At 36.8% G+C, this 72,089-nt stretch overlaps 1 protein-coding gene and 1 long non-coding RNA gene across 2 annotated transcripts; both read left to right on the forward strand.

The window, feature by feature from the left end:
• Window positions 1–12,519: 12,519 nt before the first annotated feature.
• On the forward strand, window positions 12,520–13,698 carry LOC129247980 (uncharacterized). The gene is made up of 3 exons (XR_008582588.1): window positions 12,520–13,156; window positions 13,236–13,308; window positions 13,387–13,698. It is a non-coding gene; the product is annotated as an uncharacterized LOC129247980 (long non-coding RNA).
• Window positions 13,699–15,889: 2,191 nt separating this feature from the next.
• Window positions 15,890–57,645, forward strand: LOC129247002 (helix-loop-helix protein 11). Its single transcript, XM_054885821.1, has 3 exons — window positions 15,890–16,872; window positions 31,524–31,842; window positions 52,903–57,645. The coding sequence occupies exons 1-3, from the start codon at window positions 16,784–16,786 to the stop codon at window positions 54,250–54,252; spliced, it is 1,758 nt and encodes a 585-aa protein (XP_054741796.1). The 5' UTR covers window positions 15,890–16,783; the 3' UTR covers window positions 54,253–57,645.
• The last annotated feature ends 14,444 nt before the right edge of the window (window positions 57,646–72,089 follow it).

Genomic DNA, 72,089 nt, shown 5'->3' on the forward strand with positions numbered 1-72,089 from the left:
TGCCACACGAAATCTTAACTCAGATAAGCCGAACTCAGACACACACTGCATACCATTTTTTGAACTTAAACTTATTCGCCGAAATCCAAGCACATATTCGCGTTCAAATAAAGTAGTTCGTATGTAAATGTAAATATATGTAAATATGTACGTATGTATGTATGCATGCGCACATGCACTCGCCTAAACCGAGCCATCAATCATAGTTGAAATCAACGAATTACACACCTTTTGACCATTTTACGTCACGAGCAAAGTGTTTGTCACTGTAATTTCCATAAAGTGAAGATGAAGTAAGTAATGCTGATGGCACTTGCCAAATGTGGGCCATTTCTCCAACTGTGGAACTATATGGGTAATTCGAATTCTATTTTTGAATAGAAAATGCGAAAAAAATGTCCCATGCTTGCATAGAGCCACAATCAAATTGTGTAGATATCATTATATGCATGTGTGTGTGTGTGTGTATGTATGTTAACATTCTGGCCGTCATGCAGATTCATTGTACTGCTGCCATTTTTGGTGTCCAGTCGGCAAGGTCTTCTGTGCCTTTATGAAACGGATGAAAAATGACGTTTATTTTGAGGAAAAATGGGCGGATAGGTAGCCAGGCAACTGACTATGCGGCACTCGACAGTTGCTCCATCATCCATCATAACACCCTGCGAGAGAAGTTCGCAACATAGGCGAGAAGTGGTGTGGGATAAGTGGTTTAGCTTTGAATTTATTATGCAAGCTCATGCCTGCTGAGCACATGCTAACTACAAGCAACATCCCAGTGGGAAATTATAGCAAGAATAAACAGGACGATTATCTCGGAACAATGCCCCCATTCGTCACCTACTTTGATGGCTTGCCTATAACCACTTTACATATGTATGTGTGTATGCATGTATATGTGTGTATGTATTCGTATATATGGATATGTATGTAAATGCACTTAAATATGTACATACACATGCACCTCAGTGGTGGATGCTAAACAAATTATTTTCATATGTTGAGGTAAAGATATAGCATTTATGTCTGTATGTATGAAAAATAAAGTTGAATCGTCGACAATGCTTTTTCTTTTCTTTATTTCTTTAATAAGATAAGTAAGTTGGTCTTGAATGAAATTCACTAAATGACAATCGACACTTGCTTAGGTCTCATTCGCTTGAAACTGGCACATACTGGCTCTGGCATGGAGATACATATCTTGGACTAACCTCAGTGAAATAACTTCCCAGTTTCACCAATCGAAGCAGGGTTACTACTGCGAAAAGAAAAAAGGGGTTTCTTTGACTAAAATTAGCAACCCCCAAGTGAGGTCAGTTCTTTCGAATCGAAAGAGTCACTCGTTCAATGCCTCATCAACGCTCACTCAACCTAATTTGTGGCACATATGCATGTGTATGTATGTATGTATAAGTCTGTTATACTCAGTTATTTACATTTGCGCAGCTTAAATATCCGCGGATGTTATATTTTAAGTTTAACAGCCATAAAGGAGAGTGGATTTGACGTTTGGGTTGAATATTTTTAGTTTTGCGCATCGCGTTACGATTGAAGAATTCAAAACGGCTTCAAAGGGGAAAAAAGCTTGCTTGATTTTTTATTCGGTTACCAATGTTTTCGCCACTCTTTTTTGCACTAACGTTAATTTCTTGGACATATCGACAAATATTATCGGCATAATCGAGCTCGTCTAAGTTTCCATACTTTCCCCATGTGAATTCGTTTGTTTCAGAAAAGTGGTGGCGATAGCACGCAGTTTTGTTGAACGCCCTTTGTGACTTTTATACGTTCACTCAGCTCTTTTTATGTTTGCGGGCTATATAATGCTGCTATTAGCTCGATGAGTTTTGCCTGATGGTGAAGTGTATTAAATAGTTTTTGAAAATTGGTAGGGATTAGATATCACCCACACCCTACCATTCTACCGATTGCTACACTATAACTCGAAGACTAATAACGTGTCAGATAAGCCTCTTCGGTTTACCAAGCGTTAGCAGATAGCGTATAGATGAAGCAACTGACATAAATAAACATAGGCTGGCAATACTGGAAAAGAGTGCCACAAATTAAATTTGTTTGGAAGAACTTAGTGAGTACTAGTAAGACCGCGTTCATACAGGGAAACATTTTTTGCTCCAACTAGTTGCTTATGGTACTCGTGCTCTGTCAATACCCTTTGTGTGGTCATTCCTCTCAATGTTGTTGTTGACTTTAGACTAAAAAGTAACAATTGCAAGGTTTGTGAACATGACGGACAACCTCAAAAGAGAATTCCCAAAGTTGATGCAAATAAAGTCTCCCTGAATGAAAACGGTCTAATGAAACTCTCTTGAAAATGAGTTGGAGGCATTGAAAATAATGAGTGCAAATTTTATGAGGCATAACCAAGACGAATCTATTCAAGGTGGTGGCGTTCGAGCAAAAATTGTTATTTTCAGATTAGAAATGTCGAAGAAGAATAAAGGACAAACAAACAAAATTAGTTTGTCGCACATTCACAACACAACAACAACTTTCCGTCATTCCGTTTTACTGGCATTTCTAAATTAAAGGCGAAGTGAAGAAAAAGAAATCAACTGCTCTGATCACATCATCTTCTATAGATATGGCTTGGGTATGACCATACTCGCTAGCAAGGAATCTTGCTCGACGCACATGCAAATTTTTTGTCAAGTGAGCAGAGCCCAAAGATAGCAAGCAGAGAAGTGGCGAAGAGGCTGATATGAGTCAGTATCAAGTACTTCCCTCCCTACGGGCACATGGCAAAATCGGATCAGCACCACTCCTTATTTAGGATGCAAAATATTGTGCTAAATTTACTTAATTTCGTATGCAATGTCCTTAACTTCATGCACCTACGCGTGCTTTTAAAATATATACCAATACATATATGTATGTACTTTATTTAATATAAGAAGAAGAATCTAGTTAAGGAAGCCCATCCAATGAAATGAAAATACTCAAATCAAGTTGTATTTTATTTTATTGCGATTACACCATTACAAATATTCATTTCAATTTTTATCTGTTTCTCTATGCACAAATACATATGCATATACACACATATAATATTCATGCCAACAAACATGCGTACGCACTTTCCCGTTTGCTTCTAAGCTTCCCAGCACTAAGCGATTCCCATGGCGCGGCTTTGCCTACGCAAATATGACGAGTCTCAACATGCATTTGGCTTCATATATACATGTGTGTGTGTGTGTGTGCATGCATATGCATACTCTCTCGAATGTACGTACGGAGAATACTTGAATATGGGGTGGCAGCGCACTTATTGAGGGTGGTTGTATGGCAGGCGGTACGCTAACTCGAAGATACGCAAAAAACGCAGTGCAGACACTCAAATCATCTTTATTGCTGGTATCGTTATTTTTATTATTATTGCCACTTGCTGGTAAAAAACGACCCTCCGCTCTTCAACAACCACTGCCAACTTTTTGTTCCGGGTGTATTGCTGGGTGGAATATTTCTAACACTCAGCGTAGAAATGGCTACAAAGCAAAGACATGGCCAAGACTCCAACAGCACTGCGGAACGCAATCCTTACTCAACTGTCCTATAAATTACCGTTAGCAAAATTTAAAATTATAGCTAAAGAATAATCGAATTTTAGATAATTAGTAGCCTGTTAACTTGATTTCTTGTGCTGCTAAGAAAGAAAAGAAAATTAATAAATCTAATTGAGTTAATATTTATTTAGTTGTAATAATAATTCATATTTTTGGGGATCCAATAGCACTTCCCTGTACCTCACTCACTGCACAAAAGTATTCGGAGAGTAAAAATTGTTTGCGACCCCCTCTTTTGGTTATTCGAAAGAGAAGTCATCTGGTCTCTGGCCTGAAGCACGAAAGTTTTTCTTAATGCGTAGCAAATAATAATAGATCCAAATATTGTTTTTTACCCAACCACTTAATTTCAAGTAATTGTATATGTATATGCAACTGTACCTATGTATGTATCCGCACAAACCTTCTATTTAAAGAAACAAAGAATTATTTATATGGTTTATCAAATCAACTTTTATCGTACATCTAACTGCAAGGCACTAATTTGATAACAAAGAAAGTTGAATTGAAATGCTAATATTATGGAAATCGCAAAATGTTTTTCTAATCGCAGCTTGTAACTTTCGCTCCGTCGACATTTAAGGCGCTGTTGTATTATTGTTAGACTGTTTTTTAGCATAGCTCTTTCTTTTATTACTTCCATTAGCTACAAATACCAGTGAGCGTCTCCAGTGTCTCCTTCGTGCATTTCGGCGATTTATTGTATTTATGAGTTCCGTCCAGTTCAGCAAAATCAGCAGAATTGCAAATAGGCTGCCATTTTGCCAAAAATCCATTTCGACTAAAAGGATGCTAACGATAATTTCGATGTTTTTTTTCAATCAAACGTGCAATAGGCTCACACTCACACTCATATTTAGTACACATATTTAGTACATAGAGGCGAATCGGCAACAACCCTGCAAGGAAATGCGGCAGTAAGGAATATCCAGTACTTGTGAGGGAGAGAATGCAGGAAGTGTGGCCAACATCAGACCGTTAACCGGCTCTCTGCTATTTTAAAGGAAGCAGCGGATTTGCTGACGTAATAAGGGATGTGGCAGCGGTCAAAAGAGTTCGGCCAAACTGAAATTGTGTTTGTGAGCTACAAAAGAAATCAAAGCAGCCACTGCCCATATTACTTCGTTGCCATCTGCACCACAGATAACTAGACGCAAAACTCTTTTTCTCATAAGAGCCCTGGCAAAATGTGCATTCGACAGTAATGCCACACCGGAAGAAACATTTTTAAACAAAAAATGGGCATTTTCAGTTTTTACGCCACCATTGAGTGCGCGGTTCCCAGTAGGCTATAACTCGTTTTCACCTAATATAATCAAACTAAGTACAGTCAGTATAGAAGACATAAATAAGCAAAAAATTCAAAAATTATTCAAATTTAAATACAACAGTAATGAACACGAAAAAAATGAATGTAAAGAAATACCTAAAATATTGCAATTTTTGAATATAACATAAAGTGGATAACAAAAACAAATTTGTAAAGCAACCAACAGAATAAAATAAAGCTAAACAATATAAATAATGATTAACGAAGATAACAAAAAATTATAATTTAATAATAATAATTTGGTGCCTTATTTCTGGCAGCCCGCCATTTCGTCCATCAGCTGGTCATCAGATCAGGAATTGGCAGTACTGCCAAGTATCCTAACGAGTTCCTGGGCGCGCACTTACATAAAAAAAGAGAGTTACGCATATCGTCATTTATGGCCTGGACAACGACTGTTGTATTCAACTAACCTCACTTTACACATTTTGTTTTCATTTCATTCGCCTCGCTCCCTGACAAATCACCCATGACGTAACAATCAACTACTCTCACAATTTCGCTTTGGACGACCAAACCTATGTAATCTATCATTCTTGAACAGAACTCTGACTAGTTCGCGTTGCTTCGCAGCGATTTCTCAGTAAATGTCGGTTGTCTCCAACTGCATGCCAACTAACTTGGATAATTTTTAACTTATGCATAAAATTATATAAACGAGAAACAAAACTGTATTTATTTTCATAATTTTTTCAATTTCGCATTTGTTGATTTATTCCGCAGGACCAGGTCGTGTAACGTTGGTGTAGCATGCAAAGGAACCTGGGCACGTTTCTAGGGATACAAAAAAACATGTTTTGTTTTATTAAACAAATATTATGTAGACTTAAATTTAATGTGATTTTAATAATAAATATTTTATATCACTTCAAATCTGATACAACCCGGTGAGGTATTTACTTAGTTTATTTACGATACCATCAACTTGGAGCGTCAAAAGTCGTAGTGAATAGCACCAGCTTTAACACAACCAAACTCCCATGACAGATGGCGCTGGGCGAGGGCCTCGTAATTAACGAAATCGTACCAGTTCTGAACCAGAAAATGATGAATTCTGTTCAGGTCTTCCCTGCAGGGTGTGCGCGCATGCACGTCTGCCTGTATGTGTATAGGTGTGTGTGAACGACTGTGCGCTCATAAAATGAATGTCAACAGTAGAGGCTATAAATTTTATTTTATTACCACACATAATGTTGTTTGTGAGAATTTTCATTTACATATAATATAAATCCTCTCAAAAAAACAAATTTATTTGCGTTGATTTCATGTGATTCCTATTCACCTCATTTCCAATGTCACATATCGCTGGCCACGTTGCTAAACTCATTTTTTTATTATTTTGTCACTGGTGGAAGTGATCCATTTCAAATTCTACCAGGTCCTTTGATCCTATAAATATTTACAGTCTTGTATATTCGCAAGAAGGAAATGCCTGACTGACATTCATACAAAAGTTTAGTCAAATCGGTTGATTAATCTTCGAGATATCGTCAGATATATGAGCCAATATCGAAGAGAGCACCAGCTATGATCACCTGGGTAGACTAAAGCCCTCAAAAGATAAGTGTCGGGAGTGTTCATTTCCATTTCAGAAGCAACAGCGTATCGAGTGCTCACACGAGCTTTAGAATTTGCTTGGCGACAGCAGGGAGGAATTTAAGAAACATTTAAAAGATACCACATGGGAGAAAATTCACATGAGAAGTGCTTCTTTTGCACGACTTTGCGCTCGTTTAGAGGAGTCAGGTTGCAATGCCTTCAGAATTATATAGTATATTTCTAATAGTATTTTCCCTTTTCACAATTATGTCGCATTTATTCCGCCCTACGCCAAAGCTGCCAAATTTTGGTTTCCTTTTCTCAAACTGTTGTACTCGTACCAGCCGAATACGTTGTATTTTCTATCCTCTACAAAAAGTAATTTCAAAATAGCATGAAATACCATCAGAGAATGTTAATGGAATGAGAAGGAGCAAATGTTAAATAACTTTTTTTCGAGTACTAATTTGTAGATCATACTAAGGGATTTTCAAATTCAACTTACCACACTAATGGGGGATTGAAGATATTTACCACGCTCGTGGAGGGCTTTTATATTTACTTACCACGCTAGTACAGGACTTCAGATTTTTTCTGCGTTTACCACACTAGTAAGGGATTTCATAAGATTTTTTACCACACTACTATTTCATGCCCACAGCGAAGCGAATGAATTTGCGATTTTGAAAGATGCGTAAGCAGTCAATTCATGGCGCAGTTGCTAAAGTCGGCGGTATTGTTTGTATGATGATGCGCGTATTTAGTCCAGGTTCAAGTCCTGAATAGTCATACGTTTTTCCTTGCACTATTTCTTTTTTACAATTCAGTTTGGTAAAATTGTTGAGTTAATTTTAATTATAATTGCTTTGAAATACTGTTTTAGGTTTTTTTGAATTTGATATTTAGAAAATTTCTTTTCTGTATAAAATAGTTCATACTGGATATGAACTGATTTTATATAAATCAAAAAGGAAATATGTAGATATAAACATGCATATATTTAATCTCTTTAATCAAATGTAAGCTATATTGATGACAAAATATCATTCTAATATCCGTCCAGAAAGCCAAACGCGCACACACATATATATGTACATATATAAATTCGCATACAAACTTTCAACGAACGCAAAATGTATGGATATAAAACAGCAAATCGAATAAATGACCGATTTAGAAAGGTAAATTAACAACTATAGATTAGCGCAAGCATGAAATACATGTCTAGGCGTATTACATCGTTCCGTATTTGACTCAGGTTCAATTCCTGTACACACTTTTATTTGTTCGATATTTTTATTTAATTTTTTGTATTTGGTTTAATTAGAATTGATTTAAAATAGTGTATTCAGGTTTTTCTAATACCTGTAATTTAAAAATGTATTTTCTATATAAAATTATTCATACTGCTTTTGAACTGATTTATATGTAAAACATCCATAAAGGCAATGCATATGAAATATGCATTCCTATATTTAATCTCTTCAGTCAAATCTGAACTACTTACATACACATATTGATGAAAAAATATTCTAATATCCATCCAGAAAGCCAAACGCTCATACACGCACATGTATATATGTATATATAAATGTATACAGACCTTCATCGAATTAACATTCTCTGGTTTTGCAGGACTAAGAAATGAAGCAGGGAAAAATAAGTAAAACTAAACTTTTGCGTAATTTATGTTACCAGCATTCATTTCAGATTTCATTAACATTCGCTGGTTTAATCTGAAAAATAAGAAATTTCTTCTTTCTTCATATATTTCATTTAATATCATGCGAAAATTAAAAAAGTACCAAACTTCATAAGTAACTTTTTTTATTCCAAGTTCATTGTTTTCGCTAAATACATTTTGTTATTTAAGACGCGCACCTTTAATTTTTTACCTTCACCACTAACGGCTCAAAATATGGCAGCACTAAATTAGTACACAGAAGCGGATGGCTCTCCTGAATTCCTCATAGCATAAAAATAAAAGGTTAATTTCTTGAAGAAATTTACCACACTAGCCAAATATTCACCATATCGATATTTCATGGAGGCCGCGAAAAAGGCATACAGTTAGTAACAGAAGTAAGTATACACCGGATACGTTTTCAATTTTCCCCCAATCGATTCCTTCCAACAACCTAAGTTACAACAAAATTGTGTTTTATTTACATGAATAAAATACAAAAATCATATTTAATCCAAATAATGACAAAATTATAGCTTTTTATATTAAACTTTATAAAAATTCATGTCTTAAAAGTAATTATACAGTTCATCATATTATTAATTTGTGAAATCAAAAACATAATTAAAATCATATCCTAGTATTTGGTAGGATAACGATTAGACTTTACAATCGTTTTAAGTCGTGATGGCATTGATTCACCAAGTTTTCAGTTACAGCTGGTGGTATTTTATTCCATTCTTCTTGAAAGAAGTTTTTCAGTTGTTCCTTATTTCTAATCGGATGTTTACGTATTTGCCGCTTTAAATATTCCTATAAATGTTTGATTGGATTGGTATCCGGGGACTGTGGCGGTGTTTTAAGCTGTTTTCGCCTGTTTTCGCACATTGTATAACAGCCACTCTCGTACAATGTTAGATGTGTACTTGAGGTCATTATCCTGCTGGAAGATAAACGTTCCTCCAAAGCCCAATTTCGTAGGGCTTTCTTTTAAAATATTTAAATAACCATATCGGTCCATAATATTTTCCATAAATACCAAGTTTCCAACCACGTTCGAAGAAATACATCCCCAAACCATCACAAAACCCCCTCCATGCTTCACAGTGCGGTCTTATTGTTTTGATTCAATTCCGCGTTAACTTTTCTCCAAACTTTTTCACGGCCATCAGATCCAAAGATACTGAACTTACACTCATCAGAAAATATGGCTTGGTTCCAAACGTTTGGTCATATTTTTCATGAAATTTTACGAATGAAATCCGTTTACTCCGATTGACACTACTCACGAAGCGCTATTTCCCAACATTGCGCCCATGATAACCAGCACTATGCAAAGCCCGGCGAGTAGTTTGGGTTCTAAATTGTTTTCCAGTCTCATTTTCAACTTCAGATTTCAATTTGGGGGCACTTATTTTGGGGTTTGTCCTGATTTTCCTTACGACTAAGCTTTTTTCTCTGGGACTTAAGAGCGGCGGACGCCCACAATGCTCTTTATTAGTGATGCTTCCCGCACTTTTATATTTATTCACAATCTTTTGAACTGTAGTAAAACTCCTATCTATCAAACGACCGATTTCTCGCAATGATTTATATTCCTTGTGATATATTATAATCAGTTTTTTTAAATCCTCAGAAAGCTCTTTTCCTCTTGGTGCCATTACTAAAAATGTCGCAAAAATTAATACAAAACGTGCTTCCCTAAATTTTTATACTAACTTTAATTATTTCCTTTTAATAGTTTTACCTTTTTTAATCAATACGTAAAAATAAATGTTATGCTAACTGAACGATCGTTTGCTGTATACTAACTTTTATGACATAAATTTCGATGGCATCAAAGACAAAGCAAAGCGTGGATAACGGTACCTAAAATTTACATCTAAAATAAGGTGCATATGAAAGCTTATCCCAGTACACAATTACCATGTGTAAAATATTTTGATTACATATTAAGGAAAGCGGTAGCGTCAAACAATTCCATAAATCAGGGTCCTGTATACTTATTTATGTTACTAACTGTACATAAAAAGAGAAATAATTGTCGTAAATTGTAAAATTTCATAACTTCTTGAATAATATTATACTTTACACCTTGTGGCGTTTTTGTTGCAAATTTCGCGTTCTCCCAAATCACATGTATTGAAAATTTAATCGACCGAATGGCTTCTACTACAGCTGTAAAAGTAGCGAATCGGTTGAAATTGACACAGGCTATGTGTCAGTGGATAATTTCCATTTTCGCCATCAATCCAAATCCGGAGCGTAAGCAAAAAATCTTTCCCAAAGAGCAAACAAATCAAAAAAGTTGGCAAACGCAAAATTTGCATTATAGGCCTGTCACAATGAGTCCGTTGCGTCTGTGTAAAACGAACCGTGATGCCACAATGAAAGTATTGCTGCGTATAAACAAAACAAAACAACAAATATCGTCAAATCAAATATTATATTTCCTTTCGTATCAAGAGGTCTTTTTGGTTCTGAATATATTGGCCCTTATTATGAGCAACATTCGATCTTCGACTATAGTCGAAAGTGCTGATCGAACGAATTTTCATTTGGTATTATGGTGCTCATTCGTTGAAAAATAGGACTATTGTGAATTTCGATCGCTCGACGCATTTACAATAGATATTTTTTTCTCAGCTGATACGGCAAATCAAAATAAAAGAAAAACCGATTGTGTTGAAATTCTTTGCTAACTACATTTTTAAAAGTTAAAAAAAGTATTTTTTGTGAAAATGAGTACAACGGAGTTGTGGTTACGATTCATCGGTCGATGAAAGATTAGTGGAACTAGCTAGGTGTAGAAAACAGCTGAGGGGCGCATCCAACCCCCTAGAAATGGCTTCCACTGAGTAAGTTTAGTATTTTCAAAATGTGTTGACATACGTAATATTACAGAAATTTCCTTACAGTTTTTTAAAGAACTTTAGATTATCTAAAGAGGCGTTTATGAACCTACACTCCAGCAGCAGTGCACCCGAGCCAAGAGCTCTTCACTATTCTCCAAAAAAAGCAACACAAATAATTAATGTGTGTGCAACTTTGCACAACATTTGCTTGTTTTATAATGTTCAACTTCCGGATGAAGAGTTATCCGATGAGACCCTCAACGATGATGCTGAAGATACTGAAGTGGAACCAAATAACGGAGAAGCAGAAAACATAAGAAATGAAATTCTTAGAATATTATAGAAAAATCTAAAAAGTATTAAATAGAAACCTTTACGCCACAGTTTCTGTTTTATTTTTGTTATAAATTTTCTTTATTCAATTATTCGTAATTCGAAACAAATATGTATTTCAGTTCCTCTACGTATTTCAGCCCATACCTGCCAAGGGAAAATAAAAATATGTTTCTATAAACATCACAAAAAAAAAAAACATTATTAACATTGGTGGAAATCCCTTTTGCGAATTGTGGATTCTCTTCCATTAATGCAACTAGCCTTTCTAATTGCTGTTTGGTAGTCACGCCTTTCGACCTGCATAATATTAACAAAATTAGTATATATTTATTATTTGATTACTATAAAACAATAAATAATCGCAAACAACTTACATTTTAGCAAGTTTTCCCACAATACGCTGCACAATCGAAAGCAAAATTACATTCGACTCTAAATTCGGTATACAACGAAAATTTCGACAGCGTTGCACCGCTCATAATACCAAATTGACATTCGATTTTCGATCTTCGACAACCAACGAATATCGAAGATCGAATGCAACTCATAATAGAGGCCATTAAAAAATTAATGTTTATTGAAGCAAAAGGGGTTTTAATAGAATTTATGGTAGTTTTTTCTCTACTCTTTCAAGCTTTTATCGAAAAGATAAGAGTGTTTTTATTTGACTCAATTAATTTAAAATCGATTTCTTTTCTGCATTTAATTTGATATAATAAAACCACAATCGATAAAAATTTTCGCTTTACAAAATTGTTCCACTTTAATCAGTTGTCATTTTCACCACACTTGCCAAAGTTGCCCGTTTTTGTGCATTCCGACATGGTGTCCGGCGCTTTCGACTCAAATACACTTAATTTATTTCGCTCTAAGTCAAATTCGTTGCCCCCCAAATTACAAATTTCAGGTCGGCCAAAAAACCAGATTCACCAATTTGTTTGTTTACAAAAAGTTCAATCACATGTTTTTGTGACGGATAATTTTTGCTGGCTAAAATTTCTCCAGCCCCAAATAAACGTGTCTATTGTATCGAACTGTCACTTTGCTTTCACAATTTCTATGTGATGGCTAATCTTTTGGCGTTATCGAACGATAACGAGCAAGACTTAGGAATAAATATTAGAATTTTTTATGTCATCGAACGCAACTATTATTTCCAAGGCGAATTGGTTGGAATAGGAAACCAAAACGTGAAGTATTTCAAATTGTATGAAAGAAATGTTTATAAAATCGTACACGAATTTATTATTTGCTCCTGGGCGATGAGTAACAATATCGTGGGCCCGGGCATAAAAGTAAATTTTGTGTTCTATTCATAAAATATCTTGCAAATACAAATGCATGTCAACTATCATCATAAGCAATTTAGGAAAAGTGCAGCGTGCTGGCGTTTGGTTTCTTCATTTGTGGTTTGGCTTGCAAGATGCCAGCATTAATAAAAAAGTCTTCTTGGCCAATGGTTTATTGTTACTTGCCTTGTGGTGATGTGCAATCATCGCTATGTTGTATGTAAATGCGTATAAGGATGTGAATGCTGTCCTCTACTTCCCTTCAGGTGAAATTTCCTCCTATTTGCAACGCCGGCAATGATGATTTCACACACTGTCGCTACAACAACAGCAGGATTTCACACACATTCCCATGGCAGTCGGTTCTACGTACCGGAATGATCGCTCCATTAAGCTAACCCTATTTAGTGTACCGCAGGATTTCACACAAGTACTTTAACAAAAGATGGAGTCCAAATTGGAAGACCAATTAAGACCACATTATTTCACTAAAAACTGCTGCTTACACGGCTGCCGAAGAGCTAGTGAGCAAACGGATGGTATGTTTGACTTTGCGTAAGCTTGAAACTAATTTGGGAAATAGATATGTATTTTTTATAGCTTCTTTCATTTTGGCAGCTGGTCATCAAAGTTCAAATAGACTGTGAACCTTTGACACTTATGGCAGCCGATTGGAAGGAACGCGTGGACGGTAAAGGCAACTATACTCAATGTTGAAATTTGTATTTATCGCATACGAATTTATGTATATATTTATTTTTCACCCAAGGCAATCGCATCGAGTGTGAAACGCAAGTCATACCCACCTTTATTTTATTTGTGAACTTGTTTCATTCATCATTCACCATTATTATCATGAGCAGAAGCACAAACTTGCATTGGAAGTTCCCGCCATCACTAAGCTAGTGCCGTTCTCAATATGCCAACGGAGAAATGCCTAAATAATTTCAAGCGTTGGAGCCTGCGCTCTTCCGAATGGTAGTGACGCACCATCTATTTATCATAACAAAGTTGTCATTAAATCTGCATATATACATTTATTGTGTATAAATAAAGACAAAATTTGTAACATAAAAATAAGTGTTGGGGATATATCCGGCATAAAGTAAAAATTTCAGTACTTTCAATGTTGTTTTACCTAAAGTCGTAAAATGTAATTAAGGTGTGGGTGGCATAGTTAATTTATATCAGTAATATTAGTGGAAACATTTCATAAGATTTTTCATATCTCGACAAGTTCATTAAATATAATTTTGCTTTTATACAACCCCCGCTGAGATTGTAATAAAAGCGCGTTAGCTAGTTTTTTGGGTTATCGGTTTCCTGAAGCCTGTTTTCACTTATAATAAAATAACCATAATCAGTAAAAATTTAAGATTTAATTGAAATTAATGAGCATTGAAAGCATAGATAATATTGAAAGGCTGACAAAAGCAAACAGAATAAATTAAAGAAAAATAAAATTGAAATGAATTATGTAGAAATGCTCATTTGACACCTGATTAGTAGTGTTGTGAAGTAAAACAAAAGATACTATTGTGAATAAGCCTCTGAAAAGTACTTAGAGCAATTTCAGATAACATCAAACTGCTGGATACACACATGAAGCCGAAGCGAACCCATACTAAGTGATAGCAGTTGAATAGATGATATGTTTTTGTTTTGCGATTTGGTGTTTTCGATGACAAAGTGATTTGCTTTTTTGTTGTTGTTTTACTTATTCGCTTACATTCTGATTGAAATTTTGACACCCAAATACCAAATTGCAAAGGCTAAAAACGCGCAAAAGAAAAAAATTGCAAATTTTGTTTTTGTACCACTGCTATCACTTTGTATCAATTCGCTTTGAATAAAACGAAAAGTCCAACGGCTGGACACAAATAAAACGATAGAAAATCGAGCAGCTATAAGTAAATGTGAATGTAAAATGTAAGAGTAACTTTAACTGCTACATCATAAAGGACTTGATCCGGTTACATTGTACAAAATTACAATTACAAAAGTCTTCTTCTTCCTATTTTTTGACAGGCACCTAGGTGTATGACATAATCTTCCAAATACCTCCTTCAGTTTGTTAATACTAGTAGTATCCCTTTGTTTCTAACGTTACCATAAAATGTGACATTACAGTTCTATAAAATGCATCATTGCATATGACGAATGTAATCGTCTTATTTACAAATAGCATAATACATAACATCTAGAAAAATGTTGAAAAGCAATTCTGTTAAATTTGTGAAAATGTCTATTAATATCTATTAAAGCACTAATATTAGATAGACCCACAATATCCCAATGATTGAGGAAGTGAGTGCCTCTCAAGGGCGTATGTTTTCATTCTGTTTTGCAGCATAGAAGAACTTTTGAATTTTCAAATACGCAGCTCAACTTTGACAAGTGATACTCTAGTACCTTAATGGCTTCCAAGCCGAGGGAATCGTACCATAAATACCCAACTAATAGACAAGTTGATTTTCTTAATCAAAACCAATTATAATAAAAAAAAAATACATCTGAGGATTACCAAACAGCAGACGTTTGAAAATCCCATAACGTGGCTTGATGAGTCAACTTGTAGCAGCAGTACTTCGTGCAGTACTCGAGTTAACATTTACAAACGTGAGCGAAGTTCGCTGACTGCCAGCCCAAGTAGTAGCAGTAGAAGCTCTAGGATATTCGCAAATAACACTCGAATAACACTCTAGTAAGAAAGAAGCGCCGAAGGAGCCTGTGGAGTGTTTAAGAATAGTAAGTTTTGTAATTAACTTGTGAAAGGTTATAATTTTACATTTACTGTTGCTTTGTAGTTTCGGAGCTCCCTGTCACCAGTTGGCTTTAGTGCCTTTAACGTTGCGTTATGGCAAAGAATTCGAAAGATTTCTGAAAGCTTTAGTGCAAATAATCACCAAACCGGAATTGCATTATAAAGGGTTTTCCATAAGAGGTGCTATTCAAATATTACGACCCATGCGATTTGTAAAAAGTTATGATAAATTATTTATCTGATGAAACCACTGCACAATATTTAAAAAATGCTCGTTCAAGTAACTATCCAAATGCCTGCGTCTTGCTCTCAATTGAAATATATGCAAGAAGCCTTTCCTTACCGTCTGGCAACAGAACAAAACAATAGATTACCCATTAAAATGTGTGTGTTTTTTTTTTGTTATATAAATATATCTTTCAGAGTTGAAAAGACTTAAAACTAGTATTTTTCATGGAACTGAATTTTTCATATCTAAAAACAATGTTTAAGAATTTAAAGCTAAAAATTGTATAATACGACAACCCACTTCGAAAATCCTAATTTGGCATAGGAACAACGTCAAACACTCACGTCATCACACAACTAGATCCTGTCAAACTCAAACCTAGTGCCTGTCAAAAAATTGTAAATAACTATATTGCCAAGCCATTCTCTGAATTTTCACAAACATATAATTTCCCCTGCTTTGGTTTGTTTTGTAGTCTTTGGAAAGAAGCCAGAAATCGTGAGAAATAAACACGCCACCTTCAGTATTTAATTCGCCTTATAGTTTTTTTATAACGGTTTATTCGCAGCACAGATGTCACGGCGAACTGGGAAGAAAACTGAGAATTTGTATTTTCTCATTCTTGAATCTTGAGCACCCTTTGATGAATTCGCCGTGAGTTGAGAGAAGCTCTGATTGGCGAAGAGAATATTCCACTGGCACTGGCACTGGCACTGGCAGTCCGGTAAAGTCAGCAAAAGTCGACAAACATTATTTACGGAGTATAGTTACGTGTAATTGCGCGCTTTAAATTTGACGTTTCTTATTGCATTTTCCAATTAATTTAAAATCATAAGGTTTGAATACAAATTTGAGTGCGAATATCAAACAACGGTGAAAACTAAGTTGAAAGTGCGTTGTGCAGGGTTGTAGAATATCATCAATTTTGTAGTGCAAAAGTGGTGTGGGAAAAGGCGCCGAAAAGTAACGTCTAGCCAGACAATTTCAATTGCAAATCTATATAAATATATACACATATAACATATACTGGTGAATACATAGAACACGTGTCTATTTGCGAAATTTTAGAATTTGCAAAGAGTGTGTTTGTGCGTACTAAAAGAATAAATACCACCAAAATAAATAAGTAAAAAGCTATTTGCATAAAAATTTCAAACATTTCGTTCCACAAAAATGTCTGTACCCGTTGCTATCAAGACAGAGGAAGTCATTCTGGAAAGCACCGAATACAACAGCGCAGAGGAATTGGACGAGGAGCTACAGTAAGTTCGCATGAAATTACTTCGTAAACACTTTTGTTTTTGAGAATTGTAATTAATTATTTGAGTATTGCACCTTTTCCACATTAGTTATTGATTTTTCTTATATGTGTCTGTTCGTCTACTCGTTCATTCAAGCGATAATACAAAACCATATGTACATACAGGTTCTATACTTATATGTGAACACGAAAACATATGTATCTAATGAGCCTTCTGTACCGTCAGTCGCCGTTTTATTAGCGAAAGCAAAGCGGTGAAAAACATCTGTCCAATTGGAGTGACAAAGAGCGGAGAGCATGCCTCTGCCTCTCACACATTCGCATATGACTTTCAGCGGCCACCACACACAGATGGCTATGACCATTGGAATAGGCGAAGTTGGTTCGTTTGTTGCTATCGTTTGATTCATTGGGGGTAAAAAAATAGGAACATCATCTGTATGTTTTGTTGTGTATGTGCATGCTCGTAAAATTGAAAATGAAAATTTGTGGATGCGGCGAAAAGGGCATCCGAAAGAGTAAAACGGACGCGTCACGAAAAGGCCACAAAGCACACACAATACAAAAATAACAGATGATGTGTGATGTACTGACAAACTTACTGAGAGCATATTTCTCTCATTCGGGCCGCAAGTCAACTTCCAATCGCCGCGCCAGCATTCTTGTCTTCCAATAAGAGAGTATTAAATAAGCACGCACACACCCTTGAACTGAAGTGACGCGTTACTTTCTGGCGTCCATATTGAAAACGGCTGATTTTTTGTTTACAGTGGCGGTCGAATGGTCGAGATACATGTGATTCGTTATGATATGTGTTGTTGGCGCAAAAGTACAGCAGCTGATACCGAACAGAGTTGTGACGAGTTTGCAGCTGCGATATGATAAAAAGCTGATTGGAAAATCAGGTTGTTTGCGAATAATTTAAACATCAAGTGATTCTTTACATAATTTAAAACCAAGGCGAATCTATTAAATGTGATTTTGGTAGACCAGCTGATTTGTTTTGTTTTTCTTTTCGCCGTGTACAGTCGGATGCCAGCATAAGAAATGACGAAAAGCCGATCCATTCGCATCACTGTCGTATGCAAGGCGCATTCATTAAATGTGGTGCCACTAGACCACGTTTGATTGTCCATGCAAAGTATTGGGGAACTAGAAAATAAATATTGAATTCGCCTCGTTTCATTCTGAGCTGACAGCCACATGGACGCGGCCAACGAAAAAAAAAAAACAAATCAGCTGATTTACCAACACCACCTTTAATAGATTGTCCTTGGTCGTATGCTTCTAGCTCCAACTTCATATCGACTATGTAACAATGTAGTTCGATATCTTCTTTTTCTTTTCTAGTTTCTTTTGTCGTGACATTTCTAATGTACAAAATGTTGATGAATGAATGCGCATTGTGTAAAATCGAGAAATAAAAATAAGTATTCGCTGTACACATTTCTGATATGAACTTAGAATAATGAAAACTAATACATATTGCATTGAACAATATGTCTTATGTAATGATCACCAATGTAATGATCACCAAGTAAAATTTTTCGTATATAAAATGTCTTCAAACATGTATTAAGTTGTCCTAAAATAGATGCGGTACGACCGGTGCATTATTAGATCATATTTGATATGATATCCCGGTATAACACAAGGCGAATCATATACAAGGTTGCATCAGTAGAACAGCTGGTTTGTTTTTTTCCCCCTTCGCCTTGAACATCAGGTCTAATGTACAAATAGTTGTTGGTTTAATGCCACCAACTTGAGTCGCCTTGATTGTGACCCTGTTACTTTTTTGATGGTATGTTGTTGATACTCAGCTGATTAGCTGCTGCAATACGTATTGTAGAGTATGCACGCTCCAACCGTTGTACTATGAGTTGGATGGCTGTTTAGGACACACGATCTCCATCTGTATTAATTTCATATTCGTGGTGTTGAACATTTCGCAAAATGCAGAATTCAAGTGAAATTCGTCCAATAATAATAATTGACGAAATTTTATTTATTTAATATTTGATTTTTTTTTATTTGGGAATAGGGGTGTTTAAAAATCAAGGATCAGGTACAGGTGATTAAATTGAAACCTTCAACCTTTTTCAAGTGAGAAGAATGGAGGTTGATAATTTTAAGAATGTCATTCGAGGAGAATGTGTCGAAAGTGATGGAGGGTAGGAATATGTATTTTTGACTGCTGAAAAAAAAACTGTATAAATAACTAAAAAGGAAAATATAAACAAAGTTGGTTGTGCAACCTGCGTATACACGTTGAGTTGGTCTCATTGTACAAGTGCTAACTCCGCCCATCAAAAAATAAAACAGTTTAATTTTCTGCAACAGTTGAACCAACATGATGGAAATTGGTTGTACAATCATACTATAGATTGTACAACTGTTTAGCGAACATGTCCATGCTGATACGACGGCTCGAGCGTGTATACTCTGCATAAGACGTTACTTCGCGCTCATTGTATTGGCTGGAAATATGGAGCAATCGATTAGTTAAAAAACAATAAATAAACAACAACTGTGTTTTTTTACCGCCATATGCGTCTGCGCTTTAAATTTGTATGAAACAATAAGAGTGCAGTTTTAAATTTTTGTTATGTAGTTTTTATTAATTTATTAATTTTCTATCAAATTAAAAACTATTCTTACCGCATGCATTTTTCAGTTTGTAATTTATGTACTTCAATAAATATTTATTTGGTATTTGTTGAACTGTGATGTGATGTACGTTGTTTTTTTTTTTTTCCTGGAAGCGCAGCAGGTACATACATATTTGCGAAAAAACACGACTGTTATTAAACTTCAAACTTGATTAGCTAGTGACGTCCATCAGATTGTAAATATTCTGGGCCTACTTCATAAAACGTAACGCTGCCGTAATCATTATACTCGTAGCTCGACACACTCGCTATTCTAGTTTGTTGGTACAAAATTTTGATGGCCTTGTACCGGCACCTATGGATCCGTTTTGGTATAGCCAAAGAATGGTAGAATACAAGATTGCACCATTGCGACCGTGAGGTTAGCACATGAGCAAAACTAATGAAAATAAGCAGAAGCAAGTGGAAAACAAGAAAAAAAAACTGCCGGTCGAAATATTTGAATTGTGCAGTTTGCCTTCGTGTTTTTACACCAACAATAAAGATGTGAAACCATATTACTATTACTGTTAAAACAACAACAACAATGTGAAAGCACGACAGTCGGTTCTACGCTACCAGAACGACCCGGATTTATGTTTATGTTATCCGGCCAAGGACTGTCGTTCCAGCAGAATTCTCCACGCATTTATGGTGAATGTTTATGCTGCTAGAACAACTACAACAACGTGTGTAAGCTCGATACAAGGATTTTGCTTCATAGTAGACTGCGACTCACTGCTAATCAAAAGTCACGGGAAACTTCTGTGATAATTATCAAAAAGTCACCGTGTCTGACTGGCAAAGGAACACAACACCATTCCCATGGCAGCCGGTTCTACGTACCGTAATGACTCGTGGTTTTCCCGACCAAGGGATGGTGCCCCAGTATACTAGCCCTGTCTAGTGAAACAGGCAAAGGAACACTACAACACTATAATTATTACTTTGTTAGTAAGAGCGCGTTTTACTATAATAATGACAGTTCTCAAATTAAATCTTTTCATGTGAAAATTTGGCCAAGGAAAAATATTTGAAGTGGATTTCGAAAGTAAGGCGCGCATTTTTTTATTTATTTTCGAATAAGCAATTAAAAAAGATTTTTTGTCAAAATTCTTTTAACATTTCAACAAAATAAATGTACACAACTTTTTTTATGTTAACTCTCCATTGGATCCTATTTTTAAAACCTTCGATTGAGCACCCGGGTCTGACCTATAAATTTATTAAATATATTTATTTCTTTTGTAAGGATTTTAAAAGACTTTATAAAGTTTTTATAGTGGTATTTATTTTAGCTTATTTAATGAAAAGTCTTATTTTCTGGTTTGAGTGTGTTTAAAAATGGTTATTCGAGGATCCCTTTTAAAAAGTTATATCCATAAATCGATAGAAAATGGAATTTTTTGGAATCACAAGTCGTTAGCTATAATGAAATATGTTAAATTCACGGATTCACCCGGATGCCCAACGGAGGGTTAATATTTCTTGTATCCGGCTGCAGCATCTATCATCAATTGTAACCTCCTGGGTGTTGATGAAATTATTGTTTGTACAAAACCTTTTTGTAAATTTCTTTTTCAAGAACCACCATAAATTTTCAATTGGGTTGATATCTGTGCTTAGGGCAGGAGTATCTAGCAATTTTGAGAAATTATATAGCAACCAAGTCCTGCATATAGATTTCTTTTGCCATGTTGTCTTCAATAATTTTAAGTTCACCAACACCAATTGGGGGAATTGTATGATGTTGTAGATATAATTTCCCCAATTTCACTATGGAAATATTGTTCTTGTTTTGTAGGACTGTTAACGGCTTTCTCCACACTCTGTTGGGTTCACCGTGATTATATGAACTTCCTATCTTTGTTGTGAGCTTTTTCAACCTAGCCGATTTTCGTTTTCTGCCCGATATTTGTATGCATAGTGTTGCACACTGTCATATAAAACATTTCAGCCATTTGTTTTGATGATTTAGCTTTATGGTAATTATAATAAACCAACTGTATAATATTTTCACTTGTACGATTACCATTACCGGCATTAATGCAAACACTTTGTTTTTGTTGTTATTTTTTGCATATTCCACGTTCAAATAACTAATTTTGTTTACAGGAACAAATAGAGGACGCCAGCAAAGTGTTCTGCTACAAAAAAGGAATTTAAAGTAATATGCCATAATCTAATCTATTAAGAATATTAAATTGTAAAATAATTATGAGACATAATGTATGTATATATGTAATCCCATTGATGCTTTCCATTTCAATTCAACCGGGCTATTCGGGTCATGTTCTTCGATTTCGATGTAACTCAAATATGTTGCTCTCTGGTCAAAATAATGAGACACGTATTTTTTTGTTCGCCCGAAAAAAAATTTTTTCAAGAGTTATCGGCAATTTTGTTTTTCGGCTCAAAATCGATTTTTTTTAATTATATAAGAAATTTTTTTTTTAAATGCCCATAACTTAGTCAAAAATGAACCGATTTTAATAATTCTGGATTCAAAATGATCGTCATTACTTACACGAGCGACTTCATGTAGAAACAATTGCAAAAAAGTAGTTGAAAATTTTTTATTTTCCAAAAAATAAAAAGTGGGAAACAGGTTTTTTACTCAAAAATTCATTACTCAAAAACTACTCATTTTAGCTACTGGGCATTCAGCTCAATTGAAGTTCGAAGTGTCCTCTTGATTTGAAAAAAGTTATAAAAAAAAAAAAACAAAATACACTTTTTGAAATATTAAATTTCGAAAAAAATTCAATTTTTTTCTTTTTTGCTAAATAAAAAATGTTCAACTACTTTTTTGCAATTGTTTCTACATGAAGTCCCTCGTGTAAGTAATGACGATCATTTTGAACCCAGAATTATTAAAATCGGTTCATTTTTGACTAAGTTATGGGCATTTAAAAAAAATTTTCTTAGATAATTAAAAAAAATTGATTTTGAGCCGAAAAACAAAATTGCCGATAACTCTTGAAAAAAAATTTTTTTGGGCGAACAAAAAAATACGTGTCTCATTATTATGACCAGAGAGCAACATATTTGAGTTACATCGAAATAGAAGAACATGACCCGAATAGCCCGGTTGAATTGAAATGGAAAGCGTCCATTATGTTCGCCACCACTTTATGGTGTTGGCCTATTCGTTAATATATCAGCTGAACAAACTCTTCTATTTCAATTCTAGAGCGTTTCACTATAAACCTTTCAAGTTGACAGTTTTGTACAGCTGTGCGGGCATTTCCGTTTTCTCTGTCTTCATGTTGTCCCCAATCAGCGGCTGATTTGGTTTGTGTATTGGAAATGCTGTTATTTGTTGACTGCCTGGATGGAGGTCGATTGGCGTCGGTTGGCGCATGAAAAGCCATAGTAAGCAAGTTCGTTCTGATATACACGAAACGTGAGTGCCGCCAACCCTCTGAGGAGAGCGGCATTGCAGGCGAATAATTGCATGCATGCTATAGACCTGCACCAATACAGACAAGATGTGTTGGGGAGATTAGTTGGCATTTTGGCGCATAAAGAGGCCAACAACTAATGAAATCGACATTGGTGGAGCAGCGGCTGAGAACCACATTCCGAAACCGGCGCCGTCGACTGCAACATCGCTTTGGAATTCATATGAAGTCTTTGCTAAAGAGTTATTGTTTTTACACTCTTTTGTATTTAATACTTACATATGCATATGTATTGGCGATGTTAGTGGGCCGATGATGCCGACATCGATACATACATACATATTTGTAACTGGGAGTTGAACTGCAAGTTTAGGCGATAACATGAACATGAAGCGAGTCTCACAAAGTGAGATGGCTTGTTTTTGGAATTTATTGCATTTTCTATTATTTACCTGCTGTTTACTCACGAAGCAAAATAAAACTTTGTATTTGTTGTCGTTATTATAGTTTATTTTTGTGTCGCATTCGTCTGTTTATTGAAAACACATGATCATTTACCGTAAATATATGTGTATGCATACATATGTATGTATACACATACGAAGACACCGGCATGCTACATTCGTTGTTCGGCTACAAATTTTAGCAACGTCTTTTTTGTTAACTAATTTCATATCACCGATTGGGTGCTATTTTGATTAACGAGAGACTGAGAACAGTTATAGGTGTAGAGATCAGAATCATTCATTTGGATAATCCCTATCAGCTCATATTATTACCTATCAGGGTTTGACATCTTTCTAAAAACAATTTTGGTTTTGGTATGCTGCATTTGTTTCGTTAGGCAGTTGTGGCTTCAGTATGCCTGAGCTCAGTCAGAGCTGCTTAACATTTTTACTCATATGAAAATACCGTAGCAAAAGCACGACAGTGTACACGAAAGCAATAGCCGTGCTGTAACAGTCTTCGCAGTAAAGCCACCTTAGAGCTTAAATTTCTTTGGTATTGCTTTCGCTGTGGCAGATTAAATCTTTGCAGCCAAAGTACATATATGTATATGTACAAGCAAATGAAATGAAAATCTGAAAGTAATTTCAAACGCTGAATCAGTGCCTTACTACTATTTTAGGAGATTTAAACCGCTACGACCACGATTTTTTAGGGCTTGAAAAATGCTTGGATGCTGGCTGTTGTTGTTGTTGTTTTAACAGCATAGGTAGCCCTGTCTGTGTAAGTATATCGGTCGTCTTCGTCTAGCTCATCTAGGGGTAGGCCCAGGAAACATGCTGTTTCGACAGGTTGGGTCCAGAAGGAGAGGGGGGTTAGATGAGTCGGTTTGAGGGGGCATGTGAAGAGGTGGTTAGTGTCGTGCGGGGTACCTTCACATGCCGGACATGTGTTTGGTATGTCGAGGTCGATTCTGGATATGTAGGAGTTTAACCTGCTACAGTATCCAGAACGTAATTGTGCCAATGTTACACGAGTCTCATGGGGAAGCTGGAGCTCTTCATCTGCGATAGGAGGTGGTTGGACTCCGATTACGGCATTCACAGGACGGGAGTTCATGAAGGTGGTAACGGTCTCCCGGTGAATGTTGTTTATTGACTGTCTAAATACTGTCCGGTCCAGTAGGTTTGCTGCTATCAAACCAGCAGCTTGGAAGCTGGCCTTCAGCTATGGTGGTAAACGAAATCGAAAGTCTAGATACACCACAAAACATGAAGCATAGGGGGTAAAAATACTAGTTTTGGCATGTTTATCTTTTCGTGGTGTGGGGCGAATACAGTTTATTGACACTGTCATGGATCAACACGTCTACGTGGTTATTCTCAAATCGACTATGCTACAATCAGCAGAATACAAAAGGCATTCGAAATGGGTCTTCCAGTAGGGAAATGATCCGAAAAATACGAGTCAGTCAGCCAAGGAATGGTTTCGGGTGATGTCTTGGCCCGCACACTTACTCGACCTCAATCTCATAGAAAACCGGTGGGGTGGTATTACGAGAGAAGTCAGAAAGGTAAAACCAAGCAATAATCGTGATATTTGGTCGATACTGAAGGATTTTTGGCGAAAAATAGCGAAAAAAACATTGTGAACGCTGGGTGAAATTCACTTTTGTGTATGACTACGAGACTACTAATATGAGCTGACCAGGTAGCAGTGATAGTTTATCCAATGTCATGTTTCAGCAGCTGTAAAAGTTACCAATGACGTCCAACTGTCAAAATATTCCGTAAGGTTTGCGATCCATCGTAATTCCATCTCAATTATAAATTCGAGATGCTGTTGCTTGGCAAAAATTCGAGGTGGTGTTGGAGGAATAGTGTCGCACATATTAGATGACTCGGAGTCATCAAAAATTTGAAGCATGATGCTATTCTATTACATAAACGAGGGCATGAATGCAACATCAAAATAAAACCGGAATCAATTCGATTTCTCATTCACAAACTTGTTTTATTATCATACTTATCTGGCCACCCTATATAAATGCTTGTAAATCTCGTGACGAAAACGAACAACGTTTTGCAATTTTCTCGTTTACTGTACCTCCGCGCGGTTTCCTCACATCCCACTCATTCTGTATCAGTTGCTTGCCACCCCTTGTTTGTCGTTTACAGCAGCTGTTTGGCTTTGTTTACATTGCTGGCACTTGTACATTCGGCATACTACAGATTGACTGAGTAAATTTCTAATTTATAAAATTTTTATGTAAATATTAGCATGCATATATATATATGCATGTATGTAAAAATGTATGCAGAGTTACACATAGTTCTTTTACTTTTTGTTATCAACCGCTTTTTTACTAATTGAATACACTTTTCTTGAAATGCGTGCGTTGCGCGCCGGGTTCGAATGTCAGCTGTCTACTCCCCGCTGACACCCCGTCATTGTCCTCCTGCCTTTCGGTAAATTGTTGCAATGTCCGTTCGTCAAGTGAGAGTTTTCGTGCTGAGTCGCTTATTACGTATGAAAATCCCACATATACATACATACACACATACCTGAAAATAAAGTAATTTTTTAGGCAATTCGCTAAAATAGTAATTTGGAACAACAAACTTAACATGCATGCATACATATTTATATTCATATATAGTCGTACCGAATTAATGATAAATGGATTTCCAAAAACGTTGAAAAAAGAATCAGGTGGCGAAAGGTACCCGTTTCATTAAGCGGTAATATTTAAAAAAAGTTTTATTTACATAACAGTGTCGGAGTATTTTATTTATTGCGTACGTTGTTACATATATTATGCGTATGCACATATGAATGTACATATGTATCGTTTTTTCACTGTCGTTTCTGGTTATTAGGTCAATGCTTGCGTCATCATTTGCAATTGCCAACCAAATTGTGCACATGCATACATATACACACACACATATGTATTCTCGAATGCACGCACACACCGCATAAATATTTGTGCATTTATAGCATGTGCATGTACATATGTGCACGTTTGTGCTTATGCGCCATTTGATGGTTGTTAGTTTTCATTCGTTCATAATTACAATATGTATGTTTGTATTCATCGCAAAGAACTTTTCTCTTCGCTAAAAAATTATGAAAATGTCACGGTCTTAAGAGCGCTATTAGCTATATTAGACTAAGGTTTAACTTACATAGTTTTTGTAGAAACTTAGGTATCGTTACTCAGCACCAAAGGGTTTGTTCGGTTTGTTCGTTCCCTCTTGACAAATCCACTTACTGCGTTGCCAACTAGAAATGTTGAGTAAAAGTGGAGAACAAGTAAAACCTGGAGGGGTAACTTTTCCTATTCAAAAGGGTGTGCTTGTGGGCTTAGCGCACACGTTCGGCAAGGAGCTACGAAAGGGAGTAGAGTGAGAGAATAATGCTGCCATATCATTTTTTACCTATTTTGTATAAAATTCCACCAAAAATGTCTAAAAGATGCCATACAAAATATACATACAGATTTTTCGCACAAATGTAAAACATATGCAAACGATTCAAAGCGAAAATAAAGGCAAAGCAAGCGAATAAACAAAACAAAACATTGTAAACATGGACGATGAAAAATATCGCTGTGCATTTGGGATGACCTTTGGGTTTTTATGAAAACTAAGTCAAGTCTAAAACTTGGCTAAGTGTATTTGTTTAGAGCAGCCCAAATTAATCGTTATCGCACCGTTAGCGGGAGTCAAGGAAATAGAGTAAAAGCAGATTATCTGAACATGATCATTCCACTTGCTAGTTTTCATGTATTCTCAGTTTGGAAATTTAATGCATTATATTTAAAATATGAATTAAGTTTTTACTTGCACTGCCATTGTGAGCAGGTTTCCCTGGCTTTGGAATTTGAAAGGTAATAGAATAACAAGAGATAAAAATAGCTGAATTTTCTGCATCCGTCGTTTGGGAGCAGCGTGAAGAACAGAGTAAACAAAGTAATTCAACAAAAACACACAGATATGTATGTATGTGTGCAAGTGTTGAAATGTGCAATGTGGAGTTGCAAAACCACATTCCATTATGACGGTAACAACAGTGTTCACATCCCATTGACTCGCTTCATCTCACCCACCAAATTGACTACTCAAGTATGTAGCCGGTAGAAAAAATTTGAACTTGTGGAAATGACCGGATGTATTCTTAACACTGAGAAAAAAAAATACAGCATTTATGTAGGTTTAAATTAATTTTTAAGTGTTTAGAACTGAATACGACATATTCCATATTTATTTAGTAAAGTTGTGTCATGTACATACATATATACATATGTACCTACTCGGGATGACGTCGAACCACTTAGTTTCATCTTAGTCACAGCAACGTCACGGAGTTTTTTGCTAATAGCTATTTATTTTTAGATATGTTAAGGTCGTTCTGCACGCCTCAATGATTTGTTGGCACTGATTGTATTCACGGTCTTGGTTTAGTTTTTTTTATACATATATCTACAGCGTTGGAGAGTATCGTTTCTATAAACTTTCATAACTTACTATCATGCAGTGTTTTACGTTCATCTGCATATACACATACACATACACATATATACTACATTAAAAAGCATTAAATAAAAATGTAGCAAACCGCTATCTTGATATTTACAGCAAAGTATTTAGTTGGAGCTGTAGTAGTCCACAGAGGTGAATGAAACTGCATTCCAATGTCAGCAACACGAAACAAAATTTGTGACGGATGCCGAGGAGCCGACGAATACGAAATCGAGGAGATTTATGAATGAGCGCGGGAAAAATAAACGAAAACAAATTACTTATCTATGTGTATGTACAATCGTGTGTGTATGTGATAACGTTATTACAGCAAATTACGAAGATTTTCTACTTCTGAATTTATAAAATACTAGCAGCTGATCCCGCGGCACCGCTCGCGTAGGAGTAGTTTTGAGGGATGTAGGATATGTATATAAAAGAATTACAAACAATAATTTCATAGAAAATAATTTTTTATTAATAACCATAATGCTGCTATGCCTCGTTGAATAAAATCAAAACAGCCAATCAGAAAAATATCAAGCAAAATTTTTTTTATTAATTTTCTATCTCAAATCGTTTTTGAACTTTGCATTTGGGTCATAGTTGAACAGCTTATGCGGATTATGAAGTCTAGAGTGTGCTATAAATAGTGGGAAATAGGAAAAACTAAGATTTTTAAATTAAATTTAAACAAATATTCGATTATTAGTGACGAATGAGAGTTGTGGCGCGGTCTGCGGGCTGTGGGAAAGGAGTTCCATCATAATAACATGCCTATAACCTTCATTGGGTGAAAATATGAATGTATACAAATTTTTACGTCATTTGGTGTTGTCGTTTCGTAGTGATGCGCGGACAACGTACAGACATTCACCTTTATAGTAGAGATTAATGTTCCGCGGATTTAGCATTTTATTTAAGATCGCTAAAGGTACTGAAGTGTTAAAATAGTTGATCCACAAATAGCTTTCATTGGCCAAACAAAACATTGGATTTGGCTTAGACAAATTTCAACCGGGAATGGTAATCGCCGTTGCCATTCATACATATTAAAGCTTGTAGGACATACACCGTTGATAGAAGTACATCGTAATTGTCCTACAAACAGAGAAACGAGACCTACAGTTTTACGCCACATCTGAAAGGCAGATGGTTTGTATGAAAAACCTTTTGCTGCATTGCGTATGTAAGTTAATAATTAATATGCTCGGACTGTTCACTTGTGATCTCTGCACGAAGTTAAATCAGCGAAATAGAATTATTATTTGTTCGTTTATTGGTCAAATCCGTACTGAAATATAAATGACAAAATATTCTTAACATAAGCTAGCCCTGACCTATAATCGCTGTGTCAGCGATTATGCTGAATGGATTATGTTTCAACGTCATGACGGCGCATGGAATGTTGACGGCAACGAATTGTGGAGTTTGGCATAATTGGCATTAAACATTGTTGCAGCTTTGCTGATCGTGCAGAACTGCAGTCGTTGACTTTGTCTGACCGGATGTGTTAACTTGTACACCGAGCGCGCCGAACTATTTTTAATTTTGACACCATAATGGACGTAAATATACTCTTCCAAGTGTATCGCCCCATTTTTTCTCATATTTTGTTTTAATTTCTGTTTCTTCTTGCATTACGTTTAAGAAAGCTCTTATTTCTTTCCCTTCAATCTCTTTGTTGATTAAAAATCTGAATGATTGCAACTTTCCATGGTGAAGTGCTGCTACATCTTGTCTATGTCAATCACCGCGGACTCGATAGCAGAATTCTGCCCGCTGCCATAGGTCCGGTTACGTCAGCTAATCAGCTGATTCTTTCATATGTGCTGAGACCTTTTAACGGTCTGATATTGGCCACACTTCTGATGTTTTTCATCATGGGATATATGTACATACATACATAGTCAGATATGTATGTTGTATGGATGCATTATTAAAATTAAATTATTTATACAGTTAGCTTATAATTAACTTATACTATAACGAATAAAAGACATCAAAGCAAACTCGGTTCGTTTTTATAGATACTTTCGAACTTTGTACTTTGTATGCTAAGGGAGCTTTTTACAGAGTTCTTCTACCCTACATTCACTTGAATTTTTGTTGACAGATCCTTGGTTGCAGAGCAAGGATGCTTTTTTTATGACTTCCAAATATTATTAAAATGTATTTATATAATATCTGTATTTGTACTTTGCTATCTAACTATTATCAATCTCGAATTCCCGTCACTACAAGATCTCAAATTTTAAATATCGAATTGAAGGAATCACTTTTTATTAAAGTAAAGTTGAAATATTTTGTAAAGGCGGGGATGGGGGTCAATATCTTCAAATGGCTTATGACTGACTAGCTATTGACAGCTCAGCCGACAAGTGCTGAGGCCAAAAGATGTTTTTCGTTAGCTGGTTTTGTATGTAATAGATCCTCTTACGTAAACATTTTAAATACAATAATAGTAATTCTGTTTTTGTTTTTTTGTTAATACTTTTGTTATGTGTGACTGTTGTTGGTGTTATCAGTGTTACACATTTTTATTCAGTATAGCCTCCCTGAGCATCAATACACTTATTCCTACGGCATTCCAATTTATGAATTCCATCCCTGAAGTGAGAATCTGGAAGAGCTGCAAAATACGCTTCCACAGCTGTAATGACCTCAACATTTGACTAGAAACGCTTTCCACGCATGAATTTAGGTCTGGAAACAGATGGAAGTCGCTAGGGGCAGATCTGGTGGAAACAGTGGATGCACCAACAATTCGAACTTTAATTCAAGAATGTTAGCTATTGTCAATATAAGTCAATAAAAAAGTTTCTTTCTTTGGCAAACTGGGTATTTTTCACGAATTTTTTTCTTCATCTGGTCTAAAGGGTAACAAGAATTTATTATTTTACTACTTTGCAAGTAATTCACAAACAAAATTCATTTCGCATTTCAAAAAAAACAGATGATAAATCATTCTTGGGCGGATTCTGGACACGAACTCGTTTCGGAACCCAAGAACTAGGATCACACCACTCTGTAGCCTCCTGTTTTGATTTAGAATCATGGTGATAGACCCAAGTCTCATCCTTAGTGATGAATCGATGCACCAATGAAACGTTCTAAAAGCTACTGAGAAAGTCGCATTCGAACGAGTTTTGTTTTTCATTGTTAGCCAATTCGGCACCAATTGCGCACCAGCTTTCTAAAACCCAATACTCCAGTTAAAACATAGCTTCTACTGTCCAATGCGATGCTTAGGGCTTCTACTAAGTCTCCTTCGGTCACTCAACGTTTTTCCAATGCGATATCCTGTATTTTTCGTACGATTTCTGGTGTTACCGCTAGGCGCCCTTGACGTGGATCGTCTTCAGTGCTTGTACGCCCACAGTTAAATTCAACAACCCATCTGATGGCGAAGAGTCCCTAAAAACATTCAACATTCGTCCATAAATTTTCTAATGAATAAATAAAGATGCAATCACTGCACGATACTTGATTTTTTTCATTGTTGAAAATTCTGTGACACGTCGATACTAATCTCTTATCGAACCGCGTAACTTATTGTACAACCTAGTATCACTAAATTTGTTCGAGTTTTCTACTATCTAATGGCCAATTTTTCTATCTTTCCAGATTACAATTAGAAGATTCTGGGGGTGAATATATCCAGTATCAGACGGAAGAATCGGAAATACCACAACGTCAGCGTCACACCAATTCCGACATGAATACAAGTAGTTCATCAACAAAGAGTGGCAGAGGAGAGGGTGGCACTTCATCAAACAATAATATCACTAATAACGGTGGCAACAAAAACCTTCTGGAGAGTGAGAAACGTATGCGACGAGAAATTGCCAATAGCAACGAACGACGACGAATGCAAAGCATCAATGCCGGTTTTCAGAATCTACGTTCGCTCCTACCACGACACGAAGGCGACAAGTTGAGTAAGGTAAGTTACGCCGCAGCACATTACACTGCACTACACCACAATAAATGTGTGTTTTAGTAGTTTGAGTAAAATAATACGCGCGCACTTTCGGCAGAACAGAAACTTGCGTTTTGTGGACCTTGTGGAATTCAGCAAAAGCGCATATTCCTTTACAAAATTCCTGTTCCACTTCTACCTACACATTTTTTACGCTACGATTTTCTGTACCGGTGTACGCGCTAAATCGTCAGCAGTGTCCTACTTTTATTGCTTGGGACCACCAATCGTTCGGCTCCGCAGGAAAATAGTTTGCCACCAAAGCCATCAATTGCTGTCCTCACACAGCTCAGATGCATGATGGATGAAATCGGCCTCTCCAATGTAAGGAATTATATACCTACATATGTATGTACATAGATATGAGTTCAGCATGCAGAAAATATAGATAATTTGGTGAAATGATGATAACCGGGAATTTAGTTGTGAGCTGGAGCTGCATTGCGCAAACGCACAATAATGGGTGGTGGCGCATATCAAAGTAAACCTTACTCTGCACATGCAAAGTTAAAAATCATCATGTATCTGTATGTGTGTATTTGTGGCATACTTTGCATTGAGAATGCATATAGCACATCGTGCCATGGAAATATATGGCACTTTGCTTGCATGCGGATGAACGTACATATGTATGTGTGTATGTATGTAGCATCTACCACGATCTATCAGTCCGTAATTCGATGCTTTGCAGATAGAGGATCCAGGGGCTTGTTCTACTTTGGACGTTTCCTATTCACTACTTTTGAGTTGCGGAAGATATGTGGGTGGGTATTTCACCCGTTTTAGACGTCTGAAAATCATAGAAATCTGAAAGGTGTACGCAATACTGATGGTGATGGTGTTAGAGCAGCATACTTCGTGTATGTGTGTGTATGTGCATACATACGTATGCCACAAGACGCACGTATCTCTTTATAAGGTACGTACGATTGGAGGGTTGCTGGAAAGTGGATCGATATATTCCAGCAGTGCTTTGTGGCACAATTTGTGCAGCTTTCAGTTTTTCCACCGCTCAGTCGGTAGCGTAGGAAAGGCATACATGATGCAAGCTGCGAGAAGCTTTGACCCTTCTTAATATTGCATTTGAACGCGTCCATTTTACTCACACACATATATTTACATACATATATATGTGCATACATATACATATGTATGTATATTGCATATGCTACACAACTCATTTGCTTGTTTCTTAGCGGTACACTCAGATCCACCTGCAACACCCCTTTGGTATGTCGCCCTTTCCGCTTCAATTTAATCTGTTTGTTATTTTTGCTGTAGTTGTAAAAATCTAGGCTTTATGCCACATGCACTTTGGTCCAACAACTTCATTAATATTACCGCAGCTCAGCTTGTGTGACAAGTGGGACGTGTGCATGTATAGGTTCCATATCCTTATCGACGTCTAGGGAAGGTCAAAAGTTCAGTAACCGCTTAGATAAATAGTCCGTAGATAGTAAATAGTAGTAGTTTAAAAGCAAGAAAAAAGCCAAGTGGTAGCGAGTTTATATTTTGCTTCTAGACAATAATATATACATACATATGTATGTACATAAATAGGTTAGAACCAATTGCATTTACTCATAATAGGCGATTTCGTGGATAGAATATTCATCGGACGTTTGCGAATTCAATTTTATGCAATCACCCATAACGAGGGATAAAGGGATTTTCCGAAACGTAATTCCACTAGGTATATGTGACGTGATTTTTGGAATATAAGCAAAAAAATTCTCATTGCAGTTATTTAATAATAAATATGAGGGTTAAAATAACATCTTTGATTAAAAAAAGTAGAATTTTCTAATTTCAAGCAGCAATAACCTATAACGACTGCGCTAAACAGCTATTGGCAGAGCAGATAGACGATTCGACGTTCAGCACTGTAAACGACGACGCCCCCACTAGGGTAGTGGGAAATTGTAGCAGCTCGCCTGATATAACAATTGCTAGCGCTGGACTGATAAATAGCATAACCTGGCGACCTATGCTAGCGCTTGCATCAGACCACTTGCCCATTATCATCTCGATCGAGAGACCTGCCGACTTTGTTTCCGCGGATCACCGGTCATACATCAACTTCAACAAAGCTGATTGGACCAGATTCGCGGAATTTACTGAGAACATCTTCGCAGCCCTACCCACTCCCACCGATGTGCGCGCAGGCGAACGCGCATTCCGCAAGGCGATTACAGCCGCCGCGGCTCGCTTCATACCTGCTGGACGGATCCGGGAATTACGTCTTAATTTCCCAGCCGAAGCAGCCGTTATGGCAAACGAGCGTGACCGCCTACGCCAGGCCGATCCCGGGGATCCTCGCATAAAGGATCTCAATTCGGAGACCCGGCAACTGGTCACCCAACACAAGCGGACCAAATGGGTAGAGCATCTGAAGTTCTGTAACTTCACCTCTGGTGTGAGCAAGCTCTGGTCCACCGTAAGGTCCCTGTCGAACCCGACGAAGCACAACGACAAGGTGGATATCACCTTCAACGGTCGTACTTCGTCGGACCCGAAGAGATGCGCGAGCTACTTTAGCAGGCAATTTATATTGCATCCTCCGGTCGACAGATCCAAGCGTTGTGCCACCAGACGGCTGCACAAACTGCCCTACAACAGTGCACCGCTTGCTTTCACCAGCGACGAGGTTCAGGGGGCCATCAAACAAATGAAACCATCAAAAGCCATTGGCCTCGACGGACTAAACATGCTGATGTTGAAAAAGCTGGGTCCTTTGGGAGTAGATTACCTCACAAAGGTCTTCAACCTGTCTATGGCCACTCTCATCATTCCTGATAAGTGGAAATTAGGGAGAGTGGTCCCACTGCTGAAGCCTGGGAAACCCGCCAACCAAGGGGAGTCTTATCGTCCGATAACTCTCCTTTCCCCAGTAGTGAAGACTCTTGAAGCCCTTCTACTCCCACTCCTCACTGAACACCTGACTCCAGCCCCACACCAGCATGGTTTCCATAGAGTGCACAGTACCACCACGGCACTAGGGTCACTCACCGTCATAAACACCCAGGTAAACCGCGGACTAAACCAAAACCGCCCCTGCGAGAGGACTGTCCTAGTAGCGTTGGACCTACAAAAGGCTTTCGACACAGTCAGCCACGCCACGCTACTAGATGACATTTTACAGTCGACACTCCCGCCAGGGCTGAAGAGGTGGACCGCGAACTACATGAGTGGTCGTCACTCGTCGGTAATATTTCGAGACCAAACATCAAAACAGAGAAAAATAAAGCAAGGAGTACCGCAGGGTGGTGTCCTTTCACCCTTGCTTTTTAATTTCTATATTTCTAAACTCCCCCAGCCACCAGAGGGAGTCTCACTGGTCTCATATGCCGACGACTGCACGATAATGGCGTCGGGCAATGACATTGATGGCCTATGCTCAAAAGTAAACGACTACCTCGCCCGCCTTTCTCACTTCTTCACTGCGAGAAACTTAAAACTTTCTCCCACTAAATCCACGGCGACCCTTTTCACCACCTGGACAAAGGAGGTCAAGCTGCCACTTCAGGTGCACGTCGATGATACCCCAATACCGACGGTAAACAACCCCAGAATTTTGGGAGTCACCTTTGACAGCTTGCTCTCCTTCTCAGCGCACACAACCGCTATTGCAACGAGAGTACAGAATCGCAACAAGGTCCTCAAGTCGCTCGCCGGCAGCACTTGGGGCAAAGACAAAGAAATGTTGCTGTCGACTTTCAAAGCAATAGGCCGACCGGTTCTGAACTATGCCGCGCCTGTCTGGTCGCCTGGAACCAGTGATACGCAGTGGACGAAGCTTCAGACTTGCCAGAATACTGCCATCAGGACCGCGACACTTACATGACGAGGCGCACATGCTCCCGGTTAAGGAGCACAACAAAATGCTCGGCAATCAGTTTCTGCTTGGGTGTCACCGTAGGCCTCACCCATGCAGACACCTGCTCGAGCCTGAGCCACCTCCCAGGCACATCAGGAGACACTTCCTCAACTACGTGGACGAGATCCAGGACAAAACGGACAGACCACTCCAGGATCAGACAGTATACAGACAGGCAATCAACGACATTCATCGGGAGACCCTTACCACCTTCCTAAGCTCCCGACCCCCGAATGCCGTTATCGGAGTCCAACCACCACCTATCGCAGACGAAGAGCTCCAGCTTCCTCGAGAGTCCCGCGTAATCTTGGCACAATTACGTTCTGGATATTGTAGCAGGTTAAACTCCTACCTATCCAGAATCGACCCCGACATACTAAGCATATGTCCAGCATGTGAAGGTACCCCGCACGACACTAACCACCTCTTCACATGCCCCATCAAACCCACTCATCTAACACCTCTCTCCCTCTGGACCCAACCCGTCGAAACTGCCAGTTTCCTGGGCCTACCGTTAGATGAGCTAGACGAAGACGACCGGTAATTACACTACACTGACAGGGTGAAGATACTGCTACAACAACAACAACAACAACTGCGCTAAACAGTTAAAAAGCAAATACATGCAATCTATATAACCCTCTTTCGGATATTTTTTTTTAACTTTCGGTTGGGCACCCGGGTCTACTCTTTTTCGTCCTGTTCGAGGATCCTTTTTAAAACGTTATAACCATAAATCAATATAAAATTCGTTAGCTATAATAGAAATGTAATAAATGCATGTCCAAAGTAGAAAAGGTCTGGCAAGACCCTGGTGCCTCGCGGAAGCCCATAAACGATATGCTAAACACATACTCTTCTATTTTACATGTAATAAAAAAAGGTAAACGACTTCAAAATTATTACTGAGGAAAATTATTCGCTCTTAAGAAACAGAAATCTTATTGCATTTAAGAAGTTTTTACTCGAAGTTATCTGAACCACCCATTGTTTGCTTAAGTAGTTAGATTTTAAGATATATGAGTATCCTGTTACATAGGCCAAGCCTGCCATCTTTTTGGTCTCTTCTCCTTTTTTATTCCCGTCCTACTCTCCTGAGTTGACATAGGACGGGAATAAAAATATCGAGTTCTACTTAAGAAATGCCAACTTAAATATATGTATATGTACATACATACATAAGTCCAATAACACCATATGCATTTTTATGTATATACACATGCCCCACAAAGTCTGCGTTGACCCCCTTCTTAAATTTGTTAAAAACAAAATAGAATATTATGATTAAATTGAAATCTTTACAATTTGTTTATTCACTACATTCCCAGCTTTCTAGGGCAAAAAAAAAAAAAACAATTCCCCACTTCACTTTTTAGATAACGGGAAAATAATTTCAGCAGCATGTAAATGTGGCACCAAAAAGTCTGCGTTCAGCCTGTTTATTTTAATTATACCGTTAATTTTAAGATACTTTTCCTTATTTATATTAATTTTTCATTGCGCATTGAACATTTTATTTATGACTGAAGATAATTAAAGAACATGGAAGGAAAGGGAAAACAAATAAGGGTTTCTGAGAGGAAAATAATTATAAAAATGTGGAAACACGGAAAAAGTTTCCGAAATATGAGAAAATCTATTGGGAGAACGTATTCCTTTATTCAGCGAGTTGTAACAAATTTTCGGCAAACTGGAATTTTTACATCTAAGCCCAGGTCAGGGCGTCCGAAAAAATTATCGACCCGGGAAGAGCGTTCTATAATCAACTTGACAAAGGTTAACCCCCGGATTACATCCTCAAAATTAGTTGAAAACATAAATCAAACATTTAAAAAAAGTATTTGCGCTAAAACTGCCAGAAAAGTTCTACGTCAAGCTGGATACCATGGTAGAGTCGCCCGAAGAAAGCCTTTCATTTCTCTTGTGAACAGACGTAAACGCATTCAGTTTGCTCATGAGTACATAAATAAGCCTCCCGAGTTCTGGAAAAAGTAATATTTTCAGACGAAAGTAAATTTTGTATATTCGGAATAAAAGGCCGTCAAATTGTTTAACGAAAACCTGGAACTGTTCTTGAAAAGCAAAATCTTGTTGGCACTGTTAAGCACGGAGGTGGTGGGGTTATGGTTTGTGGCTGCATGGCGGCAAATGGGGTGGGTCAGTTAGAATTTATTTATCTCAACGATGGAGAAATGGGGATACTTGAACATACTAAAAAGGAATTTAGAGCAAAGTGCAGAAAATCTCGGCTTATCAAGAACATTTTGGTTTCAACAAGATAACGACCCGAAGCACACAGCCGAGATCGTTAAGCTTTGGCTCTTGTACAACGCCCCAAAACAGCTTAAAACACCGCCACAGTCCCCAGATCTTAACCCCATCGAGCATCTGTGGGATCTATTGGAAAAAAGAATTCGTCAGCAAGTGATTACTAGTAAAGAGGTTTTGCGGAGTGTCATGCAGACAGAATGGAGGAAGATAACAGCAGAGGAAACAGAGAAACTAGTAAGTTCAATGCCAAATAGGCTGAGTGAAGTCCTGAAGCAACGTGGATATCCAACTAAATATTAGATTTAATTTTTGCATATAGCATATCATGTTTTTGTATTAGACTTTAAGATTGAACGCAGACTTTATGGTCGCTTTATTTACTTGTTACAGCCATTATTCACCGTTATCTAAAACTTATGTGAGGGATCTTGAAATTTATTTTTGTTTTTGAAACTTAAACATATAAATTTATACAAATTATAAAATCAGGTTGTGTGTTTCATTCACTAAAAAGCTATTGTAGGGTGAACGCAGACTTTGTGGGGCATGTGTAAGTGAATTAACAAAGTTCTTACTCACTACTTAAAGCTAATGTTAATAGCTAGTATATTAAAACAGAAGAAAAATAATAACAATAAAAACAAAGCAAAGACTGTAGAAAGCGAGAAATCAAGGTAGACGGAAATCGAAATATCGAGTTCCCGAAGTACACTCGCTAAAGGAACATTTATAGTATCATTAAATCAATCAACAGTATCATTAATAATATCTAACAAAAACGAATGGGAGAGAAAAATTTTTTCTTCTCTGAGAAATTCTGCCCGTTTCGACGTACAAAGCCCAAAACTGAAATTTGCTAAAGCTTTTTATTACAGAAGCTAGCAGAATACAAAGTCAACGAATTCACTGAGTGAAGTGCTTCGATGGAATTTCGAGAAGATCGTTTGTTATTTATTTGATGGTCCAAGTAGTTTTACTTTTCTGTGTTGGTATAAAAACTACACCATCAGATATGTAGAAATTTTTATTGAAACTCTCACTTATTTATGAAGAAACCATTTTATATACAAATTAATTATTTTTTTTTATATATAAGTAAAATACATTTTTTGGAACAGACAACATGAATTAAACTGAGCAAACATAAAATAAATAAATACAACAAAATCAGCTGATCAAATTGCAGTACTTTGACACGAGGCAAAATGCGAAACGAGGGAATGTAGCATTCCTACACACATACATATGTATGTAGATATAGCTCAAATTAAGTTGTATCGCTAGTGCCGAGACGATTACACAAATGACCACCACAATGAACCATCTTACTCAGGTGCATACATGTATGTTTGTATGTGTTTGCTCGTGTAGGCGCCTTGATTGTGTATTTACCGATTGCCGGTACTGTTCGCCATTCAGTTGTTGGAACCAGCTGATATAACATGATAATACTGGCATTATTAAACGAGAGAGCGAGCGCCACCGACATTTTTGCCTCTGCTATATAAAAAACGAATGCGCGACACATTAGCTGCCTTATTATTGATTGTACGAAAAATTTCATATAAATGGATAATTAATAAAAGTTGTTTTGATTTGAATTTTTCTAAAGGTTGTAGGCACTTATGTGTGTCAAATCGGTAATTTCCTCTATGGATTTATGCCTATGTGTACTCCTAAGCCGTGACATACTTTGTGTATGACGTTTTCCACCAATTTACATCTATTCGTTGCGGTGCATTTTCTGAAAATTAAGTTATTCATTTCCGATACTTTACAAACGCTGTAGAGAATGCAAAGGTGGTGGCTTCCGCAACCCACTACTTTGTGGTGGGAGCATTTAACAGAAAAATGTGACGCCACCACAGGCAATAATCAAATTTTTTAAATCAAATAAAATTAAAAAATAATGTGTGTTAAATTGTTCGTGTGTGTGAAAGCGCAAATGACTAAAATCTTTAAATGCAGCTCTTTCCTTGCTTTCGCTTATTCTTCTTCTTCTTTTTTCGTTTGTTTTGTTTCTGTGCTGACGTCACGCAATCTGGCATCATGGTTATAGACATATTTTCCCCCAATTCCTTGCATCTTGTACTTCACAAAATTATCCACGGGGTTGCCATCATAGCGCCATATAAAATAATTATAAACAACCTAACCTATGCCCAAAAATGGGTGGATCGGCCACACGTTAAGAAAGGAGGCTAACAATATTGCACATTCCGCTTTGGAATGGATTTCGTTCGGTACTAGCGGAAGCAGAGGACGACCAAAAATTACGTGGAGGTGTACAGTTGATAATTAGATGTACATTCTCATCCTAAAGCTACAATTAGTGGTGCCGTAACGTTACCTCATTTGTTGATTAGTCATATCGTAAAAACACGGATAATTTTCCCTAAGTCAGTTCATTTTTCGTCGTTAATTTTTAATATTCAAATTTGTATCGCAAATATCAAATCAAATGTAAAGTTATTATTATTATTATTATTACAAACTGAAGCTTATAATTAAAATTGTAAGCCTAGTTAGGAAAGCTATGGCTGCTAAGGCCTTCAGCTTCTTCTTATGATGTAAAATTAGTGCTTAATTAATGCTTAATACTAAGTGCTTACGCGTCGTTTAGAATTTCATTATAAATTAGGAGATATAATATATTTATTCGACATGTTTGTTTAAATTTCGTAATATAATTTTGATATTTTTAAGAAGGCTATAGTTTTTTTAATGTTATCGATTGTGGGGTTGGAAATGCATTGAATGGGATCGGTGTTATGGAATATATGGTTTCTTAGTGAGTTGAAGGGATAACATTCGGACATAACGTGATTAATGGAGATCGGGGTAAAGTATTTCATAGTTGCTTATTTTTACGGGAAAAAACCAAAATTCAATAGATACATACGGATACGGCTATGATTACGGCGTTATGGTACGGCACCTATAATCGTTTACAGCTGATTGCAGTAGTTACGGTTATGGCTACGGTACGGCACCACTAATCGCAGCTTAAAGGAAAGAAGAATTTGGCAATATGATCACTGCTTGGCATAATCTTAGACTTATACGCAATTAGACCGCTGCTTTGATTTGGAGCCTGTTTTTTCTTCTTCGCTTTACATTCTTTACACTTTTCCTCCCTATTGCATTATCTTGAATGTAGGCGAATGGTGAACTCTTTAATTTTATTTTAGGTTATTAGAGCAAACATATTTCTTTTAATGTTCCTCTAAAACACTTGCGCCATTATATATATATATATATTTAATTGGCGCGTACACTTCTGTTAGGTGTTTGGCCGAGCTCCTCCTCCTATTTGTGGTGTGCGTCTTGATGTTGTTCCATAAATGGAGGGACCTACAGTTTCAAGCCGATTCCGAACGGCAGATATTTTTATGAGGAGCTTTTTCATGGCAGAAATACACTCGGAGGTTTGCCATTGCCTGCCGAGGGGCGACCGCTATTAGAAAAATGTTTTTATTAATTTTGCTTTCACCGAGATTCGAACCAACGACCTCTCTGTGAATTCCGAATGGTAATCACGCACCAACCCATTCGGCTACGGCGGCCGCCATTACACAAGATAATTTGTTTCATATAAAACTAGCATTTCCCAGTGGGCTTCGCACCACCATACATAAAATGTTTTTTTATATCGCAAGAAACTTTTCATATTAAGTTTTCTTTATAGAACTCGTAAAATGTTTAAACAGTTGAATTAGTTGATTTTTTTCATTCAACATACTTTCTAAAGATGTCACAATAGCCTTTTCTGTACTTTTTTAAAATTTGATTTGTAATTAAACTTTGATTCTTTATTTTCCATTTCAATTTTTTACGCTAAATAAATTATGCTAAAATAAATAAAGTTAAAAATGTTTTTCCATTTCCTTGTATTTGTTGTTGTTTTTCTCATACAGGCATTTCGTATGAGAGGAAACCATTACTCACATAAAATGTCATAACTCAGGAACGGCTGCACCGATTTCAATAAAACTTCACACAAACCACCTCCTTAAAGATAGAAAAGAACTCTAAAATTTTTGTGCCAATCGGTTCGGCGGTTCTTGAGTTATAAGATTACCAAGGAAATGTAACTTCTTTTTATATATATAGATTACATCGCATCAATAATGCTTTGAATGAACCTATCACTAGATCGCTTTTAGAGTTCAATAACCGATTAACAAAATATAATTGTTTGGCTATTTCATTACATAGAGATTTTCTCAAAAGAGAATTATATGGCATAAAGGCATTGAAAATTCCCTTTAAAATTACGTACTTATTTTTATACATATTCTATCTGATTTGTACTCTTACTCTGTGAGGTTGTAATACTCCATCAACTCGAAATAAATATTAAAATGGTTTGAAAGATTTTCAATGCTTGTTTTGTTTCTATGCAGATATTCTTCATCCTGCAAATATAAGCCTGTATAGCAGTAGTGTAGCTGAATTGAATTTTTTTATAATTTTATCTGTCTAACTTGCCAAACTTGGCTTACCTTTTGTGTAGAGGATTCTCGCAGGAACAAAATACAAAGTCAGTCATTGGTGTTTTTGCTCAAGTGCTGCTACTTTTAAAAAGTGCCCTGCTTATAATAAAATAAAAAATTTCATTGCGCCCTTATTATTATTTTACTTATTTGTCGCCAAACCGTTCGTTGAAGCTGAAAATAGCTCTTGATTCACTTATTCGCATTCGTTCAGTGGCAATCATTTACAGCTGATATCATTTTCGCTCTTTATATGCAGTGTCCATACATACATATGTACATATACTCGCAAATGTATGAAATTATATATAGGTACATACATACATATGTATGTCCAATTCAATATTACTTGCCGACTTCTGTTTATATTTCGTTTGTAAAAACAGCTGATTTGCCACAACGATTACTTGTGCGCGAATGCTACGCATATACATACATACATATAAATGTATGCATGCAGTATATACATACATATGTTCGCTTGTGTTACCATCTATGTGCACAAAATCAGCTGTTTTTATGAACGATCATGAGTTCACTGTTACTTATATCCCCATACATGCATACACCCATATGCATGTACGCACGCACGCTAACTCTTTTGGTGTTACTTCATATCGCACTTTGACCACGTCTTGCATAAATACTTCTTCGACGACGCTATTAATGAGCGCTTTACTTTATTCTACTCTCTTAATCGCAATACTTCCAAACTTTGTACAAAATTTTTAAGACATTTCAAAAAGTTTTATATAATATTCCTTATATAATATAATAATTATACCCCTATAATACAAAAAATCTAAGTTTCATGTCCCTGAAAAACCGCGTTGATTTTTGAGAATTTTTTTTTTTTCATACGGGGCTGAGAATCTTCTTCCGAATTTTAAAATCTTTGTTATTAAATACGTACAAGTTTTTATTGCTATCGATAAGGCAAATTAATTTATCTTTCCCGGAGGAGGAACCTTGAATGATTTGACAGCAAAGAGAAGTTATTCGGAGCGTGCAAGGCAAGAAGTATAATGAAATATTGTAAATTGTTATATTTTACATAAATTAAAAAAATAATAGCTCTGGCGTGAACCCTAATTAAATTTTATTTCCACTATGATTGTCAATGACTTTTTGTATTGGATTTTGCATATAATTCATAATCCAACGGCAGGTTTCTGTGGGAGTGAAATATCACAGTTCTTTGATTTTTTGCCATAAATCCTTACTATTTTTGAATGTTTCCTTCCCGATTCACTTCTTTAAATCTTTCCAAAGGCTCTAAATGGGGTTTTTAGGTCGAGTGACGCGACGAGGAGCCGCGGTGAAAACTCTTCCCCTTTATGACGTCTCACATTTCGCCCATCATCATTTCCAAATAAATGTATTTTTCTTTCATCGCTCCAAAGTTTGTTATACCATTTTTATACCATCTGGTTCACACCACGACTTGCGCTTTTGGGTAAAACTTTTCGTCTTCCTTAAATTTGCTTTTTTCAACAGAGGAACTTTACGAACTATTCCGCCTCGTAGGTTCATTTTGTACAATCGACGACGTACAGTTCTCCGATGATCTACATCGTTGAAATCAGTTGTAATGGCATTTGATGTCTTAAAAGGATCCCTCTTTGCAAGTGTCACAATTAAATTATCAGTAATGCAAGTCGTTTTCTTTTTGTGGCTTATTTTGGCTTAAGGGCATTGAGTGACTCAGCGCTAAATTTGTAAAATTTTTTTTGCGCACGACCCATCTTTGTGAAGAAATTCATATTAATTATTAGTTATTAATTCGCTACTTACGTTACATTCAATATTTTTCGCTTAATTTGTTGAAATGCAAGAGTTATCTGCAAAGTGTCTATTTCAGTGGTCACGCAAAATTACATTTTATGAAAATAACCGAATCTGTGCAACAAATAACGCAACTTTATATAACGGGTATTTTAAATTCACAACGGCACAAAGCGACTTCAATAACAGCTTTAAAATTTTTCCGGATTGCAGAAGGAAATCAATAGATAAAGGCAACGTACCTATTTTAATGACGATATGGTGTGTATGGGTGTGTGTATGTATGTATTCTATAGACAAGCAGCGTTTAAGGCATTTGAAGTTACTCATATAATGCCTAACTTCCCTTCCGAACTGAATACTTCGTTATAACGCTTTTATTTGCATCAGATCCCATTTTAATCAAAGGGAAGGTATGTATGTGTGGATACCCCTTAACAGCTCGTTAATGGTAGGAGCTTTAGCCGGGCATTGTTCGATCGGAATCCATGCGGGGAAAACTCACGTTAATTAATTTTTTATTTTCATAAACAAGGAATCAGAATTTTTAGATTCGTTTAAAAGAGGATAAGCACTCTTTTGTGAATTTGTGATGATCATTACAAAAACTTCAATACGCGAAATTAATTTCCACCATAAACCTAAAGCCGTTAAAACCAGTATGTTGAGTTTTGTTATGATTTTATATTGTAAAATTGGGAACATAGGACACACAAATAATCTTAAGGTTCAATGAAATAAAGCTTCCCCCGTTAAACATTTAAGAACTATCTATGTAAATGGATTTTCCAAACTTCGAACAACTGCGTTTCAACCTTTGTTTCTCTACCCTTTTACTGCTAAACTCGTATTTTACTTAATATTTATGCTAGTAAGAGGCAAAGAGAAAATTGTTCAGAATATTTTTTTATCACATTTGTACCGTGTATACATACATACTTATAAACGATGTCTGCGGCGAAATTGGCCAACCACGCTAGGCTGCGCCGAAACGGTACACTCTGGCGTGGGCTAAATTAAGACGCTGCTATTTTCTATAATCGTCGTCCCCCACTTGTTATGTTCAACACCAATGTATGCTGCTTTGTTTCCATTTTCAGTAACCTGACGCGTCAAGTTTGATCGGGGCCAAGCAGCTGAGTAGCAACTGAATCGAGCCGAACAATGCCGATGTGTCGGCGTATCGCTATAGTCGGCATCGTCATCCATTGTCATTTAGTCCGTCATCAAAAACCATGTGGTTTCTCAATATCGGGTCTGAAAAGCACACGCTAGTGTTGCTGATAGTCAAATGCGACCCAGCCCCAAAACTACATTGGCACACTTGTATGTATGCATGTATGTATGTATGTACGTATGTATAGGTGTGTGCTGTTTTTGCTTTAGTATCTGTACATGAATGAGCGCCACTCATACTCTCAGCTGTTACAGCTCCGGCATGTTTCGAAACAGCTGCTAGCAAAGTTGAATGAGGTGAGGTGGGCTAAATTCCCTCCGCTGTCATTGTGATTGGTTGACTCACTAACTGCAGCAGCTTTTTGCGTCGTGCTTAAAATATTTACCCTTAAGTGAAGATATTTATACACATGCATACCTAACAGAAAAACAAACATATCACATACATACATACATACATACGTAGATATATAAATGTTAATAAAAGTAAAATCTTGGTACACTTCAACATGTGGATTTGTTTTCAGTTTTTCTACTTTTCCGTTCTGTTTGGTTTTTTTCTGTTGTATTTGGCAGGAGTGATCGGGTACACAGGAACAGGCGGGCCTAGCAAAAACCGTTTGAACCCCGGTTTCCAACTGCGCCACTACAATTGAACAACAATTCCTTTATATGTAGATAGTTTTATGTTCTTTTAATGTAACTGGGTTGTTTTTCGTAAGTTTTTATGTAGATATTATGTATATTCATATATACGAAAAATACAGTGAGTGTCACTGACAATCGTTCAGCAACTTTTTGTGAATTTTTTCCTTTTTCTATTGGCCTATTTGCAGGTTATATCATCCGATTGCAATCTGGAACATTGTGCGAGTTTGATTGAATTCGCTTAGATGTCGCTATTGTCGAGATATTCTTAACACTTTATGTGGTCCGATTTATTTCGTACCTACTCGGAATGTGTCTTATCTACCTAAAAAGAAATTTTTGGGAAATAGAGCTGCTAGACGGCACTGTGATCAATATAGAGTTTAGTCTTTCAAACCACAACCAAATTGTTCTGAAAATGGTTGCAAATAGCGAGATGTTGCATTTATTTAGTGCGCTCACATTTTATTCTCTTTCTTGCTTACAAGTGCTCCTTTGAACTAAGTAGGCAATTGAGTAGTAAAGTCCTCTAAACTAACAGGCTCTCATCAAGCACGTCATATTGTATGTGCAGCGCATAAGGATCCAGCGGCTTCATTGGCTGGGTCATGTCGTCCGAATGGATACAAACGCTCCGATAGTACTCGATGCGGTACCAGCAGTTAGAGGAAGAGGAAGGCCTCCTCTGCGTTGGAAAGATCAGGTGGAGAAGGACTTGGATTCACTTGGTGCGTTCAACTGACGCTGGTTAGCACGAGGAAGGAACGACTGGTGCCGAACATTTTAACACGACATAAAAAAAAATAACTCAGAACCAACGATAAAACTTCGCTCATATAACATTTCCATGGTATTTTTGAGATACTCAACATCTCCATGGTTCATTTTATACCGACTGTTAAATTTGATTGAGTACAGTTTAAAACCGCTTTTTTTTATGAGGAGTTTTTTCTGGACAGAAATACACTCGGAGGTTTGCCATTGCCTGCCGAGGGGCGACCGCTGTTAGAAAACAAATTTTCTTCATTTCAGGTGTTTAACGGAGATTCGAACCTATGTTCTCCGAAGAGTAGTCACGCATAAACCATTTCGACTACGGCGGTCACCCACGTAAGTTGGCAAAGGTTGAGGTATAATAAGGAACTTAACAAAACGAACAAATTTTCTTTGTACTCTATCGTTGCTACCTGCACGTCAACTGTAAACGGAATCCTATTTATAATGATGGAATCATTTCAAGTTTTGTGAAAACTAATCAGATAAGTAATGCCTTTCTGGTATAGGGATCCTGAAAGTATTTCGCATATCTACATAAGTAGGAAAGCCAGATTATAATGGGCATTCGGAATTCCATTTCAGATATGATTAACAAACGAAAACTTCAAATCAAAAATTCAAAATGTACCCCCAACTCAGCAAATGAGAGTCCAAATACTAAATTTTATATTGTAAGTTTGAATGAGATATCTTATCAAAAGTTTTGAAGAAATTGGTATAACAGGCAGGCAGTTCCTACCGGCCTATAATTATCGACATAATTTCTTTTGCTAGATTTGAAAACAGGAGTAATGGTGTCAAACTTCCATCTATCAATGAAAGCGCCACAAGATAATGACAAATTTAAGATAAGACAAAGAGGGACACACAAAGATAAACTGCAATATTTCATAACATAAGCCCAGATACCATGGTGAAACGATTTTAGAGATCAGAGTATTAACCAGCTCTCAGCGAATTTGAAAGAGTCAGCTAACATCAACTGACGTCGGGGAAGTAGCAAGCAAGAAAAACAGCTGAATAATAAAATAAACTAAGTAAATGTACGAGAAGAAAGAAATATTCGTTTTATGAAGTTTATTTTGTAAATTGCCACTATACCATTCTATACTTTTTAAATGTCAATCAGCTCTATATGAAACTTGTTGGTTTTTACCAATTTGAGTTAAGAGTACTGTTATTTTGTGATAGATAATTGTTTATACATTTCGGCTGTCATCGATTCGATGCCACAACAGACTCATTCTATATATTGGGATATACTAATTTCACTTGTAAAATAAAAAACAACACCTGTGAACTTGCTAATTCTGATTAAAAAATTCAATGAGAAGTGGTTTTTATCCATGACAAAATCCTTTCTTGGCAGACTGTAGTAGTAAATATGCATACATATCCACATATATGCAGTATTATGTACTAGACGTATGTATGTGTGTAAATACACACACAGACACATAAACCTATGTATGGATACTCGTATAGTTAAGTATGTGGCATATCCAATATTTAATCTGGAATATACTCCCAAATAAGACACTGTCGATAATAACAAATTAATGAATGGGTTAGGTAGCAGCCACATACCTTCGACCATTCGGTACAATTTCAACAATACGGGGGGAATGCCCACTAAGCGTTCTCCATCAGCTGCTACTGCATTATTCCGAAATTGATTCACTTCAATATAAAAGAGACGGAGTAAATACAAATAAAAGAGAATAGGCGCAAGCGAGATAGCATAATACAGCTGGCGACTCTCGCAACTTTGCTATTTTCCCATGCGGTTGTAGCAGTGGATTTCCGTTCCAAATCGGATGGTTTCTCACCTTCCACTTCCAGTATTTATAGCATGAGTATGAGTAAAACAATTTGACTATCGAAACGATTGCCTCTTAGCGGCGAGAGAGAGAGAGAGGGCATCTTGGTTACGTGCTCTTTGGGAAAATTGTTCAGTACTTTGCGACGAAAAATTTTTTACGGCGTGGTGGCAAAAAAAGTACAGTCATCACTAAAACGTAAGCCGTCGCGTACTAGTGGCGACGATATCGTTACGGCTCGGAACAGAATGCAGCGTAGCATACATAACATCCAAACGAGTCGTATGCAACAGCGTCCCGATAAACAACAATTTGAATAAGAACGGAGCACTCGTTATTCCTGCAGTTCGCGGCAAGTGCGGGCCAACCAACTCGTCGAACCGCGATATTTGTGTTTTGTTTACCTTCACGTGTGCATGTGTGTACGTATGCAAATAATGAAAATTATGTTGTCCCCCAAACCCGCCGTTTGTTTAATTTTTTGCCCGCGCTGTGATAATCGGCATTGCTTGGTGTGGGTAGGCCTCATCTTCGTATTTTCAGCTGACTATGTCAGCTGCAGATAATGTACCTATGCATGTCAATGCATATGTATGTATGTATGTATGTACTATATTTTACGCGTTTGTAAACGTATTCGTACATTTTTTTAAAACGATTGGTCAGTGTAAGGCGTAATTTTTGTTTTGTTTTGTTTTTAGTTTGTGTGGATAGAAGCTCTGGCGCTTTTGCACTTACATATGTATGTATGTATGGGCATACTGTGTATTTTTGTTTTTCACCGGCATTTCACATTTGCATACATACAGTTCATCAAGAAAGTGTTTTCAACGGGGGGAAAATCGGTTTTCAAGTTTCCTTATGTAAATAAAGTGATGGTTTAAACAATTTCGGAATTGTTTTTAAGTTATTATAATTACATATGTAGATACATACATATGTATGTATGTATGGTATTTAGGATTAAATGGCTAAAGAAAATTAGTTGTAAAATACATACTCTCATTCCAACGATTCTCAAACGTATTTTTACAAGGTACAGTATGCAAAGTTGGTATTAGTACACTTACAAATAAAACTACCACGTATATTTTCAAATTTACTTTAAAGCAATTGATTTCAATCGTAGTGCGGTATTGTATAATTCATAAAAAAATAGAATAACAAAAACTCCGAAACATTTGCATAGAATTGAAAAAAATAGCTTTAGTAGCAGTGTAGCTATTTCTACTGCAGGCAAAATTCGTATTAGTACACTTAGGACGCGTTGAATTTGTAAACAATTTGTTGGCATTTACCGTTATTTTCGAAACGTTTGTGTTAAACATTCAATGTTTAACCTTGAGCAGTTGCGTTTTAGTAGCCATTTGTTGAAGTTCGCGGAATTGTAATGTCGCCTAAAGTAAGTGAATTATCAAATGAAACTAGGAGATTAATAATAAATATGAACAAAAACGGAAAGTCTTTACACGAAATTGCGAGAACGTTGCAGAAAAGTGTGTCTACAATACAAAACGTAGTCAAAATTTATAGAGACAGTGGAAGGATTGACAAAAAGCTTCGAAATGTGAACAGGGCAAAGCTTGGACAGAGGCACACGACTTATTTGAAACGCCTTATCAGGAAAGATCCCACCGTCAGTGGAGTTTCACTAGCTGCAGAACTAGAAAAATACTTTGCTATCAAAGTTACACCTCAAACAATGCGCAATTATGTAAAAGAATTGGGATTTAGAAGCAGAACTGCGGTTAGAAAACCGTGTGTAAGCTCAGTCAATAGAAGAAAGCGTGTTATATTCGCCAGGCAATATTTAAACAAAAATATGCGGTTTTGGAAAAGGGTAATTTTTTCGGACGAGTGTAAATTTAATATAAAAATGTCCGATGGACGCATAAAAATTTGGAGAGAGTGTAATACTAGCCTTCAAAAACGAAATCTGCAGCCTTCTTTCAAGGACGGTGGTTGTTCTCTGATGGTATGGGGATGTTTCGGGGCAAACGGAGTAGGAAAGTTGCATTTTATTGATGGAATTATGACTGCGAGGCAATATATTGATATTTTAAAAAAGAATCTACGCAAAATTGCCAAAAAATTTATATTCCAACAAGATAACGACCCTAAGCACACGGCGTTGGATATAAGGTTATGGATCCTTTATAACTGTCCAAATTATCTCAAAACACCACCACAAAGCCCGGATATTAATCCCATAGAAAATGTATGGTCGATTTTCAAAAAGCAACTGAAACATCATCAAATAAGGAACCGAGAACATTTAAAAAAAGTCCTCAAATCAGAGTGGAAGAAGATTTCTCCAAATCTCACAAAAAATTGGTGGAATCTATGCCGAAGAGATTGCCTGCTATTCTAAGGCAACGAGGGTATCCTACAAAATATTAATTTTCTGAACTATCTTTTATTTACTCTTTAAATCATTAAAAATACATGTGTACTAATACGAATTTTGTTTCTGTGAAAAGTGTTAATTTTTTTCTTTCTTATTTTTTTTTTTGCAATTCAATACTATTTGTGAGTGGTTTTGTTATTTGGCCTTATTTTAGTTAATTATCTATAAAATAAAACGGTTTCAAGCATTTGTTTTAAAATTAATTTGAAAATATAAGTGGTTTTTTTTATTTATAAGGGGGTGTACTAATACGAATTTTGCATACTGTAAATACACCTAGAAAATTAATTGAATTTTTAATATTTTGTACAGCCACTAATAGCCTTTCTATGGAAATAATATGTCAAATGTATTGAAATTCATTTGGAAGTGAATTAGAGCACCTGCCCGTATAACTAAATTTTATAATTTTGCTCATGTTTTGCTCTTATTTGTGCACCTATTCTAACTACACATCTATACCTGTGATTGCCGATCGCATACGGACTGTCACTTTTCTCGTATACGAAACAGTCAAATGAAAGGAGATAATCTTTTCGTGGGCATTTCATCGCGAACCATTTCATTTAAAGCACTTCGCTGCGTTAATGCAATCAAAACATTGCAAGACGTTTAGACTTAAAAAAACGCATGGATTCAAATGTCCCACGAGCCAAATAGAGGCATCGAGGTAGTGAAGCCCAAAATTAAGCACGTGTTGCAGAAAAAAATAAATTCGACAAGGAAAAAAGGGGTTTAACTCGAAAATTATTGCAAATATTACAAAAAAGAATCAAAACTTTTAATAGAAAATGTTGAATATCCGTATGTTGCTATTCCGCGAATTTCACTGTTTCCCGCTCATCGACTGCAAAGTAAATTTGATGAATTAGCTGTCCAACCCTGAATTTGGTGGTTCATGGCACACGATATATTTTACTTGATATCGTATACCTTTTGCCATGAACGGTCTTATCTCTTATAATATATCGTATGATAGTGCCCATGCAGGCACGAGCGCTTTTTTGGGCATTTGTCAATTTATGGGGTGTCCAACGAGAACATATTTTGACGACCAAATACTCACGCTTTATAGAATGTATGCTCCAACTAATGCCCATCCATACCTTTCGCGATATGTCACAGGGCGATCTTGCGACATCAATTGACGCAAAACGACCATTTTTGAACGACATTCACGAAATGCATCCTACAAGAATCGACGGCCACGTTGAAACTCGTTTCAGCTTTTCACAGTAGCTAAGTGTGAACGTGGCTAAGTAGCTAAGTCAAGGGCAAAAGCCGTCTCGATAATCCACGTCGAAAATCGTAATAAATTATCGCACGAAAACTTTCATCTTTTGGGCGAGATGAACTTTCTAACTCACTGAAAAAAGAACAAACGAAGCCCGTAAGGAAAATGTTTTATGTAAGTTTATGCTAAAAAATACCAAAGATCGGGCGCAAATTCATATTCCTTAATTTTCTGTGTTACACGTTTTATTTTCGTTTATAGCCCCTAATTCATCTCAATAAAATATTAAGTTTTACATGTCTGTATGTATATGATACGAAGAAAGGACTTAGCCTAATTATCTTTGAAATTTCCCAAAGGTACATTTTCAAATATAATACTTTTGTGGTATCCCTCTCTGACACTTCCTGCAAATCACAAGCTCTTCTATTTTACTCAAATTATTGTTCAATTGCATACATATGTATTTATATAATATATTTCTACCAAATGTATCCTGTAGGTTATTGAAAACATTTTTCTTATTTTTGTAGGCTGCGATTTTACAACAAACCTCCCAATACATCTACGAATTAGAAAACCAGAAGACACAGCTCTTAAACCAAAATAGTCAATTGAAGCGTCAACTCGGTTTGCATGAATCGAATACAGCAGGTGGCTCAGCTACCGGGGCAGGAGAAAATTCAACAACTGGTAGTTCTGGAGATTCGTTAAATAAGGGCGGAGCCATAAAAAAACGCAAACTCACTGACAACATAATCAGCATTCAGACGATAAGTGATTCCTCCGATGAAGGCTTAGGTTCAATGTCACCGGAACCGACGACACTTCTGAATGCGAGTGGCGGCAATGTCAATGCGAAAAGCCAGGTAATCATTGCACATAATGTCGCCACCTCTAAGGAATTGAGCGAAATGAAGAAACAACTGGAAAAAGAACGCCGCATGCGCACCATGCTGGAAGAGGAACTGCAAATGATAAAGCGGCAGTTATATTCGGTGGCCACGGCGCCTCCAGCCTCCACATCTACATACATTCCACGTGAAGTGATCGAACACACAGATAATTTGGTGCGCGAATCCATAGATGAGTTGCCAACTGGAACTGTTTCCTATGTTGAAATAGATGAAATGACCGGTCAAAGGCAAGTGGTTGTTTGCTCGAGTATTGAAGAGTTGGAGAGTGAAGCTGCAGCGGCAGCAGCAGAAATAATCACAGAGGACCACGTACAGGAGGAGGTCATTCTATCCTCAACGTCGTCAACAGAATCTGAACAAGAGGTTAATGCTATTGCCAAGGCGTATGCTGAAGGCTCATCGCCGTCAGCGGCTGTCTTACAGCCAATATTGCAAGCCGCCATCAAAGCAACGCCAAAAGTGGAAGTGGAACGCATACAGGAGATCATCAAAGTAAAAACGGAAAAGATAGACCAACACAGCGGCTTGACACGTTCGCGCCAGAATCTAGAAACCATCGTGGAGGCAATAAGGCACTTAGAAGGTGACCATCTATTCGCCGATGGCAGTGAGCAAAAATTGCAGCAACATCAGCAGAATCAAAGAGCAGCACAAGAAGCTCCTCTGGCGCTAACAACAAAAGTGCAGCATGCGCAGCGAGCTACATTGGCGGAGTTGCGCCCTTACCTGCAAATCAAGGGCAATAAGCAAGTAACTATCGTGCAGCAACAAAGCCAGCCGAAGGATAATGGAGCAGGAAGCATTGGCCCCACCACTGTGATGCCCACCGCCATTTATAAAGTGCAAACCACAACCGCGGGAACGAGTAATGTGGGCACAGGACAAGGGGCGCAACAGGTGACGATCACAACAACGGCCCTAAAGCAGGTTCGACCGGGTGTCATTGTTGCCAAGCAGCTGTCTTGATTGCATTCAGCTGCAACAGTGTCGCCAACCGCAAATATAGCAACTACTGAAATAGAGGTGATTGGAAGTTCCGCTAGCGCGAGGCCAGAGACGGCAGCATCAGCAGCGACAACAGCAGTATCAATTGACTGTTTCCAAAAGAAAAATGAATTCGAAGAAAAAATGTCACAATTGGAATCGTCGACAAAAATTCCAATTCCAACTACTCTGGTCACCAAACTAGTGGGTGTTAGAGGAAAACTTGCAAATAAAGGGGCAAAATTTGTTTCTAATGAAAATAATAATGACACTTTAAATATAAATGTAACGGTCGATAAAAATTTTGCCACCAACAGATCAATCCATAATATGATATATTCGCAACCGACGAAGCCGAGAACATTAGAAAAATGTACAAAGACTGCTCATAATACCAAATTTACCGTTTCATCAACAACGGCTACCAACAAACTCACTGCTGTTGTTATTTCGCCGCCGGCTGGAGTGGCGGCAAAATCTACAAAATGCTATCGCAATTTGGTCTCTTCAAAAGGAAACACTGCTGTTGGAAAGTTGAAAGCAGCTGAAACTGCTCCTAAACTATTTACTAATACTACAACTACAAATACTACTACTACTTTAAAGATGAATAGTAATAAGAAACATAATACTTGTAACGATAATATAACTAACTTTAATTATTGTAATATTTTACCTATGTTAATAAAACATCATCAAGCAGAAAATCTTGATGTTGCCAATATTGTTAATGGTAATAAATGCAAAAAATATAATCATAAAATAGTGTGAACGAATATATAACTGCAAAACCCAATATAACTACGCAAAATATAGCAGAGATATAGGGGAGAAAACATACATAAACGAATAAGCTTTATGGTACTTCTTGTTAATATGAAAAAAAATATTTATTTTACTGGATTTCAAAGAGCTATGTGAATGAAGGATTCATTAATATTTATAAAAACATATGTATGTGTAAATTACAATACTAAATCTATTCCTAAAGCCAAGAGCAAAGCGTGAGTTTCGTGTATTTGTTCCCGTATTCATCTATATTAAAACCTCATTTTTTGTATTGTGATGGCAAAAATGCATAAGGGTTATGCTTTGCCAAGGTCATAACGCGAAAGCATGGCAGAATGTTGTCCCATCTAGTGCTAGTATCTGTCGTGATTGTATTTGTGGTCGTATGAGGCAGTAGATTAAGTCGATATGAAGTTTGTTCCAGTAAACATAATTTTTTTCTTTAAATTTATATTTGGAATAATCAACGCGCGTTCATTAAAGATGACTAGACTAACACTACGTTTTGGACATTAGAATGTCACGACAAAAGAAAATAGAAAAGAAAAAGGAAACGACAAACTGCGTTGAACAGCCTTGCAGTCAGAGTTAGAAACATACGACGATGGTGCGAATAGAACGGATTTTCGTTATTTCATTTTGTGCTGGCGAAAGAAACAAAAATGGTATAACGATATCACCTTTAAAAGATACCTTGGAAATAAGCATAATAAGTAGAAAATTATGCGAGCGGTTTAGTATTTAGAACGCTAACGACTTAATTGCATCGGGTCTTATGACGAGTTGCAACTACCGAAACCTAACCTCCTTAGTCGACTTAAGCTACTATAGTAAACGACCACATATAATATTGTCACTTAAGCGACGGACTTAGGTATATCGCCTGATGAAGGATATTACCAAACACTTCACAAAAGTACATTTGTATAATCATGCACTACATTTGAATATTGCTTCGACACTGGCAAACAGCCAGAAGAGGATTCCGGCAAAGATTAATCGAAATGCCATATTTAACTCATTAAATTCGGAGCCAACGTCGATCACACAAATTTCGACGTTATTCTTTCCCAAGATTTTCGTACTCCGAGCTTTAGCATTCGTTTACTACTGGCATCGGATTTGCTTTATTCTTATCTTAGATACAAAAATTAAATTAATCTCAACCAGTAGTTGTTAGCTGTAGTTTTTTCAAAACGACTTTGCCGTTCGAAGGCTGAGTATACAGACGGCTTTTTTTTTACCTTATTTTCGATAGCTTTAACATACGCTTTTGTTTTTCGAATACTTATGAGTTTTAACATTTGAATGGCAGACAATTTTGTAAAATACTAAAGGCGGATTCTCCGTTCTCTGTCCGAACAACTTCTTATTTGGTCATATTTTTTGGTTGGAGAGAATGCGTTCCGAAGGACGTTTTACCGAATCTGAGTTTAGAGTGCAGAATTAAAAAATACCTAAAACTCTTGGAAATTTGACAGTTACAAGGCTAACGACATCATTGCAATGATTTATTATTTTTTTTAATTTCAAAGCCTCACCTCTGACTCTCACCATGGCCACAAGTAAAATTCTATTGCTGCAGAAAGCCTTTCCAGCTTTGACTATTTATGAAATGCATCTTCAATCACAAAAGAGTAATAAGAAATAAAAAAATACCAACCACAGAAACAAAAACAATGGCAAAGTACAAAACGAAATAGATATATATATACACACACTAACATATAATTTTTGCATGCATAACGAAATAATAGAAACATGCAAAATAGAAACTGTGCATTAAAGATTCATCCGACCATGTTTTACTAAAAGTATAGAAGGTCACTTTGGAACATTTTACCCAGAGATGGGTGTATACATACATACGTATATAACTTAAATATTATATATCATATTCTTATATTATTTTTAAGATACAAGTTTTATTTGTAGTAATAAGCACTCAGTACTATCGCATTAGTTTTCGAATGTATCTACTCACTTCAGCCGAACGGAGAAATCGACAAAAATCAAAACATTTTTTTTATTGCGAGAATGGTAACTCTAGCTTTCTATTTTTGACCGTATTACTGCTTGCTGGTTTAACCATTAACATTAATTTTAAAAAATAAAATTAATTATCAAAAAAGAAAAAAATACAAATAACGAAGATGTTTAAATGAATATTCCGCGAAGGGGATTATATAGCTATTTAAATTTAAGCTTAAATTAATTATGTTTTTGTTTACTTTTTTGTTCTGTTGACTGTTTGTATAATAATTATCAAAAATAAAAAAATTTGAGAAATCAATCTAAAACGTAAACTACGAATTGCTGTTTGCTTGCTTACAGAAAGCTCAGTATGCACATATAAATATGTATAGATTAAGTTAGACTTTTATGTTTAATTGTATGCTACTTTTTTAGCTTAAAGCGTCAAAATGAAATATTCTAATTTTTTCTCATACAGTACATGTATGTATGTAAATTCAAACATATACATAATCTTTTTATCTCTACTACGCTTTTGTGTGCCTACAAAACAAAGAGAACTTTCTTTCAGTTTTATTTATGAAAATTGAATAAATTATATTTTAAAAATTATTATTTGTTGTTTAATTTTTGTCTTGTTTTTCACTTATATACTTACAATCATTTTTTAGTTGTTCATTTGCGAAGGTCTTGAGTCATTAGATGGAAATCTATTTTGAGTAATCTGAGTCAATACGGTATCATAAGATTCCCCTTCAAATGGTAAAATGGTGAATATGATGCAGATGCAGCATATTAGTGAGAGAGCAAGGTGGTAAAGTTCATTTCGAGATAGGAGCAAAATAAATTTTTTTAACTTAATTAGTGAAATTAAGATTGATTCCACTTCAAGTGCTTGCTCCATTATATATACATATACATGTATGTGTATTTTTGAGGGATTAAACCCAAATAGAGGATATTTCTATTTATTAAACAATTAGGAAAATACAAAATTTGTGCGAGCAAGACATTCCATACCTAAAACAATTTAATAGAAGTATTTAAAATAATATTTAATATTTGAGTACCCTGTAGCACCGTACCTATAAGAAGTGAATATTTACGGATATGCAAATAAGAACTGTATATACTTAAACATTCGTACAAGCTACGATTAGCAAAAACCAGAATCGAACACAAAAAATTTAATGTTTCATAAATATATACGCATATGACTAGCCCAGAACATAGTATTACATACTTAATTTTTATTTTTCAAAATCCAAAATTTTTCTTCATTTATATTTAAAATCATACACAATAAAAACTATCAGATAAATATGAAGTAAAAGTTTAACAAATAAAACCAAGCAAAAATTATAATGAAATTAAAAACCGAAATGAACCGAAAAATATTCGGTTTTAGATTAACTGGACACAATCGAAGCCGCATGCGCTTTCATACATAGTATGTATATATGAATGTAGAAACTCTAAAACGCATACATACATATAAAACTTTATTGATGTTTACAAAAAATTAATAATGTTGGGACGATTTCGTTAAACTCAACGTCACATTTAACCAGTAAAATAAATCGGTGACTGCAGTAGCAAAAATATTTAAATATTGTAAGTAGCTTACATAAGTAAAAAACAAAACAAAATATGTATATTCATATACATACATATAAGTAAGCGGGTACAACTCGAATATATAGTACATATTAAACAAGATATACGTAAGGGTATACACATATTTTGAATACTTTTAGAGAAAATATTTACTTATTTATTTTATTTTTAAATCTAACGTTTTTCTTTTATAGTGCGCGGATTCGCTCATACATTCTAACAGGTTAAGCACTTACATACATGCATATATTTGTAAAATAACGCGATCCAAGTAATTAACATTCTAAACTTTTATATCAATTTCGTTTTTTGCAAAACTTACATTGAAGTGGAGAAAATTGGTTGATATTTTCAGCGTATGCTTAATGCATACCTGCGTACATTTAACTTCTGCATTTTTTTTTTGTAATGCAGCAAATTCAGAAATCGCGGGGAAATTTGTTAAGCGTCGATTAAAGAAACATATATGCATACGAGTATGTGTAATCCTCAACCGAAAAACTTGCATACATACTTGAAATTAAATAAAAATTATATAGATTACGAAATTTAGTACAATTTTTGCGCCTAATAATTAGACAACATTTTTGCAAAATAAATCATATATTTAATATCGGAGAAGAACATTGCATACTCATCCATAGTTTCTCAATAAATCAGAGCAGTCGATTGGATCGCTGTTTCGAATTGCTCTTTTTCACATAGGCACCTATGTACTTATACATGTATTTTTACATATGCATACACATGTAAATACGAATTAAATTAAACAATGGGATGAAAAGCTAACAAATTCATTTCAAGAGCAATAAATAAATAAATACTTAAAAGCACTAAGTTTCAGTGCTTACCGATGGCCATACATATATACATACCTACATACATATGTACATAACAAGCTCCAAAAACATGCATTAAGAGCTTATTTATGTTTGTAAAAATAAAACTAAAATAGGGTTCAGACATATTAGCGCAAATTAAAATGAAAAGACTGCAGCGCAGAATTGAATAAAAATTATTAATTAAAATCGATTATAACTATGAATACTGTAATTAAATATACATACATAGATACATACAAATCATATAATTAAATACGCGCATATTCTTCAATTAATCAATGCAAACAGCAGATGTAACTGAAATCGCTTTTAAAGTTCGTATGCAGTTATTTATTGTACTGTGAGTCTATTATTATTTCTTTGTGCTATCTAAAATTTACCAGTTACGAACTCCATATAAATAGTTATGTATTTACATACGGAGTGTGATTACTAAATAACGAAGCTGACGCTGCTGTAGAAGAAGTGCACAGGGCCCAGCGCCAGCGATTGTGAAGTATTTGCTTTCGACTGCATTATCTCTCGCTTCTGAAAACAAATTAGTATCGCCCTAACGTGAGCCAAGTTGTAAAAGTGTAAGTCTTGCTCAACTGAGGAGCTCATTCCGCAGGAGCTGGTGAACAAGTATGGCCGAACCACCAATGGGACCATAATCACGAAATAAGAGGTAGAATAGAAACTGCTAGAACGGCCTTCATGAAGATTAAAATTACTGACACGTCGGGACACACCAATTAAATTAAAGACACGATTTTTAAAATACTACGTAGGGTTGACACTTTTATATGGATGCGACTGGACTTCAAAACTACAACGAAATGTTTGACCGAATAGAAGCTTTTGCTATTTGGTGCTATAGAAAAATGATGAGAATAAGTTGTACTGACAAAATATCAAATGACATAGTGCTAAATATGATGCAAGCTTAAGCAACATGCTTACGGACATATAAAAAGAGGTAACAAATTCGATATTTTACAAATGTTGATAAAGGGTGTTTTTTTAGAGGTTAGCTTTTCAAGTTGGCACTACTTTTTTCGTAGATGGTCTTTTTGACAGCTGTCACTTGATTTATGCTCAGTTTGGTTTGCCATTTCATAATGAATAGACTTACACCTGAACAACGTTTGCAAATCGTGCAAATTTATTACGAAAATAATGGTTCGGTTCGCGCGACGCATCGAAGAAAATTTTGTTCAGCGATGAAGCTCACTTTTGGTTGAATGGGTATGTCAATAAGCAAAATTGTCGCATTTGGAGTGAACATAATCCACAAGCCATTGCTGAGACGCCGTTACATCCTCAAAAAGTCACTGTTTGGTGTGCTCTATGGGCAGAGGGAATCATTGGTCCATATTTCTTTAAAAATGAAGCCATAATGTTATGTGGCGTGGCCTCCAAGATCGTGCGATATAACACCGCTGGACTATTTCTTGTAGGGCTATGTGAAGTCGCTTGTCTACGCAGATAAGCCCGAGACGATTGACGTCTTGGAAGAGAATATTCGGCGCGTTATTGCTGACATACGGCCCCAATTGCTGCAAAAAGTGGTCGAAAATTGGGCCTCTCGGCTGGAATTTATTCGAGCCAGCCGCGGCGGACACTTGCCCGAAATCATTTTTAAAACATAATGGCAAACCCTTATCTTTATAATAAAGCTAAATTCTTGACCATAACATTAAATTATATACGTTTTATTTCATCTTGAAAACCTGACCTCTAAAAAAACACCCTTTATAAGGAAAAGTTGAGGGACAAAGAGGAAATGACATGGCTTGAGAACATCAAAGGTTAGACAGGTCTCACAACAATTAGCGAACTAACAAAGGCAGCGAGAAGCAGACACGAATTTAATGACATCGATAATAATAACATCTCTACGGTTGAGCTTGTATGTAATTGCGAACATCAAGCATGGCTGCGCCATCTGTCTTATTCGCGCGATTTTTGCGCGATACGACTTCAATCTGATTCTGTTTTCAAAGAAACAAGTTTTAGACGTGAAGCTGTGAAGCTAGAACTCTATAGTATATCAAACGTTCCAGGCGTTATGGCTTTCAGAGCTTCAATTGGCTGACAAATCTCCTAACTGAACAATGGTGCACGCCTGGACCTGGCTTAAGAAAAGTTCCTGCATTGTTTGATCTAATGCAATATAAGTATGGAGCGTTTCAGGGTTACACAATGCAACCTCCGGCTTATTGAAGAAGTGATAATATGTAAATGTGTATGGCATCACAATAAAAAGTTAAAGCGTCAGTACTTTTTAATCACACTTCGTACATTCTTATGTACATATGTAATTATATGTATTATGAATAAAATATAGCAATATAGCGAACAAATGTCATTACATATGACATACCGTGGATAACTATAGTTATGTAAAACCGTTTCGTTATAATTTTTACATACATACAAGAAAGACACAAATATATGTATATGTATGTTAGAGTAAAAGTTCAGAAACAAAAATATGTTCATTCGGACATAAAATATTATATGATACTTTCATAAATATGCAAATATACTACACATATGTATAAAAAAATAAGTTGAAATGAAACACATAACATAATTACTAAATGATGTTCAAGGTTTTGAGTGCAAGAAAATATGCTGAAAAAGTTTACATGATTGATAAATTGTTTGAATGAAATATACATAATAAATAAACTAAATAAAACTTCATTACTTTACCATAGACAAATACATATGTACGCACTTATTTGAGTCTATTCAATTTGCAAATTAAGGGCTGGTGATGCTATGCTATATACATAAGTATGTAGTTTGAAGTAGTTATATTCGCTCGTGATTCAGAGCTAAAAAACATTTGAATTGGATAAAAACGTAGTTGAATCTGTGATCTGCGGAGGATGGTTCCATGTGTAGAAGTCCACGCAAGTGGGGAAAGTTACTGATCGCCATTCACTTGGGAGTGGCCCGGACGATTCTTCTACATATGGTTCAAGCAGCTCACAACGTCCGGGATTAGGCCACGTATCCTCTGGTTAGCTTCCGAACACCCGTTCGGGAGTGAGCTAACGTGAGAAGGCGAAGCATCCCAGCATAGCTGGTTGTGCGCTGGGTTTGGGACCCGCCACTTAAAAAGCCCCCCCCCAATGAAAACAGCAACAAAGCCTCGGATGAGAACTTCCAACACTGATGACGACCCCTGCAAACGAAATAAGGAATACGATTTGAGGGCATACACCTGGAATGTCCGGTCCCTTAATGGGGAAGGTGCCTCTGCCCGGCTGATTGATGTCCTCGTGAGAGTAAAGGCTGACATCACTGCCATCCAAGAGATGCGATGGACGGGGCAAGGTAAGAAAAACATAGGACCTTGCGACGTCTACTACAGCTGCCATGTAAAGGAGCGCAAATTTGGTGTCGGATTTGTTGTGGGAGAGAGACTTCGTCGCCAAGTACTGTCGTTCACTCCGGTGGACGAGCGTCTCGCAATAATCCGCATCAAAGCGCGATTTTTTAACATCTCGCTAATTTGCGCCCACGCCCCGACGGAAGAGAAGGACGATGCGACCAAGGATTCTTTCTATGAGCGCTTGGAACGTTCCTATGAGCGCTGCCCCCGTCACGACATAAAAATCGTGCTTGGCGACTTCAACGCCAGGGTGGGCAAGGAGGGAATTTTTGGTTCCACAGTCGGAAAATTCAGCCTACACAACGAAACATCCGGTAACGGACAGAGGCTGATCGACTTCGCCGGGGCCCGAAACATGGTAGTCTGCAGCACCAGATTCCAGCATAAAAAGATACACCAAGCTACCTGGCTGTCTCCTGATCGAAAAACGCGAAACCAGATCGATCATGTTGTGATAGATGGAAGACACGCTTCTAGTGTATTAGATGTACGTACGATCCGAGGACCCAACATCGACTCGGATCATTACCTTGTTGCAGCCAAACTGCGCACACGCCTCTGTGCAGCAAAAAACGTACATCTACCTACGCAAAGAATGTTCGACATCGAAAAGCTGCAATCACAACAGACAGCCAGAAGATTCGCCACTCGACTCTCACTCCTGCTCTCGGAGAGCACTGCCCAACACACCGGCATGCGCGAGCATTGGAGCAACATTTCTCGTTCCCTACGTACCGCCGCCGAAGAAGAAATCGGATTCCGGCGATCCCGAAAAAACAATTGGTACGACGAGGAATGTCATGCTGCCGCCGAAAGAAAAGATGCCGCCTATAGAGCCACGCTGCGATCGGGCGCAACGCGAGCCATGTGGGATCGCTACAGAGAGCTGAAAAAGGAAGAGAGACGTATTATCCGACAGAAGAAGCGAGAGGCCGAAATACGTGAGTGCGAGGAGCTTGAGATGCTGGCCAATAGGAACAATGCCCGAAAATTCTACCAGAAAGTTCGGCGGCTTACAGAAGGTTTTAAGACCGGGGCGTTTTCCTGTAAGAACAAAGACGGCGATCTGGTGACTGACGTACAGAGCAATCTTAAATTATGGAGGGAACACTTCTCGAACCTGTTAAACAGTGACAGCTGCGCATGTCATAGAGAATGTGAAGATCCCGATACCCCAATCGCTGACGACGGAATTATCGTTCCGTTACCCGACCAAAGCCGCGGGCGCCGACGGACTGCCGGCTGAGCTATTCAAACATGGCGGCGAGGAGCTGGTAAGGTGCATGCATCAGCTCCTATGCAAAATATGGTCGGATGAAAGCATGCCTGCCGATTGGAATTTAAGTGTGCTCTGCCCAATCCATAAGAAGGGCGATCCTGCAATTTGTGCCAATTACCGCGGGATTAGTCTTCTAAATATCGCCTATAAGGTTCTAGCGAGCGTATTGTGTGAAAGGCTGAAGCCCACCGTCAACCAACTGATTGGACGTTATCAGTGTGGCTTCAGACCTGGAAAGTCTACCATCGACCAAATATTCACAATACGCCAAATCTTGGAAAAGACCCATGAAAGGAGAATCGACACACACCATCTTTTCGTCGACTTCAAAGCTGCATTCGACAGTACGGAAAGGAGTTACCTGTATGCCGCTATGTCTGAATTTGGTATCCCCGCAAAACTAATACGGCTATGTAAGATGACGTTGCTCAACACCAGCAGCGCCGTCAGAATTGGGAAGGACCTCTCCGAGCCGTTTGATACCAAACGAGGTTTCAGACAGGGTGACTCGCTGTCGTGTGACTTCTTTAACCTGATGTTGGAGAGCATCGTACGAGCCGCAGAACTTAATCGCTCAGGCACAATATTTTATAAGAGCGTACAATTGTTGGCGTATGCCGATGATATTGATATCATCGGCCTTAACAACCGCGCTGTTAGTTCTGCCTTCTCCAAACTGGATAAAGAGGCAAAGCGAATGGGTTTGGTGGTGAACGAGGACAAAACGAAGTACCTCCTGTCTTCAAACAAACAGTCGGCGCACTCGCGTATCGGCACCCACGTCACTGTAGACAGTTATAATTTCGAGGTTGTAAAAGACTTCGTTTATTTAGGAACCAGCATTAACACCGATAACAATGTCAGCCTTGAAATCCAACGTAGAATCTCTCTTGCCAACAAGTGCTACTTTTGACTAAGTAGGCAACTGAGCAGTAAAGTCCTCTATCGACGAACAAAACTAACACTCTACAAGACTCTCATCATGCCCGTCCTAACGTATGGCGCAGAAGCTTGGACGATGACAACATCCGATGAAGCGACGCTTGGAGTGTTCGAGAGAAAGATTCTGCGTAAGATTTTTGGTCCTTTGCACGTTGGCAACGGCGAATATCACAGACGATGGAACGATGAGCTGTATGAGCTTTACGATGACATAGACATAGCGCAGCGAATAAAGATCCAGCGGCTTCGTTGGCTGGGACATGTCGTCCGAATGGATACAAACGCTCCGGCTTTGAAAGTATTCGATGCGGTACCAGCTGGTGGTAGCAGAGGAAGAGGAAGGCTTCCTCTGCGTTGGAAAGATCAGGTGGAGAAGGACTTGGCTTCACTTGGTGTGTCCAACTGGCGCCGGTTAGCTTTGTTAATCTCGGCCAAAATCGCGTAAGCGGTTATCGCGCCAATTAAGAAGAAGAAGAAGAACAGTAAATAAGAAAAAAAATTGTAATCAGAACGACTATTCTTCAGTTTAAAGTCCCGGCTACTTTTCTTAGCCCTACTTGCTGGTCGATTCTTGCATAAACGAGAACAACGCAGAAATACATTTTTTTATTGCTGTATTTACTTTTTGTTGTTTGCTCACTTTTATGCAAAGTTGGCATGGATCAGTACGTACTATGCCAATTTTAATATAAATTTACTGCGAGAGTTGCCACATCTCTTATCAACTAAATATATCTGGATTCTGTTGCAATCGATCTGCAAAAAAACTTCCGACCTCGTTTATAATTTTCAAACAGGGAATAAGGCCCTGTGCTCGATGGTAGTGCGCTCGAAACTGGTCGGAAAATGGGTGGCTTCTATTTTGATAGCATCCGAGTTCGGTGATATTAGATTTACCTGGACGGCTGGGCTATCCTGAAAGTGGACCTGCAAGTTGGTTTAGCCTCAAAATGAGAGGAATGGGGTCAATGACTACATGCGGTCTGCTTCTGCAAAGTTGGTCTTCACGCCATCTCATCGAGGACTGGAAGAATAGGCAAACTTGCAAGATCGCGAGATCCTTCTGTCGACGTGTAGATCGGAGGTGCTCAAGAGAGATTCTAAAGTTAACGGAGTCCCAGATCATGAATTTTGTGAATGCCTTTGTCGGGCGTTGTCCGCGAAGTATACATCTGATAGACTTGGCGTAACTTTGAGTCCGTTTCGCGTAAGCTGTGAATTATCTCTGCGCTTTCTTCTTAACTGTCCCGCTCTCGCGGTGCTAAGATGTAGGCATCTTGGCTCTCACTTCTTTGCAGCACTTGCTGATATACCAGGTCTAGATATTAGCTACCTAATGAATTTCGTCAGTAGCTACCGCATCATGTCATCATTCTGTTGCCAGCAGAAATTTTAAGGCATATCTTTAAAAAACAGCTGTTCAAAGCGCAGGTAGAAGAATATTGAAAGTTTATTTTATTTTCAGTTTTAATAAAAGAAAATCAAGTACACCATTATCAAAAAACATTAAAATGTTCCAGAAAATAGGTATGTATTTATGTACAGGGTGGCTGATGAAAGCCGCTACCAAAAAAAATTGAATAACTTTTTTTCTTTTTAAGTTATCTGTCCCATTTTTGTTTTAATTTGCAGATTGATCTTTAAAATTTATTAAAATGGATAACTGGGACACGCAAACAAGAATTTGGACAGTCCGCCGCTATCACGCACTGGAGTCCGTAGTTTTGGTACAGAGAGAGTACAGGCGGATGTTTGGCGGCGATCCCCCGAGCAGATGGACCATAATGAGACTGGTGAATAATTTTGCTGAGCAAGGAACAGTCGCAAGAAGGCCTTATCATCGAAACCCACCAGTTCGGATGGAGGAAACGATCGCTGCTGTAGCTGCAGCTATACAAAGCAATCCAAGGGTTTCAACAAGAAGCTTATCTGCTCAACTTGGTGTCAGCCGACAGTCTTTGCAAACAATAATGCACAAAGATTTAGACTTATTTCCCTACAAAATTCAAATGGTTAACAAACTGAATGCAGCAGACTTGCCGATTCGCTTGGAATTTTGCCAGAAGATCCTGCAAATGTTAAACTGCCTTTTCATGTCTGATGAACAGATACTCCACGAGACGGAATTGCATCCTCTTCGCGTGACAGTGTGGTGTGCGGTTTCTTCACGCTGTATTGTCGGGCCTTATTTTTTTGAAGAAAATGGTTACACCGTTACAGTTACTGGAGACCGTTATTTGAAAATGCTGAAAGAATTTTTCTATCCAGAACTACGCCGAAAGAGAATTCCTTTCAACTCTGTGTGGTTTCAACAAGATGGGGCAACGTCTCACATAGCCCAGACTGTTATGACAGAGTTGCGACGAAAATTTCCCAATAAACTGATTTCAAGACACTCCGAATTTCGTTGGCCCCCCAGGTCACCTGACCTTACTGCACCTGACTTTTTCTTGTGGGGTTTATGTAAACAAGAAGTTTATAAAACAAAGCCAACAAATTTGGATGATGCACCTGACTTTTTCTTGTGGGGTTTATGTAAACAAGAAGTTTATAAAACAAAGTCAACAAATTTGGATGAACTAAACAAATCCATTCGGGCAACAATTGCGGCTATTCCTGTCTCAACTCTCAAAGCAGTAATGAACAACTTTTTACTAAGATGCCGCACTTGTGTCAACGAGCATGGGGGGCATTTAAATTCAATTATTTTTAAAACTAGTTAAGCTACATTTAATAAAATTTAATGACCTTCAACTTGAAAAAAAAAAATAAATGAATTCCATACACTAAAAAAAAAGTTATTTGAGTTTCTTAATGTAGCAAAATTCATCAGCCACCCTGTACATGCAGTGATTACACTTGTGTTTCTATTTGGAGCTAGAACCACGGTGAGACGTCGCATCCACCACAAGTCAACTTTTGGAATATTAAACAAAATTAAGCTTGCGATTCTAGTAAGTCGAGTTACAGTGATTCTGATGAGGACGATGTACTTTGCCTGCTTGATTCACATAAAATAATAAATCAATTATTATTCGTTGAAATAAATAGAATAATCGGAAAAAGCCACTCACTTCGCTTTTATAACAAACATTATTCACATGTCTTTTAGGCATGGCAATTTTCACAAAGGGAAAGGTTTTACATTGTTTAAATGAAGTAAGGAAGACTGAATTACCTTTATTGAATATGTTTTATTAATTTAAAGCACTGATTGAGTATTTTTTTAAACAATTTTTACTCGAACTCTAACATAACACCAACAAAAGTAAAGTGTAAAGTATGAATGACGTCATAGCTATCAGCTATTTTTTGTTGCAAATAGCAATTGCAAAATGTCGTTATTTTTAATAATTCGTCCATGATAAATGGCGCCAAATAAAAACTACTAACTTTGCAACAGCGAGCCTGAGGTATATTTTCGGGCTGTGAATTATGGAAAGATATATGCGATCCGTTGCCAGTTTTTTGTTGTTATTCTTTTATGGTAACTTTTAGGCGTACAATGTGAGAACTCCCGTACATTTGCGTGTTTTAGTATAGGTTTTTTTGCATTTTATGCTATTGTGCAATCGAGGGTTGTCATAACAGTTGAAATTTTTGAATTCGTCTTCGTAGTTTTCACACTAAAGCCTTTATATTACGTTTCCACCGTAGCCGGAGTTTGGGTTCTCTGCCGCTATCGTGTTCTTAGCGCAAACACCAAACAAAACACCTGTCAAATCCCATACAAAATTAAAACACAACTCCATACCTAAACCCATTTTTCAAAGTGTGTTTTGTTGGGTTTGCATCTAATTTAATTATTAAGTGGTGGCAATGTTGTTCATTTTCCTCATTTATTATTGCATTCTTATCGAAACATGGCAACAATGATTGCAATTTGTCAATATGACATTTGATTGACGTTTAATATTTTTCGTGTGGTAAGCGCATGATTCAATAATAAAAGGTTTGCTCAGTAACACCGGATTTACACACGGAGACATCTGGAAGGGAGACTCTGGAAATTCTCTTTTCATGTCTCATTCGCGGCCACACGGGCAAAATTGTTTTCGGCAACATTTTGACATTTAATGCTTTAGCATCGTCTGTTTCGGATGTATTCTCGCACGTACTTACATTTAAAGCGGAAAACATTCGTCAACAATTTCTTAAATATATGAATGAAAAATGCAAACTGGTTAAATAATAAATAATTTGTTGTTTTTTTATTTAAATATATTTATAAATTATTGTACTTGAATAAAAAAAATTAAATTAAAAATACTTCATACATAAATAATTAACTTAAAATTAACTTGAGTATCTAGAAACGCGGGGAAAATTAGAATTCAACGTAAACATGCCCCATAATATATTTTAAATTATACCTACTTTACTAGCAAAAATAATCGTGCATTTCCCAAGCAGTGTTCGGATGTTTGTCATCTTTGTTATCTTCCGTTTGCTTGAAAACCAACACATAACTCAGAACCTTCTCCCACAAAAGAAGAAAACAAATGAAGCAACTGTCAAACATTGCTTTAAGATTGGAAATACGAATAAGAAGAGCAAAGCGCGTCGCCAGTACAGGAGACAAATTCCCTTCTCTCTTCCGCGGCCGTCCTTCACCACCGAACAAAATGTTTCCCTTCCAGATGTCTCCTCGTGTAAATGGGCACTAAGCAGCTTTCTCATTTCCTCTTGACAAATCGGCTCCCTTAGCAAGACAATGGGTTGCTAACTCTAGAAATTTTTATCAAAAGTGGAAAATAAAATTTGTAGTAAAAAAATTTTACTTTGAAAAGGGTTTTTAATCACAAGAACTTGCTCGGTGTTTCCATAACTAAAACGATATGGAAAACATCCTGACATACAGCTGAAATCAGGATATGATAGCGCATATTTTTGGGGCAATGAACGTGAAAGATGGACGTTTTGACAATTGAAGCCCGATGTCTTTCAAATATAGGTTGGGAAAGTACTTACTAGGTTACTTTAAAAATACATGAGTTACCAACAAGAGCTCATTTAGCAATATATAATTAATCACAGATTCCGGATGGCAGATGATTTTTATGAGGAGCTTTTTTATGGTAGAAATTCACTCGGAGGTTTGCCATTGCCCGCCGAAGAGCGACCGGTATTACAAACAACATTTCCTATCGTTTGGTGTTGCATTCCCGGGGCTTTGAATCCTTGCACTTCCAAATGGTAGTGAAGCAGCAAGCTATTCGACTACGGCAGCTGCCGTCGATATAATAATAATTAGTTTAAATAGGTGCAGGTAGTTTGTTAAGTATTTATGAATGTAAGAATATTCTTGACTGGGAGGTCAAAACTCCAAACTTACGTGGGCAAGGCTTGGTAAAGTAAAGCGCCGTGAGTATGTTCAGAGTTTGTTTTTAGTCAACCAAATTCATGCTGAATTCGCTTCTTCTATTGGCCTCTGGTCACGGTCCAGCATTGTTTGACAAGAACTTTATATGTGTGCGTGTCGGGTGCTTGACGCTAATGTCTAAAATTTTTGATTTTTACCGACAACAAGTATGTGTGACACGACGCCACCCGACTGCACTAACACATACAAAGCGCAGTCAAGCATGCTGTATCGTGACCAGAGGCCATATGAAAGAATTCAAGGTCATACTTAGGTAACATAATAGTTCGATATTTCGTGATCAGTTTTGAATTTAAAAATTAATTCACAACCATTTTTTTTTAATATCATACTTAGCAATTTCCGTTTATACTATATATTTTTTTATAATTTAACTAAAAAAGGACTATTTTGCTACCATTTTAAGCAAAAAGTTATTAATATTTCCATTTTCTTCATCCTTTTTAAATGCGACCTTTTGTAAGGGAGTGTCAGAATTCTAATGTCATAAGTGAGCAAACCTTTAATAATTGAATCATGTGGTAAGCGTTTGTGCGCGCAAAAAATAAAATTAAAGTTATTGATTTTAATGGAAAACCGTAAAAAATCAAAAACTATTTGGCTTCCTTCTGCGGAGGAAGCATTTCTGGATATATGGGGTGAGAAGGCAGCTGAATTGCGAGGTCCACGAAAGAACTCACATATATATGCGGAGATGGCTCAGTCGCTGGGAGTTCTTGGACATGAGGTCCGTCCAATTGACATAAAATACAAAATAGACAATTTCACAATGAAATATAAGTAAGGCATATAATATATTATTTCATGAAAGTAATTTTGTTAAAGCCTCAAAATTTCCTTTGCAGAAAATGCAAAGCAGAGCAAGGGACAGGATGTTCTCCTGTTTCTTGGAAGCACTACCAGAGGGTTCACCAGATAATAGGAAGCGATAGAACAAATAATGTTGATGCGGTTGTTGTGGATAGTATAACAGGTATTTTTTTATTTATATATGTAATTTTATTTGTATTTACATCTAATTTTGTAATGTTAATTTCTATTTATATATGTAGGCATGCCTGATTCGGTTGCTTCGCCAGCTCCATCACTTTCGCCAATCTATTAAATCTGCTATGACGGAAAACAATAAATTAACTGCTGAGTTAATTGATATCGAGAAAAAAAGGTTGCTGCTATTGAATTATTGACAGAAAGTGTGGTTAGTTTCTTGGCGAGAAATGAATTAACTAAAACTTATAAATCCTTTGAAATATTGCTTGTGAAAGTGCTTAAAAATTAATATGTGAAATGATATTTAAGTTTTAATGAATTGTGCCTTTTAAAGTTGCACTAAGTGCCTACTACTATCTTTTTTCAAAAATGAATAAAATGTTATTTTATAAAATTATGTATTAGAAATGTTATTGTTCTGGTGAAAAGTTGTTTTTTAGATTCAAACCAATTGGACTCTTTGTGGCTTTTGTAGGTCGAAATATTTAAATAAATATTTGGTTTGAAGATAAAATTGTTTAAAACAAATAACCTTTTTAACCAATAAATTATGGTTAATTTAATAAAATATACGGGAGAATCTAGATGAAAAAAGTTATATTACTCACTGAAATA

The sequence above is a fragment of the Anastrepha obliqua genome, chromosome 5 (assembly GCF_027943255.1).
Source record: "Anastrepha obliqua isolate idAnaObli1 chromosome 5, idAnaObli1_1.0, whole genome shotgun sequence".
Classification (NCBI taxonomy): domain Eukaryota; kingdom Metazoa; phylum Arthropoda; class Insecta; order Diptera; family Tephritidae; genus Anastrepha; species Anastrepha obliqua.

What these genes read in the sequence shown, in the direction of transcription:
- LOC129247002 (XM_054885821.1), top strand. Translation starts at nt 16,784, where the DNA reads ATGTCTGTACCCGTTGCTATCAAGACAGAGGAAGTCATTCTGGAAAGC. An exon ending in GAATTGGACGAGGAGCTACA is followed by an intron (nt 16,873 to 31,523) that starts GTAAGTTCGCAT and finishes CTATCTTTCCAG; the next exon opens with ATTACAATTAGAAGATTCTG. An exon ending in AAGGCGACAAGTTGAGTAAG is followed by an intron (nt 31,843 to 52,902) that starts GTAAGTTACGCC and finishes TTATTTTTGTAG; the next exon opens with GCTGCGATTTTACAACAAAC.